Below are 72,089 nucleotides of genomic sequence, written 5' to 3'. Positions count from 1 at the left end.
CACCTCTTATGAGACCTGTGTTACCGGACCCTTGGATTCGTCCCTGGCCACAAGCTCCGAACCGCCTGCGTCCATGCCTATCGAATCTGACTGGGCATCGATCATGGAGTTTACCTCCGCGGATATCTTTCAGCACTCGCCCTTGGGCGACGTGCTAAATTCATTGAGGTCTCTCTCCTTGTCAGGAGACCCTTGGCCAAACTATGTTCGGCTTGAGTGGGAAGCGGACGACGAAGAAATTCATTCCCCACCCACCACCCACTTAATAGCCATGGTCTATGACTTAACCGACATGCTTGATTTCGACTCCGAAGACATCGACGGTATGGACGACAATGCAGGAGAAGAACAGGAACCACCGCCCACAGGGCACTGGACAGCCACCTCATCATATGATATATACATGGTGGACACCCCCAAAGAAAGCGATGGCAATAAGGCAACAGAGGATAATTCCCTCGAGAAGCAATCTAAGAACCGGCGTCATCAGCGCCGCTCTAAGCCTCGCCATAGCAAAAGCAGCGATACTGGCATGAGAGACAATAACATTGCGGACAATGCCGAAGACGAAGACAATCCCCTCCAGCCAGGCTTCGAGCGGGAGGATGGGCAAGCTATCCCTAAGGAACAGGCGGCAGACAGAGAATCAGAGGATGACAATTACATGCCCCTCTTCGATGACGAGGTGAGCCTCGGCGACGAAGAATTTATCGTGCCTGAGGATCCCGTCGAGCAGGAGCGCTTCAAGCGCCGGCTTATAGCCACAACAAAAAGCCTGAAGAAAAAGTAACAACAGCTTCAAGCTGATCAAGATCTGTTAGCAGATAGATGCACCGAGGTGCTGGCAGCCAAGGAATACGAACTTGAGCGCCCAATCAAAAGTTACCCAAAGCGCAGGTTGCTACCCCAACTCGAGGAGGAAGCATTAAAGCCTACACTACCAGGGTATGATGCGGCTGACCGGCCACAAGTGGCCGAGACAAAGCGGCATATCAGCCCAAAGTCCAGCCCGCACCCCGTCGCCAGTCAAACAAAAACACCAAGGCCCGGGGCAACACACAGGACCTGCGAGACGTATTGGAAAACAAAGTAGGACATACAAGATCGATCTACGAATCACGGGAGCGCGCCCCAACGCGTGACGACGACCGTCACGCCAGATATACTAAAAGCAAATCCGGTCGGGCCGAATATAGCAGACAAGACTCATATGAACTGCTCGTGGTATAGCCCGGCACAGAGGCGCCGCACACCCCCTATGCTTCACTGATGAAGTAATGGATCACGAATTCCCAGAAGGTTTTAAACCCGTGAATATTGAATCATATGATGGCACAACAGAACCCGCTGTATGGATCGAAGATTTCCTCCTCCACATCCACATGGCCTGCGGTGATGATCTACATGTCATCAAGTACCTCCCATTAAAACTCAAGGACATGCTCGGCATTGGCTCAATAGCCTGCCGGCAAACTCCATTGGCAGTTGGGAGAATTTGGAGGACGCATTCCTTGACAACTTCCAGGGCACTTATGTGCGACCATCGGATGCCGATGACTTGAGTCACATAACCCAACATCCAGGGGAATCAGCCAAGAAATTCTGGACTCAGTTCCTAACTAAAAAGAACCAAATCGTTGACTGTCTGGATGCCGAGGCCTTAGCGGCATTTAAGCATAACATCCGTGACGAGTGGCTCGCCTGACACCTCGGCCAAGAAAAGCCGAAGTCCATGGCAGCCCTCACGACACTCATGACCCGCTTTTGTGCGGGCGAGGATAGCTGGCTGGCTCGCAGCAACAACACATCAAGAAACCCTGGCAATTCGGATGCCAAAGATAGCAATGGCAGGCCACGTCGCAATAGACACAAACGCCGTAACAACGGCAACAACGCCAAAGACACGGTAGTTAATGCCGGATTCAGTGGCTCTAAATCCGGTCAGTGGAAAAAGTCGTTCAAAAGAAGCAATCCGGGCCCATCCAGCTTGGACCGCATACTCGATCGTTAGCGTCAAATTCACGGCGCCCCCGATAAACTATCCAACCACACCAATAGAGAATGCTGGGTGTTCAAACAGGCCGGCTAGTTGAATGCCAAAAATAAGGAAAAGGGGCTGCATAGCGACGACGAGGAGGAGCCCTGGCCGCCGAACACAGGAGGACAGAAGAAATTTCCTCCACAAGTGAAAACGGTAAACATGATATACGCAACCCATATTCTCTAGAGGGAACACAAGCATGCACTGAGGGACGTCTATGCGATGGAGCCAGTCGCCCCAAAGGTCAACCCATGGTCTTCTTGTCCGATCACCTTTGATCGCAGGGACCACCCCACCAGTATCCGTCATGGCGGTTTTGCCGCATTGGTCATTGACCCCATCATTGATGGATTTCACCTCACTCGAGTCCTTATGGATGGTGGAAGCAGCCTGAACTTGCTTTATCAGGATACATTGCGCAAAATAGGTATAGACCCCTCGAGGATCAAACCCACCAAAACCACCTTTAATGGTGTCATCCCAGGTGTAGAGGCCTGTTGCACGGGCTCAATCACACTGGAAGTGGTCTTCGGATCCCCGGACAACTTCTGAAGCGAGGAGTTAATCTTCAATATCGTCTCCTTCCGCAGTGGCTATCACGCACTGCTCGGACGAACCGCATTTGCCAGATTCAATGCGGTACCGCATTATGCATACCTCAAGCTCAAAATGCGATTAACTCGCAGGGTTATAACAGTTAATGGAAACACAGAACGCATGCTCCGCACGGAGGAACACACTGCAGCCCTCGCAGCAGAAGCGCAAAGCAGCCTTATGAGGCAAACTGCCAATTCAGCGAAAAAGACCCCGGACACCTTCAAGCGAGTCCGGAGTACCCTGCAAGAGGATTGCCAGGCACGCTAGAGCTCGCCTAGAAATTCGGCCTCCGTCCTAGTCCCAGTCAAGTGGCGAAATTTGCGTCGCGCGTACATAATTACGCACTCAAGATACCATGGGCATAGGCGAAGGCACGGCCATGGCACGGCCCACAATGCGGCTCAACCGCTTCAGGACCCGTATACCTTTAACATTTTCTTCCTTTCAGGCCCCTATTCTCTGAAAGCCCTCTCCGATCCTCTGATTATCAGACCAGTCACGGGAAGGAAACACCAAGGAAGCAAGAAGCTTTGACATACAAGGGAATTCTCAGGTGGTCTCTGATAACGATCGATATACCTTTTTTGCATACCCACACGCAGCTTGACCTTGGATAGGACATGTCAAATAGTCCTATTTTTTACTTATTGCACTACATGTACAACATCAGCTCATTATTGCATTCCTTTATCTTTTTTTCCCTATCTGCTTATTTACGACAAATCGCACCCGTACATTCTGATACGACCAGTGCGCCAGGGGCTTCAGTGTACCCCATAACACGGCATGAAAAGTCCGAACACTTTCGACAGTGCGGCGCCCCGAACTTATAGCATTATATTCATCAGCTCCAAATCATGTCTTGGGTCAATAGTTGGGTTTGCCCGGCTCCCATGTTTTGGTACCTTACGTTCCGCTATATCGGCTAAGGTAGCACTGGGAGAACTACTGCGATTGTGTCCCAGTTCTTCCGGACGAGCACCTCAGTAGAGAAAGCCGAAAACTGACTGTCATGATGTGGCGAGAGCTGGTCACTGTTCGAGAGGTCTCAAATCCTTAAAGATTTGTTCCACTTCAGGAGAGGAGTCGGCCTTGTCCGATTTAGGCGTACATAGCGCCCCAAGTTCGGCCTTCCGAATACTAGGGTGTCGGTGTCAAAACCGGCAGATCTCGGGTAGGGGGTCCCGAACTGTGCGTCTAAGATCGATGGTAACAGGGGGCGGGGGACACGATGTTTACCCAGGTTTGGGCCCTCTTGAAGGAGGTAATACCCTATGTCCTGCTTGATTGTTCTTGATGATATGAGTATTACAATAGTTGATCTACCACGATATCATAGAGGCTAAACCCTAGAAGCTAGCCTATGATTATGATTGTTGTCTATCCTCTATCGACTAGCTTGGTCTGGGTTTATATAATGCACCAGAGGCCTAGGATAACAAGAGTCCTAGCCGAATACACCGGTGGGGAGGAGTCCTTGTCTTGATCACCAAGTCTTGTGGAATCTTCCATGTATGCGGCAGCTGTCCGAACTGGCCCATGAGTATACGGCCATGGGGGTCCTCGGCTCAATCTAACAGATCGGGAGATGACGTGGTGAGTACCCCCTAGTCCAGGACACCGTCAGTAGCCCCCTGAACCGGTCTTCAAGTTAGGGACGCTCCTCGATTCTTCCGAACTGTTTTTCATCTTCGGTTGTCAGTCTTGAAAACAGGTTCAACAAATCTTCTCATCTTCGATCTTGAGGATCGCCGAAATGCATTCGACGAGTTTAAACGTCGGGTATCCGAGGAGCCCCTTTAAGTTTCCGGCCTTTATCAATGCCTTGTTATTTTTATGCGCCACCTCGGGTTTCAAGTTGTTTCAGGGAGGCAGTGTCCTCTTGCGTCCGAGCTCTAACGCCGGACTGCATTCGTGGTATCTTTTGCAGCCGAGCACCAATGATGGACTGCTTCCAAGCTCCAACACCGAAATGTATCCAAGCTCCAACGCCGGACTGTGTCCAAGCTCCAACGCCGGACTATATCCAAGATGTCATAGATCATCTTGGTCCAAAAAAGTTGAAGGAGTTTAGCCGAGCTGAATGCCGGAAATGCCCTCTATGGAGCTAGCCGCTAGCGCCCGAGCTTTATGCCAGACTACTTCCAAGGTGGTGCACCACCCCGACCGTGGGCTGATTTTTTGTGAATATTTTGAACTGGTGCAGTTTATTCTCTGCCGATGTATATCCAGTAGCCCTCAAGATGTGTATCAGTCTAAAAACCGAGATGCACCTGAAGGCAAGCATAAAACCGTTGTTCCCAGTAGCCCCTGAGACTCAGGTCGATGTGCGAAATCGGCCTAAGGATCAACTCCTAGCTCGGCAGCATACATAGGAATAAAATACGCAGTGTAATATATTAGAGATAATAGTGATCGACGAACGGGCCCCTGAGAGAGGGTCGTGAGAAGTCGCCATGATATATTAGCTTGATGCCAGATAGGTCTAGATGGTACTTATTTTTGTCCAAAGACGCGCTTTCCCATAGTTCGATCAAGCCGAACACTGAGCCCTTTGAATTTTCTACATTGAATAGGCAATGCAGTAGCCCCCGAGACACTGGTCGGGTGGCAACACCAGATCAGGGGATCGATGTGCCCCTTTAATATTTGTAAATAATGAGCGCAAAGCCCAATAGCCCCCGAGCCTTAATGTGGGCATGGGTGGTCGAATTAAGGATCGATATCCAGAGTAAAATCACAGATTATGTGTAATGATTCTATGTATCCAAGTACTTTACATCATTATTTTGACTCCATTGCGACCGTTTATCAGTTGAAACTGGCCCATCGTCGGTCTCTACCCCTTGGTAGATACTACGCAGGGTGTTTCCGCAATAACAAAACAACCCTTAGCCGACGTCTCGGTGCCCGAAGGCGGTTGTGTTAACGTAAACGAGGCAATCAGATATGCGGGGTTTATAACTTTCGCCTAGTCATAGGAGCTTTAAACTGGGGAAGCTAGCTATGAGCCCGCGGTTAGTGTTCGGCGACATCCGAGGTCATGCTGTAAACACTTCGGCCAATGTTATGAACGGCCCGTCATTTTAACATAGTCATCGGATCGCTAACCAGTTTACACCTATTGTGATAGTCAGTTTTCGGCTTTCTCCACTGAGGTGCTTAACCATGCAAGCTGGAAGCACAATCACAGTGGTTCTCCCTTTGCGCACCTAGCCGAACAAAGCGGAACGTAGGAGGCAAGCACAGGAGCCGGGCAACCCAACTATTGACCGAAGACACAATTCGAAATCGATGCATATAGTAGTGTCCGAGAATGTTTTTGCCGAATCTCTAAAGGTGTCCGGCGTTGCACTGCGAGACTTATGCTGGAAACACACAAATAGTTAAAAGTGCCATAGGCTTGGAAAATTGTGCAAACCGGAGATCATAGTAAAAAATCATTGCATAATAAATAATTTATGCAAAGTGAGCAATAAAAGAAATATGGCCTGGCGCCGAAATCAATGTCGATGCCGGGCGTCGGCGTGCTGCGGTAAAGGCATGGCCAAGTCTGAATTCACAGGTCGGTCCGACTTCCAGATGCGGCGTTCGCCGGACTATATACGGAAACTGACCGAACCACCATGCGACCTCGTTAATGCGGCCACCATTTGATAGACCTGTGTACATATGATGGACAAACCGGAGTAATAATTCCTTGGGAAAAATGAACCCGAACAAGCAAAAAAAATACTAGGATTAATAGCACCTTGTTTATTTGTTGTAGCAATCCGAAGAAAGGTGATTCCTAAAATTGGGACTCGATCCGCACACCCATTGCCTGATGGGCGATAAAGCGACGGCATGGTGATGCTGGCAAAGGTTGGCTTGCCACGGCAAAGCCCTCAGTCCAGCTAACGTGACGGAGCTAGTCGGCTAGTGACGCCGAAGTCTTCGGAGTAGGTTGATGAAGAGACGGCAAAGCGCCCGGTCCAGCCTCGATGTCGAAGCCTCGATGTCAGCCGATGAGTCGAAGTAGGTCGGCGTGATGGACACCGGCTTGAAGGAGCAGCAGTGTGGCCCTACCGACGCAGGTCCTGACGTGGTCAATACTGGCTTGATGAAGTGACCGTACGGCGATGCCGGTGTGCCCGCTCCGTGTAATCCATGGGGCGGTGATGTTGGTGATGATTTATCCTTCGCGATGTTGAACTCCTGTTCGGCTCGCCGAGATGATGATCCGAAGAAGTTGAGCTCGGCTCAACAAAGTGACGATGTGTCTAGCGCAGGTCGGCAGCCGTGGAGCAATATTGCCGGGCTGGTTTGACACCGGCATGATGGTGAAGATCATGTTCAAAAGATTTTAAAGTTAGTGGGATGTGTTCGGGAACAAAACACAATACCCCATACAAAACTTCCTTCAAAAAGGATGTCCGAAATCCCGTTCATAAAAAAGACGAACTCGGGTCAGATTCGTTTTCGCGCAGAAAACAGATCCGGAAAGTGATGCACTAATCGGAAGGTTCCCGAAGTTTGGAAGGTCGGATCGAGCTGAAATTTTGAGGGGTGGTAGATATAGGAATTGCGCAGCCGATCAACGGTTGGATCTTCCAAAGGACATCCGAGCTAGAAGCTGGACACCACGCCCTAAACTCGTCCAGATTCCGGTCTAGATTTGACAGGGCTCCTGTATATCATAAATTGCCAGAGATTCCTCCATTGGAACTCGACGAATTTTTCCAGAGTTGTTGTATACTCAATTCCGCACAATTCCACCGAAGCAATCGTTAAAATGAGACTTGAGGAGGCGGTGGCAGTGGATACGAGTTCGCTGTCCAGAAAAACAGCACGGTCGCCCGAGGGCAATGTTGACGTTGAGCCCCCAGGCTCCCTGGATGATTCCTCCATGATCTTGATAGAGATCGGAGTTGATGTTGATGAAGGCCCTCATCCGAACATGATGATCGGAGGTAGGGCACAGTCCTTGGTCCAGCCAAGGGGACTGGCCGAGCCGGTGACGAAGAAGCCGGCGTCGCAGTTGACCTGCGGACGAGCCATTGAACCTTTTGCCGATCACACGGCGGAACTCTCAATGAAAGCACCAATGTCGGTGTCAAAAAAGGCAGATCTCGGGTAAGGGGTCCCGAACTGTGCGTCTAAGATCGATGGTAACAGGGGGCGGGGGACACGATGTTTACCCAGGTTCGGGCCCTCTTGAAGAAGGTAATACCCTACGTCCTGCTTGATTGTTCTTGATGATATGAGTATTACAAGGGTTGATCTATCACGAGATCGTAGAGGCTAAACCCTAGAAGCTAGCCTATGATTATGATTGTTGTCTATCCTCTATCGACTAGCCTGGACTCAGTTTATATAATGCACCAGAAGCCTAGGATAACAGGAGTCCTAGCCGAATACGCCGGTGGGGAGGAGTCCTTGCCTTGATCACCAAGTCTTGTGGAATCTTCCATGTGTGCGGCAGCCGTCCGAACTGGCCCATGAGTATACGGCCATGGGGGTCCTCGGCCCAATCTAACAGATCGGGAGATGACGTGGTGAGTACCCCCTAGTCCAGGACGCCGTCATAGGGGCTTTGCCAAAATTTAAAATTGTAGACTTCTATGGCTAAGTGAGAGTGATAAAGCTTTATAGTCCGATTGCCAGGTTCGTTGTGCTAAACACCTCCTTCGAAGGACCCAAAACTGGGAGAAAGAGTGGTCAGGTTTATCCCGAACACCTCAGTACTAGTTACATGGGGGCAGAAGCCGACGACTAGCCAAACTCTCAAATTTTATAAACGGCTGCACAGAAGGTAATATTTTAAATTAGCAAGCGTTATATAGCGCACATGAACTCGTTTCACATTACAGGATCACATGAGTACATTCATTCAAATATTACATACTTAGCACATTCCTCTGCCACAAGGCGAGCACCCTTTAGGACACTGTCATAATACTTTTCGGGGTGGCGATGCTCCTTGCCCTCCGGCGGCCCCTCCTTCACCAGCTTCTCGGCGTCCATCTTCGCCCAGTGCACTTTCGTCCGGGCAAAAGCCCTGCGCGCACCCTCAATGCAGACAGACTGCTTTATGACTTCAAACCGGGGGCAGGCGTTCACAAGCCGCCTTACCAGGCCGAAATAGCTGCCAGGCAGGGGCTCGCCAGGCCACATCCGGACTATGAGGCCCTTCATGGCCAGTTCGGCCGCCTTGTGAAGCTCGACCAGTTGCTTCAACTGGTCGCTCAAGGGCATCGGATGTTCGGTCCCAGTATATTGAGACCAGAACAGCTTCTCCGTCGAGCTCCCTTCCTCGGCCCGGTAGAACTCCGCGGCATCCGACACACTACTGTGTAGATCTGTGAACGCTCCTAGATAGCTCCGAATTCACATAAGTAAAAGGAAAGTTTCCTTCACATGCTTGCTTTGCATAATGAATGCCTTACCCGCCGCTATCTTCTTGACCGCCTCAATTTCTTGGAGGGCCTTTTGGGCTTCAGCCTTGCCATTTCGTGCGTTCTCGACGGCCTTCGCAAGTTCGATCGGGCCCTTGCGTCCTAGAGTCACGCTCCAAGGAATCGTACTTCTTGACAAACTCCTGGAGCTCTTGCTGAACCTAGCCGACTCGGGCCTCTTGCTTCTCGCGCTCGGCGCGCTCCTTGGCCGCTTTGCCTTCGGCCTCGGACAGCGCCTTCTTCAGGGTCGCCACTTCGGTCGTGGCCCTAGAAAAATTCATGACGATCCTGTGATCTAACAACCAGTTTCCTTTTTTTATCAATAAACAGACGAGGTATCACTTACCTTTGTTCTCTTCGAGCTGCCTCTTGGTAAGGCCGAACTCTTCCTCGGACCGCTCAAGGTCCCGCTTCAGTGCGAAGACCTCCGCCGTGTGAGCGGCAACGGCCAGCAGTGAAGCCTGCTTATTCACATAGACATATTCTGATTAGACTCCTGTGATTATTATTTGATCCTCTGTTCGGCCTTTCTTCCGAACACCAAACAGAGCATCAGGGGCTACTGTCTATGCTGTAACATTTTCTCATAATTTGATTACTTACCTTGAAGCCTGTTAGGAGGCTGGCACAGGCTTCAGTCAATCCGCTTTTGGCGGACTGAACCTTCTTGACCACCGCACTCATGATAGTCCAGTGCTCTTCGTCAATGGAAGTGCCGTGAAGCGCTTCCAGCAAATTGTCCGATGCCCCTGAAGGAAATATGCCCTAGAGGCAATAATAAAGTTATTATTTATTTCCTTATATATCATGATAAAAGTTTATTATTCATGCTAGAATTGTATTAACCGGAAACATAATACATGTGTGAATACATAGACAAACAGAGTGTCACTAGTATGCCTCTACTAGACTAGCTTGTTGATGAAAGATGGTTATGTTTCCTAACCATGGACAAAGAGTTGTCATTTGATTAACAGGATCACATCATTAGATGAATGATCTGATTGACATGACCCATTCCATTAGCTTAGCACCCGATCGTTTAGTATGTTGCTATTGCTTTCTTCAATACTTATACATGTTCCTATGACTATGAGATTATGCAACTCCCGTTTGCCGGAGGGACACTTTGTGTGCTACCAAACGTCAGAACGTAACTGGGTGATTATAAAGGAGCTCTACAGGTGTCTCCAAAGGTACATGTTGGGTTGGCGTATTTTGAGATTAGGATTTGTCACTCCGATTGTCGGAGAGGTATCTCTGGGCCCTCTCGGTAATGCACATCACATAAGCCTTGCAAGCATTGCAACTAATGAGTTAGTTGTGAGATGATGTATTACGGAACGAGTAAAGAGACTTGCCGGTAACGAGATTGAACTAGGTATTGGATACCGACGATCGAATCTCGGGCTAGTAACATACCGATGACAAAGGGAACAACGTATGTTGTTATGCGGTCTGACCGATAAAAGATCTTCGTAGAATATGTAGGAGCCAATATGAGCATCCAGGTTCCGCTATTGGTTATTGACCGGAGACGTGTCTTGGTCATGTCTACATTGTTCTCGAACCCGTAGGGTCCGCACGCTTAAGGTTTCGATGACAATTATATTATGAGTTTATGAGTTTTGATGTACCGAAGTTAGTTCGGAGTCCTGGATGTGATCACGGACATGACGAGGAGCCTTGAAATGGTCGAGACATAAAGATTGATATATTGGACAACTATATTCGGACACCGGAAGTGTTCCGGGGAAGTTTCGGATAAAGCCGGAGCACCGGGGGGGTTACCGGAACCCCCCGGGGGGTTAATGGGCCTCATGGGCCTAAAGTGGAGAAGAGGAGGGGCTGCCAGGGCAGGCCGCGCCCCCCCTCTCCCCCTAGTCCGAATTGGACAAGGAGGGAGGGGCGGCGCCCCCCCTTTTTCCTTCTCTCCTTCCCCCTCTCCTACTTGGACAAGGAAAGGGAGGGGAGTCCTACTCCCGGTAGGAGTAGGACTCCTCCTGCACGCCTCCTACTAGGGCCGGCCGCACCCCCCCCCTTGGATCCTTTATATACGGAGGCAAGGGGCACCCCTAGACACACAAGTTGGTCCACGTGATCATATTCTTAGCCGTGTGCGGTGCCCCCTTCCACGATAGTCCTCGATAATATTGTAGCGGTGCTTAGGCGAAGCCCTGCGACGGTAGTACATCAAGATCGTCACCACGCCGTCGTGCTGACGGAACTCTTCCCCGACACTTTGCTGGATCGGAGTCCGGGGATCGTCATCGAGCTGAACGTGTGCTAGAACTCAGAGTTGCCGTAGTTTCGGTGCTTGATCCGTCGGGCCGTGAAGACGTACGACTACATCAACCAAGTTAACGCTTCCGTTGTCGATCTACAAGGGTACGTAGATCATACTCTCCCCTCTCATTGCTATGCATCACCATGATCTTGCGTGTGCGTAGGGAAATTTTTGAAATTACTACGTTCCCCAACAGCCCCTGGATGGACAGAGGCCAACGGCACAGACTTGCTGCCCCCAGCATTAGAGCCCATGGGAGTCTTGCCCCTCATGCGCCCAGCATCCGGAATGTCGCCTTGGGGCGCTTTCGGAACTGTCTTCCCTTGGTTTAGTACCCTTTGGGACAACACCTCGACGTCGTCCGTAGGGCAGGGGGAGGAGGCGGTCGGGAGTGAATCGTTGTTCATCTCTGACGGGCCCAAAGACTCATCCGATGAGGATACATCCATACGGGCTTTGGACGGGCTGCATGATCATGTTCGGCATGATAAGAAGTAATAAAATGAAACATACCAAGAACTATTATGGTATCCGGTTACTTACGACTTCGCCAGGGGCTTGTCCCTGGGTAACCACTCCTCATCGCTAAAAGCGGTCGCCGTGGAGCAGTCCGGAAGGAGAGTCCTTCCCTTCTTGGACCCTTCGGCTTCCCCTGACGGGGCGGCCTTCCTTTTCTTGTCTCCCCCGGCTGGGGGGGCAGAACTTTCCTCTTCCTCCTCCTTGTTTTTGTAGGAGGAGGGCGCCTCAGTGTTATTGGACGAGCAGTCTGATACGACCTTGCGCCGGAGACCTTTCCTGGTCCCCGTGGCCTTCTTCTCCGGTGCCTCATAGGGCGCCGGAACCAGCATCTCCGTTAAGAGAGCCCTTGCTGGATCCTCGGGCAGTGGGGCCGGACAATCGATCCGCTCCGCTGTCGCAACCCATTCCTGTTAAATGGCATGGAGGCTTAGATCCCCCCACATGATTATACTGGGGAAAGAAACATCTTATTAGATATAAGGAGCTTACCGGATTGGCAGGGCGCTTTGCGCTGATTCCACGATCCTCCGTAAGGGGAGGAGGTACCTCGACGGACTTGAACAGCACCCTCCAGATGTCCTGGTGTGTCGTTTCGAAGAGCTCTCGCAGCGTCTGGTGCTTAGCCGGGTCGAACTCCAACATACTGAATGCCCTTCTTTTACACGGGAGGATCCGGCGTAAGAGCATGACCTGGACCACGTTGACAAGCTTGATTTTCTTTCTTATCATGTTTTAACACAGTTCTGGAGTCCGGTCAGCGCCACCGATGAACCCCAGGATAGGCCCTTCTCTTTCTAGGAGGTGAACCGCGTGGGGATGCCGGATCGAAATTCGCGGGCCGCCACCCAGTTGGTGTCACGTGGCTCGGTGATGTAGAACCACCCCGATTGCCACCCCTTCACTGTCTCCACATAGGAGCCTTCGAGCCAGGTAACATTGGGCATTTTTTCCACCATGGCGCCTCCGCACTCCGCTTGCTGGCCGACCACCACCTTCGGTTTAACATTGAAGGTCTTCAGCCACAGACCGAAGTGGGGCTTGATGCGGAGGAAGACCTCGCACACGACGATAAACGCCGAGATGTTGAGGATGAAATTGGGGCCCAAATCGTGGAAGTCCAGCCCATAGTAGAACGTGAGCCCGCGAACAAATGGGTGGAGGGGAAATCCCAGCCCACAGACGAAATGGGTAAGGAATACAACCCTTTCGTGGGGTTCGGAGGTAGGGACGATCTGCCCCGCGTCTGGGAGCCGGTGCGCGATATTTGCGGCCAGGTATCCAGCTTCCCGGAGCTTCGTAATGTTCTCCTTTGTAACAGAGGAGACCATCCACTTGCCTCCCGCTCCGGACATGTTCGGGGTAATTTTGCAGAGAAAATGCGAACTTGGGCATTGGAGCTCGAGTATGCGAGAATGGATGGGCAGGGAAGAAGAGGGTGTGGGTGAAAAGGACGAGTCCTTGTCCCTTTATAAGGGCGGAAGAAACTATGCGCCTCCCCACCTGCCTGGTAAACTCGCTTATTCCCCAACCGTTGTGATTGATGGCGTCGTTGGGTTACCCACACCCGTATTCATGAGAATCCCGTGATAAGGGGACACGATCTCTGCTTCGACGAGACGTGCCAAGGAAACCACCTCGCAATATGTGCAGTAGCTGGTTGGGAAAAAGGGTTCGTAATGACCGGGCCACGGCAGGACGTCACGTTATGAAAAGTTGACAGCTGATTAGATTTGTGGAATAATATACTCTCTACGGTGGTATGTGGAATTTGTTTTGCAGAGCTGGACACAATCCTTGTGTTCAAAATCTTCTATGGAGTGTTCGGAGAAGGAACCCGCCTTGCAATGCCGAAGACAATCTACGCGCCGGACTCATCGTCATTGAAGCCTGGTTCAGGGGATGCTGAGGGATGCAGCAAAGTAGCGTAAGTATTTCCCTCAGTTTTTGAGAACCAAGGTGTTAATCCAGTAGGAGGCTACGCGCGAGTCCCTCGTACCTGCACAGAACAAATAACTCCTCGCAACCAACACGATAAGGGGTTGTCAATCATGGATTAGGGGGTCCTCGGACAGCCGGACTATATACTGGCCGGACTATTGGACTATGAAGATACAAGATTGAAGACTTCGTCCCATGTCCGGGTGGGACTCTCCTTTGCGTGGAAGGCAAGCTTGGTAATTCGGATATGTAGATCTCCTCCCTTGTAACCGACTCTATGTAACCCTAGCCCCCTCCGGTGTCTATATAAACCGGAGGGTTTAGTCCGTAGGACAACAACAATCATAATCAAAGGCTAGCTTCTAGGGTTTAGCCTCTACGGTCTCGTGGTAGATCAACTCTTGTAATACTCATATCATCAAGATCAATCAAGCAGGAAGTAGGGTATTACCTCCATCGAGAGGGCCCGAACCTGGGTAAACATTATGTCCCCCGCCTCCTGTTACCATCCGCCTTAGACGCACAGTTCGGGACCCCCTACCCGAGACCTGCCGGTTTTGACACCGACAGCGAGTAGTGAGTTTGTCTTCACATTACAAGTCGATATCAATCATCTAAAATACCATCACATAGAAGAGAGTTGCGGTCATCATGATGAGCATCATCGCGATGAAACTAGTCTTCATCTGGTTCCTCCTCCGCTCCCTCCTCTCGCCCGCTAGATAGCGTGCATATCTAGCTTACGCCTCCGCCCTTGTGGTGTACCCTTTGTAACTGTTACCGCTGAAATGGTGAACCTGTCTCCGACACTCCTCCCAGTTGTCGTAGACTCCGGGAACCTTACCCTTGTACACGACATACGACGGCATCTCTATGCACTAGACAAACAAAATGTTAGTAGCAATTCACACACAATATATAAGCAATATATAAGTATGCAACAAAAGGATCGGAAGAGAAAAGCAACACATTAATGGCACGATTCATGGTCCTGCTAATAAATAGCATCAATTACATATAAGTTGAACGATGTCCAAACCAAAGAGACATACAAGTTCATTAAAGTTTAATTACAACATGAGCTAATCGATATTTCAGAACTACCTAGCATCACTACTTTTGACTCGACTCAGGGACCGGAGCATGGATGAAGCCGTCGTCTTTTGTGATGGTCATGAAATCGCAATCGTGTGAGCCTGCATTTGTAGCGTTGTTTCTATTTCACTGTTGGATGGTTGATATCTGAGGTAGAACTGCCCCGAGGTATGAAGGACATCTTGATGGATGATTTCCGCAAACTCTGACTGGATGCGAAAGAATTCTTGTCTGAGGTCCGCGTCCTAGATTGCCGACAAGCGTGCGGCCCAATCTTTGAGACTATTTGGTAGCAGAAGTTGAATATGGTCCCGTACAATCGCCCGCATGTGATGGAGGGCGTAGTAGGCATCCTTCTGACCGCCAGGCGGCTGCTTCACACAGGGGAAAGCCGTTACGTGGGTGAACACGTTCTTGCCGTACCTACAAATTGGCCTCCTGAAGGTGCCTCCAGATATGGCGTAGCCGGGGAGAACATCATCAAGAACTTTCTTAATATTTGTGTAGTCTTTATTCGACTGACGGTCCGAGTCGAAATACGTGGCCATGAAATAGTTCGGGCTTAAGAGGATGAGTGTGCAACGTGTGTCACTGCACAAAACACGGAATGTTAGAAAAAAAAAAGAACGATCAAAATCTAAGAAATCATATGTTACGGGGCGGTGAGAGGATGACTTACTCGGGAAAGTAAGGCACGAGGAAGTTATCCTTATCTGGGTTTGCCAGAATGACGCCTTCAAGGTATGAACTCGCGACTTGCTGGTCCCCAGCACTGCCCAAGATCTTGGCACGCATGTAGAATGGTTCTACTATCACCATGTCCGGGGTCTTGTCTCTAAAGATCCACATCTCCATACTTAGCGAAAATAGCCGAACGAAGGTGTAGTGTAGAGGATGAAGGTTAAACATAGCGAAGATGTCATCAAACAGCAGGACGATCATACCCCTAATGGCGCTATTGACAAAGCCCTTGCCCTCTGGCAACTTGGCCATGAAAACCGGGTATGCCACATCATTCTCGGAGAGACGCCGCTTCTCCAAAGAAAGAACAATGTCATGCAGACTCTGCATAGCACCGGTTGCAGCATTGAGCAGATTAGTCGGTAGCATCGGCCTACCCGCCACATGCACCCTCCTCGAGATATCCTTAGATGTAGGTGGCCCGTCCTGAGCGCGGATCGTACTTGGTGCCGGCTGGCTTGCACCCTTGTTATTCTTTCTTTTCCGTCCCTTCTTCTTCTGTAATGGGATCGAGTTCTGCTCAGAGACAGCCTTCTTGAGTGTGTTGGGGCTGATAATATTTCGCACCTCGGCTATCTGAGGCTCTATGAAGGCGGCAGCTGGAGGCGTCTCCTGAGAACTGAACGCCAGACGACGCCTGTTGCAATTGGGTTTCTCCGTGGTACCAGCTAGATCGCGATCGTCTTTTGCAGGGTTGGGTTCTTGAGAAGGAGGCCCCAAGAATTCGTCACCGTACCCATGTTCATTGAAGTACTTATCGACCCTGGTAAATGAACCGTCGTTGTCATCTGGATCCTGTGCCATATGCATGTCCGGATCGGCCATATGTTTGTCGTCATCATCTGGTAGCGTTGCGGCGGTCTTGCCATGGCTTGGCACCGGCACGACTGGCGGTGTTGTCTGTCGGGTGGTGTCCCCCGCCCCCAAACGAATCTGGCTCTTCGGCCAAAGCATGGACCAGCCTATGGAGGCGCTGAGGGTCATCACATCATCTTCGTCGGCCCCAGGGGGTCAATACGGAGGTAACAAGTCGTCGCAGCCCCGCAGCACCCGAACCAGTTGAACCCTATACACGTTGGGTGGCATCGGATTACCGTGGAATAGGCAGTTGCCCGGTTGAACGATTCTGGCTTTGGCGACATCGATCAACTGGCCGTTCGCGAAGTGTAGGAGAGTGCATGGAACATCGGCGGCGCCCTGCGAAAACATGTAGGGCGTCAGGGATGCCCATTCAAAGGCAAGGAGATGAAGTCATCGGCCGAGAGGCTTAGTTACCGTGATGGCGTCGAGCTCGGCTAATGTCGAGGCACCGCCAATGGCGGGCGTGCAAGTGACGGAGGGGCCGCTTACTGCCGAGGTGCCGGCCGACGTATTCTTCCCACACCCGGGTGCATTAAGCTCCAATGCCGGCACCAACGCCGGAGACACCAATGCCGTCGGCACGTTGTGCGAGTTGCTGCCCGTGAAGCTGGGAATCGGGTGCGGCCCCTGTTGGCCGCCCGCAATCCACGCCTGCATCCCCTCAAGCAAGGTAGACATAATGGAGGTGATCATCGCTCCCAGTTGGTCTCGCACTTGCTCTTCGACTATCTCCGAAATCCGCGCCACTTTTGCCTTGAGTTCTTGAACCTCGCGCTCCTGGCTTTCCAAGCTGGTCTTTCTCTCCTTTCGCCCAGCAGTATAGTATTCTGACCATTTCGTGGACAAGCCTTTGCCTGCCACACGACCAGCTGATGGCGGCTTACTAAGCTTATCCTTGTTTTTCATTATGTTCAACACCCTATTTAAAGGGGTGTCGAAGGGGGAGCTCTGAGATGACCCCGCGCTACTGCTTTCTGTGTCCTGCGGAAGGAACGTGAACCATTTAGAAAATTGGCTTCATTAATTAGAATGCAACCATATGGAGCTAATTACGCGGGGGTGTATTCCTTACCAGAACAAGCTCAAGCGCCTTGGTCTTCGGATCCGTGGTAAGCTCCTTGGTTACGGGGTCAATCTTGTACCGGGCCCTGACATAGTTCCTGGTCTGCTTGTCATGGTATTTCTCGAAGAGGGGCGGTAGGCCTTGCTCGGCACACTCCGCGTCCTCCTTGTCCCATATAGGTTCCGCCACTCTGTAACCGTCGGGACCGAGTTTGTCGACCCCTAAGTTCATGTCCCGCATATCTTTCCCCCACTGACTTGATTCCATGGTTGTGTTGCTCTCGCACTTGATCTTGAACTCCAGGTAGTCATATTCGCTGATCGAAGGATTTTTCTCCTTGATCTTCTCATAACTATCACCTTTTTCAATCATTCTCTTCACCGCGGCTCTCCAAGTAGCCAGGGCCGTGCTCATCTTCGTGAGGGCGGAACTGTTTCACCTTATTCCCTGAGAGGCGTGTGTTTGCGAAGTCACTGGGGAACTTGTATCATTCGTGCATCTTCGTGAAGAGGAGGTTGCGCAAATTCCCTCGGTCACGATGCCTTAGGTTCTCGGTGTTGATCGAGACGGTGCTCCGGAGAATGCACCCGAGCTGTCCCGCGTACCCCTTGACTAATTCTTTAGGCATCGTTGGATGCCCCTCGGAGGACACTTTAGTAAATTCCTCCTTGACGGTGCCGAGCACGTTCGGGTGCCGGTCCTTCCATTGCCTCTTCGGTTGGCTGCCATCGGTGCGTGCGCTGCCATCATCAGTGGTGGCATCCTTGGCGGCACCATCAGTGGTGTCATCCCCGACGCCACTAGGGGTTGTGTAGTCGGGATCGGTGTCTTCCACGGCGTCCTCATAGCGGTGAGGTTCTTCCTCCATCTCCTGGGACAGCTCCCAGAATGCCTTGCCTGAACCGCCGGCCTCATCGTTGTGGGCCATGTTTCGCTCTAATAGGAAAAAGTTTGGTCAAATAGTTGGTTATTGTCAAGGAACAAGATCTCTAAGTTGACCAAATAACCTAATTCTCGAGAAATGTCGCCAAAATGTTGGCTTCGGTGTGCGGTACAAAACTGAATTTTGGAAATCTACAAAATGAACAAGCTAAGGGCTGCAAAGCCCGCAAGGCTTCAAGGGTGACGGCATAATGGCTCAATGTTATTTAAGGATTGGTTTGTGAGGAATTATCATGGTCTCATCATTTAGGGTTTGTCGACACCAAGGCATCCTAAAAGCTAAACTTTTATCATCTAGGGTTTGTCGACGCCGAGGCACCCTAAAAGCCTAAGATTTCATCATTTAGGTTTTTATCGACACCGAGGCACCCTAAAAGCCAAGGTTTTATCATTTAGGGTTTGTCGACGCTGAGGCACCCTAAATGCTAAGTTAATTTTTCATCATTTAGGGTTTATCGATGCCGAGGCACCCTAAAAGCTAAGGTTTTATCATTTAGGGTTTGTCGACGTCGAGGCACCCTAAAAGCCAAGGTTATATCATTTAGGGTTTATCGACGCTGAGGCACCCCAAAAGCCTATGTTTTAATCATTTAGGGTTTATCAATGCCGAGGCACCCTAAAAGCCAAGGTTATATCATTTAGGGTTTGTCGACGCCGAGGCACCCCAAAAGCCTAAGTTTTCATCATTTAGGGTTTATCAATTATGAGGCACCCTAAAAGCCATCATCATCATATCATCTTGAAAATATTATAACAAGTAAGTTCATCCTACTTAATTAAGTAATATTGACCTTTTGTTAAATCTTAGTGATATTGACATTTGTTAAATCTTAGCACAAAATATCAATAAGTTTACTCCATTCTTTATACTTGAGCCATGACTTGCATCTGGATATGACATAAGGCTTTAGGTTCCAATTCCCATAATCATGGTGGTTTCCTAGTCGATTCTGATGTACTTTTAGGTCACATTTTCTATAGAATTGACCATCTCTATTTATATTGAAGACCCATCTAGAACATGATAGAACTTTTTGAAGTATTAAATATGCTGGTGCTTGAAGTAATAGAGTTTCATTCACTTCTTGCACTAATAGATTGCATTTCCAAGTTCTTGTAAGTTATAACGGAGACCCTACAAGGACCTAGAAACTTCCATGCATTCTAGGGAAAATTCTGGTGGAGTTCTTCTAATAAGGAGTTGATTGGTTGATATAACAAGTTCTAGGGAAAATTCTAGTGGAGAAATGGAACTGGTTAAGAGTTGAAAGAAAGGTATCTAATTAGAAACATAGGTGGAGGGTCTTGTAGAGGATAGATAGGTAGCAGAATCCATTCAGATGGAAAGCTTTAATGAGGATAAATCAAGATTTGGATAATTCATGCCTTTAGGTGAATAGGAAGTTACTTCTGCAAATATATGTTGGGTCCAATAAGATAATCCACAGTGTGGTGAAAACACGCCCTTCGAACTGGTTTGAGCTATTGGTGAATGGAGATGGTCTAAGATTTTCAGTAGTAAGAAGTGAAGTGGTAATTTTGAGAGCAAATGGTTAGGATTAGTGGTTCCTCTTTCCTGTTTAGCTTTACAATAGAATATTGTTAGTCATGCACACTTGTGCATTTTCAGCCAGGCCGAGTGGAGTTGGCCTAAAAACATTTCTTTCTTTAAGCCTGCTACATCCATCTCAAGTATTTATGGTCAAGGGTTAGCAGGGCCATCCAAATAGAATATGTGGTATGGGATTTTTAGTAGGTCATCCTACCAGATTAGGGTTTATCGATGACGAGCAACTGACATTAGTAATAACTATGAGCTGATATCACACTTCTATATGTATAACACAAGAGGCAGATGATCCTACTTAATTAAGTAATAGGATACCCCGGCCCATCCATTAGTCGCAAGTACCCCATATGTCCTATTTTTAGCAAAGGCATGCTAAAATTCATGGAAAATTTCAGCATGACCTTTGCTGAAAATAGGACATATGGAGTACCTGAATTTGCTGGAACGGAAATTAATCAACATTCCACCAAACTCAAGGGCCTCTCGGGGTACTTGCAAAATCATTATCCCCGTGTAATGAAGTCGCCAATGGGTCATTTCAGAAGATCACAAGTAGCATCATCACAAGTACAACATCATCACAAGTATAGCAGCAGCAGCAGTGAATACAGTTAGTACAGCAGCATCATCATCATCTCAAGAAGGAACAAACAAGAGGTACTACAATATTATGGTGGGTCTGGATGGTGTAACTAAGGGAGGGGGAGGTGGCCTGGACATGGGACTATATCTTGTTCTAAGCACTGCTATTTAAGAAGGTTTTAAGCATAAAAACTTTAGCTTTTTGCGAAAAAAGAGGTTGTGTTCTACTGGTGGTGTGGGGGGTTCAGTTTTGCAAAGTGAGCAAGCTTCCCTCTTCTTGCAAAGTGACCAAGAATTGGGGAAACAAAGGTGAACCTCTCTCTTCTTGCACTCCTTATAGTTGTTGAACTGCTGCTGGCACTTGCTCTTGTCCTAGTTGGTCTCCAGACCTGGAGACACGGCACATCATCAGAGATTTCATCAAATACACACGAATCAATAGACAGCTCGTTCTCTGATCACTAACAAAGATAGCATACTTCCAATCCACATGAAAAGTGAAATACCACGATGATATAATTGGTGCCCACCGATTGAACTGAATTGAATAAAATACAAGCAAAAAGGTTGCATCATGCTGCATAGTATAGTATGCTACAGATGCCAAGCTAGCTAGCTAGTGTGGGTGTTTTATATAGGAGTAGTACATGTATCTATCTATCTAGGCTGCATGGTTGGTTGATGATGTGCTAGTGCTGCTCTATTACTAGGGTTTATAGAATGAATGAATATATGAATGAATGATTCTGCATCGCTCATGTCAAAGCCATGCCTTCTTCTTCTTCTTTAATCAAGTGCCTAGACTGGTTTGTAGTATATGTGCCGCCATGTTGACATCATACTGTCACAATGGGCTTATCAGATTCAGAGGTAAGTATTGTTTGGGACTAGCTTGGCCTTGGTTGCCACACTAGCTTGGCCTACTACTACTTACTATATGTGTGGATTGATTCCAGATGCATGAAACCAGAAGGCATGAACAACAAACCATGCTGCTGAATCGAAACAGAATGGAGGGAAAATATGTCCTACTACCCACATAGCACCAGGGCCTACTCCCGAATCGAAACAGAGCCACTCTGTCCAGCTCGAAAATCTGCACAAGAGACGAATCTACCCATACCACACAGAGATGCATACAGTTCAAGGGGACAGCATGGAGGATGGATCCTCTACGATATCCACGCGATGGTTCACCTACGAGGTCTATGCAGGGGAGGTGACCGTCTATGAGATCTACGCCATGGATCATCTACGAGGTCTAGGCAGGAGAGATGTTCGTCGACGAGATCTATGCCATGTATCATCTATGAGGTCTAGGCAGGGGATACGATCGTCGACGAGATCTACGCCATGGATCATCTACGAGGTCTAGGCAGGGGAGACGATTGTTCTACGAGATGTACGTGGCAGACGGATCGACTTACCTTGGTAGCTCACCGGGAAGCCGACGGAGGGGCAAAGGGGCTGCGGGCGGTGGAGCGGAGACCGGAGTTGAGGTGGTCAGAGTTGAGGTGGAGCTCAAACGGAGCACGGGGCGGTCGGTGGCCGTGGTGACGCGCGGCGGCCACGCTCGGGGAGGCGGGGGCCGCGAAGGGTTTGGCCGGCTGGGCATGCCGCGGTGAAGGGCCGGCAGCGGCGGCTTGAACCCTAGGTCTCGCGCTCGGGAAGGGCTCCGCTGGTGGGCTCAGGGAGGAGGCGGCGCTCGGGAGGGAGGAAGGGGTGGGTGGGTGCGGCGAAGGCGAGGGAGCGGGTGGGTGGGGGCGGCGGAGCCCGGGAGCGAGGTCGTCGGTGGGTGGGGGCAGCGGTGGTGGTGGAAGGGGATCGGCGGCGGTGGCGAGAGGGGAGAAGGACGAACGGGTAGGGGCGAGATGGGAGAGGGGACGAGGGGTGGATATTTTAGTGGGGGAGGTTAGGAATGGCGCACCTCCTAGGGGTGCACCATAGATACCGCGATAGCAATGACGCACCGATCAAATTTGAAAACATTTATGAATGTGAAAAAATATCATCAAATTTGAAAACATTTATGAAAAAATATGAATATGATAACATTTATGAATATGAAAAAATATCATCAAATTTGTTATTTGAAAATATATTTTTTGGATTTTTAGTTGCATCTAATAATTTTTTAGAAAACATTTATGAATATGAAAAAATATCATCAAATTTGAAAAAATATTCATAAATTCAAAAAGTGCCCATGAAATTTAAGCAGGAAAAGGAACACTGAAAAATAAAATACGAGAATAAACATAAATAAAAATTTGTATATCAATGTCGCACCACCTTCGGGTGCACCATAAATACCTTGATAGCAATGGCGCACCTTCCCCTGGTGCGCCATTACTAACTTTTTTGGATTTTTAGTTGCATCTAATAATTTTTTAGAAAATGACGATCAAATTTGAAAACATTTATAAATGTGGAAAAATATCATCAAATTTCAAAACATTTATAAAAAATATGAATATGAAAACATTTATGAATATGAAAAAATATCATCAAATTTGTTATTTCACTACTAGGGAAAAGCCTATACACAGAATCTTATCAGCAGCGCGCTTTAAAATAAGGCACTGCTGCTAATTAGCAGTAGCGAGCTCAAGAATAACTCGCTGCTAAAATTAATATAGCAGTAGCGCGCCAGCTCAAAGACGCGCTACTGCTATAATTCCCACGAGGCCGCCGCGAGGCTAGCTATAGCAGTAACACGTTATAACGACGGGCGCTACTACCACGTAGCATAGTAGCAGCGTATTTCACCAATAAGCGCTACTGCTAAGTTTACTACAAAAATTTAGTCCCACCTCGCTCCGTGAAAAGAGTTTCTACCACCTTAAATATGTTACTCCTCAAACTTTGACAAGCACTTGGTCTTCATTGAACTCTATGTGTAGAATTTGTGGCTGCAATATGAGTCTTCACTTGTTTCTAAACCGGTGAGGACTCATATTGACAAATCAGATTGTACACAAAAAGATCGTTGATGATCAACGTATTTTTGATACATTAAACTATAAGTCTATTTTTACATGCTGACACATAGCAGTAGCGCTTCTTTGTGAAAGGCGCTGCTGCTATGTAGTTTACCAGTAGCGTCTTTCTCTATAGCGCGCTACTGCTAAGCCATTCCATCTCCCACCCTATCTCCTCTATCCGATCCACTCACAGTCACACACTCACTGGATCCCTCTCAATCCCCCGCGCCGGTCCTCCCCCGTCGCCCCTCCTCCCTTTGCGTCGCCGTCACCTCCTCCTCCTTGCTGGACTCGGTACCGGCCTCCTCCTCTGTCCTCCCTCTCCACTCGCCGCTGGCCGGCCCCTCCTCGCTCCGCCTTCCTCCTCCGTCCTCCCTCCACTAGCCGTCGGCCGGCCCCTCCTCGCTCCGCCTTCCTCCTCCGTCCTCCCTCCACTGGCCGCCGGCCGGCCCCTCCTCCTCCTTGTTGGACTCGGTACCGGCCTCCTCCTCCATCCTCCCTACATTTTGATTTAGTTGATTTAGTAGGCTAGTTGATTTAGTTGATTTAGAGCATTTTGATTTAGTTGATTTAGTAGGCTAGTTGATTTAGTTGATTTAGTAGGCTAGTTGATTTAGTTGATTTAAAACATTTTGATTTAGTTGATTTAGTAGGCTAGTTGATTTAGTTGATTTAGAACATTTTGATTTAGTTGATTTAGTAGGCTAGTTGATTTAGTTGATTTAGAACATTTTGATTTAGTTGATTTAGTAGGCTAGTTGATTTAGTTGATTTAGAGCATTTTGATTTAGTTGATTTAGTAGGCTAGTTGATTTAGTTGATTTAGAACATTTTGATTTAGTTGATTTAGTAGGCTAGTTGATTTAGTTGGTTTAGAACATTTTGATTTAGTTGATTTAGTAGGCTAGTTCATTTACTTGATTTAGTATGCACCATTTTCATTTAGTTGATTTAGAACATTTTCATTTAGTTGATTTAGTTACTTTTTGGCAAAATGTAGGTGGTACCTTGTCATCTAATATGTTACTAGATCTTAGGATTATAATTGTCCATCAAATTGCTTCTCGCGGAAGAACCAAAAATATCTCATGCTACTGTTTTTCTTTCCTATGAAGTGGATCGTTAATCCTTTGCTCATATTTCTTTAGGAAAAATGGCGCCACCACCACCACCACTATGTCGACTGTGCAAGTCAAGGTGCGCCAGCAGCCTTGCAACTGGCAAGCTGTTCGGCATCTACTTCCAGCCGGGTTTTCGTCATGCAGTGGTAAGAAATTAGATGAAATGTAATAACTATTTTATTTTTAGTGTTGGCATTACTGCATTGTGTCATTTTGCTTATTTTACACAGATCGTCCCATGCAATGTGAGGTTGAAATTCAACAAGCTGACAGGAGACACTGTGACATTTGAGGCTCCTGGGGGGCCGTACACTATGGAGGTCGAGAAAGGACGCAATATGTCACGGATTGGAGGAGATGGATGGGCCCGTTTGGTCGCTCGCATGCGTCTTACTGGTGGTGAGTTGATCAGCTTCTCCTTCAGAGCAGAAAGACCCAAGTTGGCTGTCATTTATCTCAACCTGGTGGAAGATGATGAAGGTGATGAAGGTGATGAAGATGATGAAGATGATGAAGATAATGAGGACCCACTCGATGAAGATGATGAGGACCCACTTCATGAAGCCATCGTAGCTCAAAGAACAAGGCTGAGCGAGGAGGAGGTCTCCAACCTGTGGGACATAATTCCGCCACGTGCTGACTTTGTCGGCGTGCCATTCGTGACCCGCCTGAAAAATACCATGGTTGATCAACATGATATGGTATGTTATACTTACATACGCAAATTATCCGATGAAATACTTAGTGTACAGTCCAATGATATGGTATGTTGTGTGGAATCTAGTCGATGATATGTTTTAGTGTAGAGTTCGATCACATGCTAATTAGTGAAGAATCTAAGGAAACTATTAATAGTGTAGATAATCCATATGTACTTATTTGCGAGGCTATTTATTAATTGAAATCTTTTTCTTATTCAGAAATTGGCAAAGAGCATATCTGTGAGTTATGGTATCGAGCCTGATGAAGAAGGCTCAGCTGGACTACGCCTTACTGCAAGGGGCTCCGTCACAACCTGTACTTACCGCGTGGACACGGACGGTCGCACACACTTAAACTCAGTTGGTTGGACGAAATTCCTCGATGGCAAGAATCTTCGTGTTGTACAGGCCATCCTAATTACTATCAGGAACACCAACCGCCCAGGCTTGAGGATGATGGTTGTCTTCGATATCATCTAGAACTACATATGTGTGTGTGGCTATATCATCTAGAACTACATATGTGTGCGTGGCTATATCATCTAGAACTACATATGATGATCATCGTCGATATCATCTAGAACTACATATGATGATCGCCATTGATATGACCTTGTACTGCTTGAGGATGCATGTTGACTATGCATTAAATTGTTATCTAGTACTCCCTTCGTTCCAAATTACTCGTCGTGGTTTGAACTAAAACCATCATGAGTAATTTGGAACGAAGGGAGTACTACCCAGTAATGGTTTATGAATTTGATATCTAATAGCAGTACCTAGTATCTAGTATCTGAAAGGGAAACTGAAAGGTAAATGGGTACGGGGGGAAATGATGAAAGATATAGCAGTAGCGAGGGACTGCGAAATCGCTACAGCTAAGTAATAGTAGCGCGTTCATAAAAAGCGCTGCTGATATCGTCAACTATAGTAGCGCGGGTAAGGATCACGCTACTACTATAAGTTAGTTGTAGCGCCTTATTAGTAGCGCGGCCACCCGCGCTGCTGCTAACCTCAAAACCCATGCTACTACTAGGGTTTTCCCTAGTAGTGTTTGAACATATTTTTTTGGATTTTTAGTTGCATCTAATAATTTTTTAGAAAACATTTATGCATATGTCAAAATACAATCGAGAAATGAAGGCTACAATTTAAATACAATCGATCTTAGCTATCTTTTCACAATCTTCTTGCCCTTCTTTTTCGCAAATGGAGTTCTTCTGTTGAACGGACGACCTTTAGGTAGGGTGGTCCTACTTCTTCTTATGGTGTATGGCACTTCATCGTCGTCGTCATGTTCCATCTTCGGGTCGCCGTACTTGTCGAAGTCTTGCTCATTGGCGACTCCATCCATTCCGATGATCTTCCTTTTGCCTCTCCTCACGACAACACGACTGGGCTTTGACGGGTCGGTAATGAAGAAGCATTGGTCCACTTGGGAAGCCAGTACCCATGGCTCATTTTTCACGGTGACGTATGCGCCCGCGGTCTTGGGTTTGGCTTCGGGTATAACCATGATGGTGAAATACCAGTCTTCTTTTAGGACGCTCTTGGCCCATCTGACACGGAACATCAGGGCCTTCTCTCCAGTGTAGCTCAGCTCCCAAATCTCCTCGATCCTTCCGTAGTATCTGTCCTTGTCATTACCGGTGTAGGATTCCATCGTTACCTCGGAGTTCTGATAACCATCGCTCTTCATGTCCTTGTCCTCGGTGTAGAATGTGTAGCCGTTGATATCGTACGCCTCATAGGTCATCAGGTTGTGCTCGGCGCCCTGTGACAAGGCGAATATGAGTTTTTCTTCCGCGGAAGAATCCTCATGTAAAGGGTATGACAAAAGCTTCTCCTTGAACCAACGCGTGAAACATGAGTTGTGCTCTTTGATTATATCTCCGTCCGTCCTCTGTTGGCCTCGGTCATTGTATGTCTTCTCAATAAAGGTTTTGTGCTCTACCACCCAAGGATCGACCACGTCTATGTATTGTAGCACGACTAGGTTTGCTCTTTCAAAGTCAGCGAGTCAACCCTCGAAGTCGACATGCATTTCGCGGTGACCATCGCGGCGACCCCATCCAGCGAGCCTGCCGAGGTGCCTATTGACGCGCAGACCGACGGGGTTCTCGATGCCTAGATAATTCGTGTAGTAGGAGATGCACTCTTCGGTCAGAAAGCCCCTGGCTATGCTTCCCTCTGGACGTGACATGTTGCAAACGTATCCTTTGATGACACCATTCATCCTTTCGAACGGCATCATGCTGTGTACGAACGTCGGCCCGAGTTAGATGATATCCTTCATGATATGGACCAGCAGATGCACCATAACATCGAAGAATGTGGGCGGGAAGTACATCTCAAGCTCGCATAGTATCACCACGATCTCTTCCTGTAGCCTTCTGAGTTGCCTCACGCCAACCGACTTCCGAGAGATGGCGTCGAAAAAGTTGCATAGGCCAAATAGCGTTTCACGGACGTGCGCGTCCATGATCCCACAGATTGCAACTAGAAGTATCTGCGTCATCAGCACGTGACAGTCGTGAGACTTCATCCCGCTGAACTTCTGCTTTGCTGATTCTAGGTATCTGCTTATCTTCCCCGCGTAACCGTAAGGAAGTTTTACTCCTACGAGGCAGGTGAAAAACTGCTCGATCTCCTCCTGACTTAGAGTGAAGCACGCGGGAGGGTACTCATTTCTGGTCTTCTTGGACTTTTTGCCTTTGCGACGACTTTCCGTGTCCTGCTTCGCCTCATCATCATCATCATTAGCGTGAAGCTCCTCCCTGATGCCCATTGATTTCAAGTATGCCCTTGCTTTCAGCCCATATTTGGTCCTCTCTAGCATGTTGAGCAGGGTACCAAGCAGACTCTCGCACACGTTCTTCGTGATATGCATGACATCAAGGCTGTGAGGCACACGGAGGATCTTCCAGTATGGCAAGTCCCGGAAAACAGGCCTCGTTTTCCATACCTTCAGCAGCGGCTCTGGCGCCTTTCACTTCTTTCCCTGCTCTGGCGCATTTTGCTTCTTTCCCGGCAGTGGGCAATCTTTCTAATTTTTCAACAGCTCGTCTATTTCCTCGCCTCTCCTCGTACGCGGGCGTCTTCGGGGTTCGGTTTCACCATGGAACATATCCTTGCGTTTTCTCCATGAGTCATCATCGCGAAGCCATCTTCGATGTCCCATGAACACAGTTTTCGAAGACCCGGGATCTCTATCTAGCTGGCGATACGTTGTGTCATCCATGCACCTGACGCATCCAGAAAATCCGTGGACCACCTGCCCCGCGACATATCCGTAACCGAGATAGTCGTGCACCGTCGTGAGCAGTGCGGCTCTCATAGGGAAATATTCTTTCTCTGCGGCGTCCCACATATTGGCTGGCGTTTTCCACAGCGTGTCTAGCTCCTCTTTCAGCAGCCCCAGATACAGATTTATGTTGTTCCCTGGTTGTTTCGGCCCTTCAATTAGCATACTCATGTGAATGTACTTCCTCTTCATGCACAACCAGAGGGGAAGGTTGTACATCCACACAAACACAGGCCAGGTGCTATGTGTGCTTCTCTGGCTGCCAAATGGATTGACTCCATCGGTGCTCGCACCCAGCATGATATTCCTTCGATCGTCCCCAAATTCTGGGTGTTCGAAGTTCAACGCTTGCCACTGGCTCGCATCTTTAGGGTGACTCAGCATCTTGTCTTTTTATTTATCTCCGGATCATTTCCGTCATCTTCTCGCTTCTTCTCCTCTCTATACGCGTGCCAACGCAGGAGCTTTGCTAGCTTAGGGTCCGTGAAATATCGCTGCAGACGAGGAGTGATCATAAAGTAGCACACCACTTTTCGAGGAGCTTTCTTCCTCTTCTTGTATCGAGTGACGCCGCACACCGGACATATGGTAGACTCCGCGTGCTCGTCCCGATAAATGATGCAATTGTTCATGCACACATGGTATTTCACGTGCGGTAAATCCAGAGGACACACGATTTTCTTCGCCTCCTCGAAACTGGTCGGGCACTTGTTCCCCTTGGGAAGATGTTCATGCCAGAATGACATGTTCTCGTCGAAGCATGCGTCGGTCATTTTGTGTTTTACCTTCATCTCTAGAGCCATGAGCGTTACTTTCAGGCGGGTATCCTCGGGCCTACATCCTTCAAACAATGGAGTAACCGCGTCTATCTCCAGTTGATCCAGCTTGGCTTACTCTCGGGCGGCAGCTCTTGAATATGAGGGTCCTGCACCCAGCCCATCGATGGTCCATCGTCGTCTGCTCCGGCATCTTCATCTTCATGATCATGCCCTTCGTCTGCTCCGGCATCTTCCTCATCATCACGTCTGGCATCTTGTACATGATGACTGTGTACTGCATCTACTTCGTGATCATGTCCTGGAGATTCTTCGTCTTCTCGTCTGCCCTCGCCACGGTGTCTTGCTGCCCTTCCTCATTTCTTGCCCGGCCCCCATGGACGACTTCATAATCATCTTCATCACCTTGCCACCGATAGCCATCCATGAAACCACGCAAGAGCAGGTGGTCCCACACCTGTACAGAATCCTGGTCCATAAGGCTCCTCAGCTTGCATCTTCGACACGGACATCTTATCTTCGTCTCGTTCTTTTGAAGCATCTCGGCCTTCGTGGAGCTCAAAAACCTATTCACGATGCCTTCAGTCATCGTGCGGACCATGGTCGCCTACGAGGTAGAGCAAAACGATATTTTAGAACCAAAAAAAATTGGCATGAATTTGCCTTAAAATAGGACAAAAAAGAATGCATAGTGCCAAATTCTCGCCGAAACGGAAATGAATCAACATTCCGACAAAATATTGGCAACTATCGCATTTCAAATACCGGTACCTCCAAACACAAACATATGCAACACCACAAACATACGTAGATCTAGGCCATAAAAAGTGCATGTGCACATTGTTGGAGAGAGAAAAAAGTAGATCTACAACATAAATAAAGCTTTCCCCTTACTTACCTATCAAAAAAAGGTAATTTATCCACTTAATTTGGGTGAATCTATGGTGCAAATGAGGTGAGGAGGAGGCAGCCGATACAAGCTTGGAGGAGGAGGTGGAGAGAATGAAGTGGGAAAGTGAGTGTGGTAGGTGGTTGTCCAAAATATCTAGCTGCTCTCAGGTTACCAATGGCGCACCACCTAATAATGCGCCATTAGTAACCCTGGTTACTAATGGCGCACCTGTTACGTGGTGCGCCATTACAAGTTTTGCAAAAAAAAATTTGTTAGTAGTGGTGCACCTTGGTTGTGGTGCGCCATTACTAGTTTGAACTAGTAATGGCGCACTGTACCCTGGTGCGCCATTACTAGTTTTGAAAAAAATAAAAAAAATTGTTAGTAGTGGCGCATAGAGAGTGTGGTGCGCCATTACTAGTTGAAACTAGTAATGGCGCACTGTGCCTTGGTGCACCATTACTAGTTTTGAAGAAATAAAAAAAATTGTTAGTAATGGCGCACCGTGTGTCTGGTGCGCCATTAGTAATGAGGACACTAATGGCGCACCTATATAGCAGTGGCGCACCACATACATGGTGCGCCATTAATGTCCATATTAGCTATAGCCCTTTACCTAGTAGTGATTGGAGTATCTAGGTGACATTATGGTTTTGGTTGATTTGTGTCTTAAGATGTTATTCTAGTACGAGCTCTAGGATAGATTGAACGGAAAGAATAGCTTCATGTCATTTTACTATGGACTCTTGAATAGATCGATTAGAAAGAATAACTTTGAGGTGGTTTCATACCCTACAATAATCTCTTCATTTGTGCTCCGCTATTAGTGACTTTGGAGTGACTCTTTGTTGCATGTTGAGGGATAGTTATATGATCCAATTATGTTATTATTGTTGAGAGAACTTGCACTAGTGAAAGTATGAACCCTAGGCCTTGTTTCCTAGCATTGCAATACCGTTGTGCTCACTTTTACCACTTGCTACCTTGCTATTTTTATATTTTCAGATTACAAAAAGCATTATCTACTATCCATATTGCACTTGTATCACCATCTCTTCGCCGAACTAGTGCATCTATATAATTTATCATTGTATTGGGTGTGTTGGGGACACAAGAGACTCTTTACTATTTGGTTGCAGGGTTGCTTGAGAGAGACCATCTTCATCCTACGCCTCCCACGGATTGATAAATCTTAGGTCATCCACTTGAGGGAAATTTGCTACTGTCCTACAAACCTCTGCACTTGGAGGCCCAACAACGTCTACAAGAAGAAGGTTGTGTAGTAGACATCACATGTATAGTTATGGAGAAAGCAATAGCAACAAACTAAACGATCATCGTGCTAAGCTAACGGATGGGTCAAGTCAATCACATCATTCTCTAATGACGTGATCCCGTTAATCAAATGACAACTCATGTCTATGGTTAGGAAACATAACCATCATTGATTCAACGAGCTAGTCAAGTAGAGGCAAACTAGTGACACTCTGTTTGTCTATGTATTCACATATGTACTAAGTTTCCGGTTAATACAATTCTAGCATGAATAATAAACATTTATCATGATATAAGGAAATATAAACAATAACTTTATTATTGTCTCTAGGGCATATTTCCTTCAGAGTCCTCCTCCAATTCCGACCAAGCTAGGGGCACCCTTAATGGGCCTCTAGGCCCATGTGGCTGCCGCCCCTAATAGGCTTTAGGCTATTTGGCCATCCCATGGCACCTACAATAATCCGGAGGTGGGGGTCTCCCAATAAATACCGAAGCCCTCACGTATTATTATTAGGTCCTTCGGAACTTTTCCACCTTCCCTTTATAACTTGGTTTTCTCTAAAACGCTTCCGGTTTTCCTGAAACACTTCCGGTTTTCTCTCGAAACAATCTCTATTATCTCCAAAACTTTTCTGGCGATATAGTGTCAAACTCCTAACTCTAATAGAACTCAACATATCGTAAACCCTTAAGTGTGTGACCCTGCATGTTTGTTGACTATATACATGAACAAAAATACATTTCATTCAGTGATCAATAGCGCAACTGTGGACATCCATATTGATCCCTATACTCATTCGAATAATTACCGAGTGAACATCTGGTTACCATATATTGTTCCTTTTGCTTTGCAATATGTTACAAAACCTGATGTGTGGTATATCGGCTTCCCCATGACTCAAACACATTGTCACTATGCCAGTCCCCTAATTTATGGGTTTGTTCTATTTTCTCGTTCTCGTGTTCCGGCAACCTCGTGAGCAATTCATGTTGTGTCTGGCCAGACGATGATAGATGCAGTCATACCGAGAGGGCCGTAAGAATGTCTCTCCATCCTCGAGGAGCAAATCCCAGTCTCGAGCTCTCTAGTCCCTTGGCCTACATTTCCAATAAACTTGTAAGTCGCCGTTATGATCACCATAGTGTATCATCCAGTATTAAGTGACTCGATACTCTGATGATCTAAGGAATTGTGCATACGTTAACATCCTATGTTATGGAGTATAGACTTGAGGCAAAATCATCTCTAAGTATAACATTCAACATGGGTCAATTCAACACAAGTGTTCTTCTAACTTCGTGCCCGCAATGTTGCCAACAATATAATTACTCTTAACTCATGCCTATGACCAGGAAAACAGAACCATCATGCAACACTTGAGCTACTCCTAGAGGTAATACTAGGAATATATTTTACCATTATAACACGTGCATATGAGTTTCTTGAGCCTCTTGGTTATCACAGACTCAAGAGCCATAGCAGTTATAACATAAAACATAAACATTAATCATATATTTGGAAATAAATATTACAATTATTATTGCCTCTAGGGCATATTTCCAAACAATTCACATGTAGCATTGATAATAACATGATAGACTTTCTTTTCATCCAGATAAGTATATCTAACTGTTTTCGATGGAGGTGTTAAATCAGACATCAACTCTCCGTTTGGAGAAGGTGGTGGCTTCCCCAAAGTACCAGGTGGAATATTTCCAACAATTCACATGTAGCATTGATAATAATAGGATAGACTTTCTTTTCATCCAGATAAGTACATCTAAGTTTCCTTTGGGTAGAGGTGTTAAATCGAACACCATGTCTCCCTTTCGAGGAGGTGGCTTCCCCAAAGTATCGGGTGGAATATTAACTTTCAAGAGTGGTGATTGAAAGTGAAAAATTTCATCAATTTGTCTCCTACCTTTATCAGTAATAAGACTCTCATGATCTATCAAAAATTACTCCAGGTGGTCATCTACAAGAATTCCTATTGAAGCAATTTGCGCAAAATCATCTTTCATATTGGTATCAAGAGTATTTGGTTCCTTAGCAAACCTAGAAAAATTGAATTCAACTTGATCACCACATAATTTAGCATCAACCTTTTTCTTGAAACAATCAACTACAACACTAGCAGTACGTAAAAAAGTTTTACCGAATACAACAATACAAAAGTTCTCTTGGTTCAAACCAAGAACAAGGAAATCTTAGGGTACTTAGTTATACCACATAAGACTTCAACATCTTTCAGAATTCTAACAGGGTACACTTAGGATCTATCAGCAAGCTGTATAACAGTGTCAATTTTTCCTATGCTCAAGGGTGTTACGTCCTTAGAAATTAAGTTCTATAAAGAGAAGGGAAAAACATACTCGGCAGCAAATTCCACCTGTTTAACAATGCTCACACAGATTTCTTTCTCAATAAAACTATTACTCTGAGGAACATCTTTAGATTTGCAAACAAGATGCACCACCAGATGTGTTTCATGAGCTTGCCCACAGATCAATAGGAGATCCACCACAGACGCTATCCACTGCCTCCGGTAGCGATAGTAACCCAAATAACCATGTAACGAGATTTACTGGGCATCGGTGTGGATCCGGTCACTAGTATGGCACCACATGTCTACTGATAACCAAGATAAGACCCATACCTCTCACCCACCAAACTCAGCACCATTGTCGTCGCCACAACACCGGCGCAGCTGGCGATGGGAGGAAATGGGTTGGACGGAATGGGAGAAGGAGGCAGTGGATGGCCGTTCGCCCAAGTAGGCGATGAAACATAGAGGCTAAGTTCAGGAGAGACACTAAATATGCCTCTGGTTGATTATAGTTCCCTTTAGAGTGTTGTATAATCCTTTTGTGGAACAAGGCTCCCCCTCTTTTCATTACTTATCATACCGAAAATACAACAGTTTGGCAAAACGTTACATACATACAGGGTGCGGAAAAGGGAAAGAGAACCATCCAGATTACCAAAAAGCCCACTGCGCGCACCCGCAATCGGTATCGGCTCCTTGCACTACCTGGCGAAAACCTGGTAAAGTGTTTCGTATATGCATAAACTCGTGGATCATAGAAATAGAACAAGTTGCACATATTGATCTCAGGATTCACGGTCTTTGCTCGCTCCACATATAATGTCGATCGATCAATCGATGAATCCTCTAGTACGAACTGATGGCATATACAAGGCCTGATCATGGACTCATAGATGGATAGGTCGATCAGGAGGATGCCCTGCCGACGTACTCGACGTCGAAGAGGAGCGTGGAGTTGGGCGGGATGACGCACGAGGTGGGCTCCCACCCCCTGCACCCGGCCCCCTTCTCCCCGTAGGCCAGCTCCGGCGGCAGCCTCAGGCTCCGTTTCCCACCTGAAAAACCACACCAGAGCACCGACTCACACCGGGGAATTCAGTTCAGAGCAGAACGACGTGAGCTCGGCTGAGGCGTCGCGTACCGACTCTCATCGGCGGGATCCCTTCGCCGCCGGCGAGGCACAGGTCCCACCCCTTGATCACCTCCCCCACGCCCACCATGATGGTCAGCGGCCTCCCGCGGCCATAGCTACTGTCGAACACCGTGCCGTCCTCCAGCATCCCCCGGTAGTGCGCCTGCAGTGCGCGCGCCACGCCATGGCCAAACCACGACGAAACCGGTCAGCGTGCAGCCCGCGACTACTACCGGAACTACGCTAAGCCAGCGCGTGCATCAAGAACTTAATTAATCACTGTGGCGGAGGTTGGGCTCGAATTCGACTGACCTTGATGAGCTGGCCTTTGACGGCCTCGGCGCCGGTGCCGACGACGCGGTCGCAGAAGGCGAGGCCCGAGGGGGTCGCCTCGAGCGCGCACTCATCTGCCGCGGCCGCTGCGGGGAGGACGCGTGTGAGGAGAGCGGCGGATAGGACGGCTGCCGCGGCCTCGCGCCGGCGGAGGACGAGGTTCTTGCTGGTGGCGCCCGCGCCGGAGTCCGCGCTCGGCGGATTGGCGCAGAGGGGCGGCTGGGCGTTGGGCTTCGGGAGGCTGAGCAGGAGGCGGGATAGCGGCGAGGTGGAAGTGGCGGGAGCCATGGCTGCTGTGGCTCCTTCGCCTCCTTGCTTCCTCCCGGTCACGGCAGCTCACTCGAACGAGAAGGCGCCGCGTCACTAATGGATAAGGAGGGTCACGTGTTTGTCAACTGCGCTCTGCCGTGTGATTCTCAGACCATGCGCATCTGGGCCGTCAGTGCCAGATCCAATGGTCCTGAAGAGATACCAGTTGCAAGCGTCATTCGGTTGCTTGAAGACATCCTCAGAACCTAGCGGGCGAAATATACACCAGACTGTGTGTGTGTTGTGTAGCAAAAAGAAATATCAGCTTTTTTTTGTTGTGAAATTACAGAATTTTTTTAGCAGTAAACCACACTTTATTAGATTGCCTCAAGGTTTACAGGGATAATTAGGTGATCATGGGGAGCCCCTAGCCACACATGGCGACCAACATCTAAAGAATTAGAAATTTTTGCTAAATTATGAGTTCCCAATTAAGGGCTCGGCCTTCAAAAATGATATCACATGTGGAGAGCTCCCTTGCCCATAAACTTTGGTTGAGTCATAGTCTTCCAGAAAACCCAGCTTGGTTTATGTTTACCTTCCTTGCTTCCCCATCAGAATTGCCTGGTAAGCTTGTTCAAATATTCACATAACCCTCTTGGTAGCTTAAAACAAGACATTGAGAATACTGACACTACTTGAGTTACAAATTTAACCAAAACTTCCTTACCTTGATAGGAAATGTTTTTCTCAATCCAACATTTTACCTTGTTCCGTAATCTGTCCTTCAAATGTTTGAACGCTCCATATTTGGAAGTACCTATATCAAATGGCATACCTAGCTACTTGTCATTCAAAGACTCACTGGGGACATTCAAAACTCCTTTGATCTCCTCCTTAATATTTGTTGGGCACCCTTTGCTAAAAAACTGATTTGCTTGAGTTAATTCTCTGACCTGAAGCTTGACAGTACTTTTCTAACAGGTTTGATATCTCTCTTGCCCCATCACCACTAGCTTTGAAGAACATTAGGATATCATCCGCAAACAAAAGATGATTAATAGGCGGTGTCGACGGCGCCACTTGTATCCCATAAATTTGAGATGACTGGTCTAAAAATTTTAGGAGGCAGGAAAGGCCCTTCGCTGCCAACAAAAACAAGTAACGAGAAATCGGATCTTCCTGCCGAATGCCTCTGCTCGGCTTAAACTCCTCAAATTTCTACCCATTGAATAAAACATAATAGGAAACAAAAGTGACTAGGTTCATGACATTGTTTACCCACCTCTGAGAAAACCCCATCTTGGTCATAATTGCTATTAGATAGTCCCACTCGACCCTGTCATAGGCCTTCTGAAGGAAATATGCCCTAAAGGAAATAATAAAGTTGTTATTTATATTTCCTTATATCATGATAAATGTTTATTATTCATGCTAGAATTGCATTAATTGGTAACTTAGTACATGTGTGAATATATAGACAAACAGAGCGTCACTAGTATGTCTCTACTTGACTAGCTTGTTAATCAAAGATGGTTAAGTTTCCTAACCATGGACAAGAGTTGTCATTTGATGAACCGGATCACATCATTAGATAATGATGTGATTGACTTGACCCATCCATTAGCTTAGCACGACGATCGTTTAGTTTGTTGATATTACTTTCTTCATAACTTATACATGTTCCTATGACTATGGGATTATGCAACTTCCGAATACCGAAGGAACACTTAGTGTGCTATCAAACATCACAATGTACCTGGGTGACTATAAAGATGCTCTACAGGTGTCTCCGATAGTGTTTGTTGAGTTGGCATAGATCGAGATTAGGATTTGTCACTCCGTGTACCGAAGAGGTATCTCTGGGCCCTCTCGGTAATGCACATCACTTTAAGCCTTGCAAGCATTGTGACTAATGAGTTAGTTACGGGATGTTTCATTACGGAACGAGTAAAGATACTTGCCGGTAACAGGATTGAACTAGGTATTGAGATACCGATGATCGAATCTCGGGCAAGTAACATACCGATGACAAAGGGAACAATGTATGTTGTTATTCGGTTTGACCGATAAAGATCTTCGTAGAATATGTAGAAACCAATATGAGCATCCAGTTTCCGCTATTGGTTATTGACCGGAAGTGAGTCTCGGTCATGTCTACATAGTTCTCGAACCCGTAGGGTCCGCACGCTTAGCGTTCAGTGACGATCGGTATTATGAGTTTATGTGTTTTGATGTACCGAAGGTAGTTCGGAGTCCCAGTTATGATCACGGACATGAAGAGGAGTCTCGAAATGGTCGAGACATAAAAATCGATATATTGGAAGGCTATGTTTGGACATCGGAATGGTTTCGGGTGAGTTCGGGCATTTACTGGAGTACCAGGGAGTTACCGGAACCCCCCGGGGAGTCATTGGGCCTTAATGGGCCTTAGTGGGAGAGAGGAGAAGGCGGCCAAGGTGGGGGTGCCCCCCCCCAAGCCCAATCCGAATTGGGGTGGTGGGCCGACCCCCCTTTCCTCCTCCCTCTCCCCCCCTTCCTTCTTCTCCTACTCCTACTAGGAAAGGGGGAATCCTACTCCCACCAGGAGTAGGACTCCCCCCTTGGGCACGTCATGAGAGGGCCAGCCCTCCCCTCCTCCGCTCCTTTATATACGGGGGAGGGGGCACCCCATAGACACACAAGTTGATTGTTTAGCCATGTGCGGTGCCCCCACTCCACAGATTTCCACCTCGGTCATATCGTTGTAGAGCTTAGGCGAAGCCCTGTGCCGGTAACTTCATCATCACCGTCATCACGCTGTCATGGTAACGAAACTCTCCCTCGACCTTAGCTGGATCTAGAGTTCGTGGGACGTCATTGAGCTAAACGTGTGCAGACCGCGGAGGTGTCGTACCTTCGGTGCTAGGATCCGTCGGATCGTGAAGACATACGACTACATCAACCGTGTTGTCATAACGCTTCCGCTTATGGTCTACGAGGGTACGTGTACAACACTCTCCCCTCTCGTTGCTATGCATCACCTAGATGTATCTTGCGTGTGCGTAGGAATTTTTTTGAAATTACTGCGTTCCCCAACAGTGGCATCTGAACCAGGTCTATGCATAGATGTTATATGCACGAGTAGAACACAAAGGAGTTGTGGGCGTGGGTATATACATATTGCTTGCCGTCACTAGTTGATTTTTGATTCAGCGGTATTGCTGGATGAAGCGGCTCAGACCGACATTACGCGTACGCGTACGCGAGGTTGGTTCTACCGACGTGCTTCGCACACAGGTGGCTAGTGGGTGTCTGTTTCTCCAACTTTAGTTGAATCGGATTCAACGAACAGGGTTCTTTCTGAAGATCAAAAAGCAATCACTATACCGCGTTGTGGTTTTTGATGCGTAGGTAAGAACGGTTCTTGCTAAGCCCGTAGTAGCCACGTAAAACTTGCAACAACAAAGTAGAGGACGTCTAACTTGTTTTTGCAGGGCATATTGTGATGTGATATGGTCAAGTTGTGATTATGTAAATTGTTGTATGAGATGATCATGTTTTGTAACACAGTTATCGGCAACTGGCACGAGCCATATGGTTGTCGCTTTATTGTATGAAATGCGATCGCCATGTAATTGTTTTACTTTATCATTAAGAGGTAGTGATAGTCGTAGAAGCAATAGTTGGCGAGACGACAATGATGCTACGATGGAGATCAAGGTGTCAAGCCGGTGACGATGGTGATCATGACGGTGCTTTGGATATGGAGATCAAAGGCACAAGATGATGATGACCATATCATATCACTTATATTGATTGCATGTGATGTTTATCCTTTATGCATCTTGTTTTGCTGAGTTCGGTGGTAGCATTATAAGATGATCTCTCACTAAATTTGAAGGTACAAGTGTTCTCCTTGAGTATGCACCGTTGCTACAGTTCGTCGTTCCGAGACACCACGTGATGATCGGGTGTGATAAGGTCTACGTTCACATACAACGAGTGCAAGCCAGATTTGCACATGCAGAATACTCGGGTTAAACTTGATGAGCTTAGCATATGCAGATATGGCCTCGGAACACTGAGATCGAAAGGTCGAGCGTGAATCATATAGTAGATATGATCAACATAGTGATGTTCACCATTGAAAACTACTCCATCTCACATGATGATCGTGAAGGAAATATGCCCTAGAGGCAATAATAAAGTTGTTATTTATATTTCCTTATATCATGATGAATGTTTATTATTCATGCTAGAATTGTATTAACCGGAAACTTAGTACATGTGTGAATACATACACAAATAGTATGTCACTAGTATGCCTCTACTTGACTAGCTCGTTGAATCAATGATGGTTATGTTTCCTAACCATAGACATGAGTTGTCATTTGATTAACGATATCACATCATTAGAGAATGATGTGATTGACTTGACCCATATGTTAGCTTAGCACGATGATCGTTTAGTTTGTTGCTATTGCTTTCTCGATAACTTATACATGTTCCTATGACTATGAGATCATGCAACTCCCGAATACCGGAGGAACACTTAGTGTGCTATCAAACGTCACAACGTAACTGGGTGACTATAAAGATGCTCTACATGTGTCTCCAATGGTGTTTGTTGAGTTGGCATAGATCGAGATTAGGATTTGTCACTCCGAGTATCGGAGAGGTATCTCTGGGCCCTCTCGGTAATGCACATCACTATAAGCCTTGCAAGCAATGAGACTAATGAGTTAGTTACGAGATGATGCGTTACGGAACGAGTAAAGAGACTTGCCGGTAACGAGATTGAACTAGGTATTGAGATACCGACGATCGAATCTCGGGCAAGTAACATACCGATGACAAACGGAACAACTTATATCGTTATGTGGTCTGACCGATAAAGATCTTCATAGAATATGTGGGAGCCAATATGAACATCCAGGTTCCGCTATTTGTTATTGACCGGAAATGTGTCTCGGTCATGTCTACATAGTTCTCGAACCTGTAGGGTCCGCACGCTTAACGTTCAGTGACAATCGGTATTATGAGTTTATGTGTTTTGATGTACCAAAGGTAGTTCAGAATCCCGAATATGATCATGGACATGACGAGGAGTCTCGAAATGGTAGAGACATAAAGATTGATATATTGGACGGCTATATTCGAACACCGGAAGTGTTTCGGGTGATTTCGGAGAAAACCGGAGTGCCGGAGGGTTACCAGAACCCCCCACCCCCCACCCCCCGCCCAGGGAACTAATGGGCCACATGGGCCTTAGTGGAGAGAGAGAGAGGACCGGCCAGGGCTAGCCGCGCGCCCCTCCCCCTCTGGTCCGAATTGGACTAGGGAGGGGGGCGGCGCCCCCCTTTCCTTCTCCCTTCTCTTCCTTCCTTTCCCCCTCCTAGTAGGACTAGGAAAGGGGAGTCCTACTCCTACTAGGAGGAGGAATCCTCCTCTCGAGGCACGCCACAAGGGCTAGCCGGCCTCCCCCCTTGCTCCTTTATATACGGGGGCAAGGGGCACCCTAGGACACACAAGTTGATCATTGATCCCTTAGCCGTGTGCAGTGCCCCCCTCCACCATAATCCACCTCGGTCATATCATCATAGTGCTTAGGCGAAGCCCTGTGACGGTAGCTTCATCATCACTGTCATCACGCCGTCGTGCTGACGAAGCTCTCCCTCGACACTCACCTGGATCGAGAGTTTGTGGGACGTCACCGAACCGAACATGTGCAGATCATGGAGGTGCCGTACTTTCGGTACTAGCATTGTTCGGATCGTGAAGACGTACAACTACATCAACCGCGTTGACATAACGATTCCGCTTACAGTCTACGAGGGTACGTGGACAACACTCTTTCCCTCTCATTGCTATGCATCACCATGATAGATCTTGCGTGTGCATAGGAAGTTTTTTGAAATTACTGCGTTCCCCAACAGTGGAATCCGAGCTAGGTCTATGCGTAGATGTTATATGCATGAGTAGAACACAAAGGGCTTGTGGGCGTGGGTATATACATATTGCTTGCTGTCACTAGTTGATTCTTGATTCGGCGGTATTGTTGGATGAAGCGGCTCATACTAACATTACGCGTACGCTTACGCGAGACTGGTTCTACCGACGTGCTTCGCACACAGGTGTCTAGTGGGTGTCTATTTCTCCAACTTTAGTTGAATCGGTTTCAATGAACAGGGTTCTTTCTAAAGATCAAAAAGCAATCACTATGCCGCGTTGTGGTTTTTGATGCGTAGGTAAGAACGGTTCTTGCTAAGCCCATAGCAGCCACGTAAAACTTGCAACAACAAAGTAGAGGACGTCTAACTTGTTTTTGCGGGGCATGTTGTGATGTGATATGGTCAAGACATGATGAGATATAAATTGTTGTATGAGATGATCATGTTTTGTTGAAGTTATCGGCAACTGGCAGGAGCCTTATGGTTGTCTCTTTATTGCATAAGATGCAAGCGCCATATAATTGTTTTACTTTATCGCTATGCGATAGCAATAGTTGCAAAAGCAATAGTTGGAGAGACAACCATGTGACGACACATTGATAAAGATCAAGATGATGTAGATCATGGTGTCATGCCGGTGATGATGGAGATCATGACAGTAGTTTGGAGATGGAGATCAAAGGCACAAAATGATGATGGCCATATCATGTCACATATTTTGATTACATGTGATGTTTATCTTTTATGCTTCTTATTTTGCTTAGTATGGCGGTAGCATTATAAGATGATCTCTCACTAAATTTCGAGGTATAAGTGTTCTCCCTGAGTATGCACCGTTGCTACAGTTCGTCGTGCCAAGACACCACGTGATGATCGGGTGTGATAAGCTCTACGTTCACATACAACGGGTGCAAGCCAGTTTTGCACACGCCGAATACTTCGGTTAAACTTGAGGAGCCTAGCATATGCAGATATGACCTCGGAACACTGAGACCGAAAGGTCGAGCGTGAATCATATAGTAGATATGATCAACATAGTGATGTTCACCATTGAAAACTACTCCATCTCACGTGATGATCGGACATGGTTTAGTTGATATGGATCACGTGATCACTTAGATTATTAGAGGATGTCTATCTAAGTGGGTGTTCTTAAGTAATTTGATTAATTGAACTTTAATTTATCATGAACTTAGTACCCGATAGTATTTTGCATGTCTATGTTGTTGTAGATAGATGGCCCGTGTTGTTGTTCTGTTGAATTTTAATGCGTTCCTAGAGAAAGCTAAGTTGAAAGATGATGGTAGCAACACATGGACTGGGTCTGTAACTTGAGGATTATCCTCATTGATGCACAGAAGAATTATGTCCTAAAAGCACCGCTAGGTGACAAACCCGCTGCGGGAGCAACGCCAGATGTTGTGAACACCTGGCAGAGCAAAGTTGATGACTACTCGATAGTTCAATGTGCCATGCTTTACAGCTTAGAACCGGGACTTCAACGATGCATTGAACGTCATGGAGCATATGAGATGTTTCAGGAGTTGAAGTTAATATTTCAAGAAAATGCCCGGATTGAGAGATATGAAGTCTCCAATAAGTTCTACAGCTGCAAAATGCAGGAGAATAGTTTTGTCAGTGAACATATACTCAGGATGTTTGGGTACCACAACCACTTGACTCAGCTGGGAGTTAATCTTTCTGATGATAGTGTCATTGACCGAGTTCTTCAATCACTGCCACCAAGCTACAAGAGCTTCGTGATGAACTATAATATGCAAGGGATGGATAAGACAATTCATGAGCTCTTCGCAATGCTAAAAGTTGCGGAGGTAGAAATCAAGAAGGAGCATCAAGTGTTGATGGTCAACAAGACCACCAGTTTCAAGAAAAAGGGTATAGGGAAGAAGGGGGACTTCAAGAAGAAAAACAAGCCAGTTGCTGCTCAAGTGAAGAAACCCAAGTCTGGACCTAAGCCTGAGACTGAGTGCTTCTACTACAAAGGGACTGGTCACTGGAAGTGGAACTATCCCAAGTATTTGGCGGAGAAGAAGGATGGCAAAGTGAAAGGTATATTTGATATACATGTTATTAATGTGTACCTTACTAATGCTTGCAATAGTGCCTGGGTATTTGATACTGGTTCTGTTGTTAATATTTGCAACTCGAAATAGGGGCTACGGATTAAGAGAATATTGGCTAAGGACGAGGTCATGATGCGCATGGGAAATGGTTCCAAAGTCGATGTGATCGCCGTCGGCACGCTACCTCTACATCTACCTTCGGGGTTAGGTTTAGACCTAAATAATTGTTATTTGGTGCCAGCGTTGAGAATGAACATTATATCTGGATCCTGTTTGATGCGAGACGGTTATTCATTTAAATCAGAGAATAATGGTTGTTCTATTTATATGAGTAATATCATTTATGGTCATGCACCCTTGATGAGTGGTCTGTTTTTACTAAATCTTGATAGTAGTGATACACATGTTCATAGTATTGAAGCCAAAAGATGCAGAGTTGATAATGATAGTGCAACTTATTTGTGGCACTACTGTTTGGGTCATATTGGTGTAAAGCGCATGAAGAAACTCCATTCTGATGGACTTCTGAAATCACTTGATTATGAATCACTTGGTACTTGCAAACTATGCCTCATGGGCAAGATGACTAAAACTTTGTTCTCCGAAACAGTGGAGCGAGCAATGGAGTTATTGGAAATCATACATACTGATGTATGTGGTCCAATGAACATTGAGGCTCGTGGCGGATATCGTTATTTTCTCACCTTCATAGATAATTTGAGCAGATATGGGTATATCTACTTAATGAAACATAAGTCTGAAACATTTGAGAAGTTCAAAGAATTTCAGAGTGAAGTGGAAAATCATCGTAACAAGTAAATAAAGTTTCTACGATCTGGTCGTGGAGGAGAATATTTGAGTTACGAGTTTGGTGTTCATTTGAAACAATGCGGAATAGTTTCGCAACTCACGCCTGATACGTCCATTTTGCATCATGCTTTTATATCGATATTTATTGCATTATGGGTTGTTATTACACATTATGTCACAATACTTATGAATATTCTCTCTTATTTTACATGGTTTACATAAAGAGGTAGAATGCCGGCAGCTGGGATTCTAGGCTGGAAAAGGAGCAAATATTAGAGACCTATCCTGCACAGCTCCAAAAGTCCAAAAACTTCACGGAAGTCATTTTCAGAATATATAAAAAATACTGAGCGCAAGAAGTTCACCAGGGGGGCCACACCCTGCCCACGGGGGTGGGGGCGCACCCTACCCCCCTGGGCGCGCCCCCTACCTCGTGGGCCCCCTGGTGGCCCTCCGATGTCCATCTTCTGTTATATGGAGTCTTTCAATGAGGAAAAATCATAAGCCATCTTTCCAGATGAGACTCCGCCACCACGAGGCGGAACCTTGGCGGAACCAATCCAGGGCTCTAGCGGAGCTATTCTGCCAGGGAAACTTCTCTCCGGGAGGGGGAAATCATCGCCATCGTCATCACCAACGCTCCTCTCATCGGGAGAGGGGAATCTCCATCGACATGTTCATCAGCACCATCTCCTCTCAAAACCCTAGTTCATCTCTTGTATCCAATTCTTGTCTCCAAGTCTGGGATTGGTACCTGTGTGTTGCTAGTAGTGTTAATTACTCCTTGTAGTTGATACTAGTTGGTTTATTTGGTGGAAGATCATATGTTCAGATCCTTTATGCATATTAATACCCCTCTGATTATGAACATTAATATGCTTTGTGAGTAGTTACGTTTGTTCCTGAGGACATGGGAGAAGTCTTGCTATTAGTAGTCATGTGAATTTGGTATTCGTTCGATATTTTGATGAGATGTATGTTGTCTCTCCACTAGTGGTGTTATGTGAACGTTGACTACATGACACTTCACCATTCCTTGGGCCTAGAGGAAGGCATTGGGAAGTAATAAGTAGATGATGGGTTGCTAGAGTGACAAAAGCTTAAACCCTAGTTTATGTGTTGCTTTGTAAGGGGCTGATTTGGATCCATATGTTTCATGCTATGGTTAGGTTTACCTTAATACTTTTGTTGTAGTTGCGGATACTTGCAATAGAGGTTAATCATAAGTGGGATGCTTGTCCAAGTAAGGACAGTACCCAAGCACCGGTCCACCCACATACCAAATTATCAAAGTACTGAACGTGAATCATATGAACGTGATGAAAACTAGCTTGACGATATTCCCATATGTCCTCGGGGGCACTTTACATCATATAAGAGTTTGTCCAGGCTTGTCCTTTGCTACAAAAAGGATTGGTCCACCTTGCTGCACTTTATTTACTTTTGTTACTTGTTACTCATTACAAATTATCCTATTACAAAACTATATGTTACCTATTATTTCAGTGCTTGCAGAGAATACCTTGCTGAAAACCACTTATCATTTCCTTCTGCTCCTCGTTGGGTTCGACACTCTTACTTATCGAAAGGACTACGATAGATCCCCTATATTTGTGGGTCATCAACACCACCCGGAACACCACAGCGTAATGGTGTGTCCGAACGCCGTAATCGTACTTTACTAGATATGGTGCGATCTATGATGTCTCTTACTGATTTACCGTTATCGTTTTGGGTTTATGCTTTAGAGACGGCTGCATTCACATTCAATAGGGTACCATCTAAATCCGTTGAGACGACACCTTATGAACTATGGTTTGGCAAGAAACCCAAGTTGTCGTTTCTTAAAGTTTGGGGTTGTGATGCTTATGTGAAAAAGCTTCAACCTGATAAGCTCGAACCCAAATCGGAGAAATGTGTCTTCATAGGATACCCAAAGGAGACTGTTGGGTACACCTTATATCACAGATCCGAAGGCAAGATATTCGTTGCTAACAATGGATCCTATCTAGAGAAGGAGTTTCTCTCGAAAGAAGTGAGTGGGAGGAAAGTATAACTTGATGAGGTAATTGTACCAGCTCCCTTATTGGAAAGTAGTTCGTCACTGATATCAGTTCCAGTGATTCCTACGCCAGTAAGTGAGGAAGCTAATGATGATGATCATGAAACTTCTGATCAAGTTACTACCGAACCTCGTAGGTCAACCAGAGTAAGATCCGCACGAGAGTGGTACGGTAATCCTGTTCTGGAGGTCATGTTACTTGACCATGACGAACCTACGAACTACGAGGAAGCGATGATGAGCCCAGATTCCGCAAAATGGCTTGAGGCCATGAAATCTAAGATGGGATCCATGTATGAGAACAAAGTGTGGACTTTGGTTGACTTGCCCGATGATCGGCAGGCCATAGAGAATAAATGGATCTTCAAGAAGAAGACTGACGCTGACGGTAATGTTATTGTCTACAAAGCTTGACTTGTTGCAAAAGGTTTTCGACAAGTTCAAGGAGTTGACTATGATGAGACCTTCTCACCCATAGCGATGCTTAAGTCCGTCCGAATCATGTTAGCAATTGCTGCATTTTATGATTATAAAATCTGGCAAATGGATGTCAAAACTGCATTCCTTAATGGATATCTTAAAGAAGAGTTGTATATGATGCAACCAGAAGGTTTTGTCGATCCAAAAGGTGCTAACAAAGTGTGCAAGCTCCAGCGATCGATTTATGGACTGGTGCAAGCCTCTCGGAGTTGGAATATACACTTTGATAGTGTGATCAAAGCTTATGGTTTTATAAAGACTTTTGGAGAAGCCTGTATTTACAAGAAAGTGAGTGGGAGCTCTGTAGCATTTCTGATATTATATGTAGATGACATATTGTTGATCGGAAATGATACTGAATTTCTAAATAGCATAAAAGTATACTTGAATAAGAATTTTTCAGTGAAAGACCTCGGTGAAGCTGCTTATATATTGGGCATCAAGATCTATAGAGATAGATCAAGACGCTTAATTGGACTTTCACAAAGCACATACCTTGATAAAGTTTTGAAGAAGTTCAAAATGGATCAGGCAAAGAAAGGGTTCTTACCTATGTTACAAGGTGTGAAGTTGAGTCAGACTCAATGCCCAACCACTACAGAAGATAGAGAGAAAGTGAAAGTTATTCCCTATGCTTCAGCCATAGGTTCTATCATGTATGCAATGTTGTGTACCAGACCTGATGTGTGCCTTGCTATTAGTTTAGCAGGGAGGTACCAAAGTAATCCAGGAGTGGATCACTGGACAATGGTCAAGAACATCCTGAAATACCTGAAAAGTACTAAGGATATGTTTCTCGTATATGGAGGTGACAAAGAGCTCGTCGTAAATGGCTACGTTCATGCATGCTTTGACACTGATCCGGATGACTCTAAGTCACAAACCGGATATGTGTTTTTATTAAATGGTGGAGCTGTCAGTTGGTACAGTTCCAAGGAGAGTGTCGTGGTGGGATCTTCGTGTGAAGCGGAGTACATAGCTGCTTCGGAAGCAGCAAATGAAGGAGTCTGGATGAAGGAATTCATATCCGATCTAGGTGTCATACCTAGAGCATCGGGTCCAATGAAAATCTTTTGTGACAACACTGGTGCAATTGCCTTGGCAAAGGAATCCAGATTTCACAAAAGAACCAAGCACATCAAGAGACGCTTCAATTCCATTCACGATCAAGTCAAGGAGGGAGACATAGAGATTTGCAAGATACATACGGATCTGAATGTCGCAGATCCGTTGACTAAGCCTCTCTCACGAGCAAAACATGATCAACACGAAGACTCCATGGGTGTTAGAATCATTACAATGTAATCTAGATTATAGACTCTAGTGCAAGTGGGAGCCTGAAGTAAATATGCCCTAGAGGCAATAATAAAGTTGTTATTTATATTTCCTCATATCATGATGAATTTTTATTATTCATGCTAGAATTGTATTAATCGGAAACTTAGTACATGTGTGAATACATAGACAAACAGTATGTCACTAGTATGCATCTACTTGACTAGCTCGTTGAATAAATGATGGTTATGTTTCCAAACCATAGACATGAGTTGTCATTTGATTAACGAGATCACAACATTAGAGAATGATGTGATTGACTTGACCCATCCGTTAGCTTAGCACGATGATCGTTTAGTTTGTTGATATTGCTTTCTCCATAACTTATACATGTTCCTATGACTATGAGATCATGCAACTCCCGAATACCGGAGGAACACTTAGTGTGCTATCAGACGTCACAACGTAACTGGGTGACTATAAAGATGCTCTACAGGTGTCTCCAATGGTGTTTGTTGAGTTGGCATAGATCAAGATTAGGATTTGTCACTCCGAGTATCGGAGAGGTATCTCCGGGCCCTCTCGGTAATGCACATCACCATAAGCCTTGCAAGCAATGTGACTAATGAGTTAGTTAGGGGATGATGCATTATGGAACGAGTAAAGAGAATTGCCAGTAACGAGATTGAACTAGGTATTGAGATACCGACGATCGAATCTCGGGCAAATAACATACCGATGACAAAGGGAACAACGTATATCATTATGCGGTTTGACCGATAAAGATCTTCGTAGAATATGTGGGAGCCAATATGAACATCCAGGTTCCGCTATTGGTTATTGACCGGAGACGTGTCTCGGTCATGTCTAGATAGTTCTCGAACCCGTAGGGTCCGCATGGTAAACGTTCGGTGATGATCGGTATTATGAGTTTATGTGTTTTGATGTACCGAAGGTAGTACGGAGACCCGGATATGATCCCGGACATGAAGAGGAGTCTCAAAATGGTCGAGACATAAAGATTCATATATTGGACGGCTATATTCGGACATCGGAAGTGTTCCGGGTGATTTCGGAGAAAACCGGAGTGCCGGAGGGTTACCGGAACCCCCCGGGGAACTAATGGTCCACATGGGCCTTAGTGGAAAGAGAGAGGGTCGGCTAGGGCAGGCCGCGCGCCCCCTCCCCCTCTGGTCCGAATTGGACTAGGGAAGGGGGGGCGCCCCCCTTCCCTTCTCCCTTCTCCCTTCTCCTCCTTCCTTTCCCGCTCCTAGTAGGACTAGGAAAGGGGAGTCCTACTCCTACTAGGAGGAGGACTCCTCCTCTCCACACGCGCCACAAGGGCCGGCCGGCCTCCCCCCTTGCTCCTTTACATACGGGGGCAAGGGGTCACCCTAGGACACACAAGTTGATCACTGATCCCTTAGCCGTGTGCGGTGCCCCCACCATAATCCACCTCGGTCATATCATCGTAGTGCTTAGGCGAAGCCCTGCGACGGTAGCTTCATCATCACCGTCATCACGCCATCGTGCTGACGAAGCTCTCCCTCAACACTCAGCTGGATCGAGAGTTCGTGGGACGTCACCGAGCCGAACGTGTGCAGATCGCGGAGGTGCCGTACTTTCGGTACTAGGATCGGTCGGATCGTGAAGACATACGACTACATCAACCGCGTTGTCATGTCTATGTTGTTGTAGATAGATGGCCCATGCTGTTGTTCCGTTGAATTTTAACGCGTTCCTAGAGAAAGCTAAGTTGAAAGATTATGGTAGCAACTACACGGACTGGGTCCGTAACTTGAGGATTATCCTCATTGCTGCACAGAAGAATTACGTCCTGGAAGCACCGCTGGGTGACAAACCTGTTGCAGATGATGCTGACGACGTTAAGAACGTCTAGCAAAGCAAAGCTGATGAATACTCGATAGTTTAGTGTGCCATGCTTTACGGCTTAGAACCAGGACTTTAAGGACGTTTTGAACGTCATGGAGCATATGAGATGTGCCATGCTTTACTGCTTCATTTTCTTCAACTTATAATTTAAATTTTTTACTATTGTACTAGCGTGTCCCCTACCATGCAAGAGTTTTTGTCTTGGATAAGATAGGTTTCAGTCCTATGAAAACTACTATGGAGGTAAAGAGAGTTTACTTGAAGACCGAGCATGGTTATACTTTCCATGCAAAATTATACAACACAGACACGTACACCTATTTTGAATGCAAAACTTGGCAAGCACTATGTAACACCCTCGATGCGACTATAGCTCCCACGTGTCGAGGCACGACTTAGAGACATAATCGCATTGAAGGCATATGTCACAAGTTAGGCAATCTTCACAACATCCCATGTAATATGATAATAAAAGGGGAGATAACATAGTTGGCTTACACTCGCCACGTCAATCAAGTACATAAATAACATTGCATCATTCAAACACTCATGGCCCGGCTACGGCGCCAAAATAAAAGAGAACCCAACATGCGACAACGGTCCCGTTCACCCCCAACTGGGCACCACTACTGATCGTCGGGAAAGGAAACATAGTATCGCTGAGAATCTTCGTCGAACTCCCACTTGAGCTCACACGCGTCTCCCGGAGCGGAATCATCAGGCCCTGCATCTGGTGTAATAGTAATCTGTGAGCCACAGGGACTCAGCAATCTCGCACCCTCGCGATCAAGACTATTTAAGCTTATAGGTTTGGCAAGGTAAACATGTAAGTGGAGCTGCAGCAAGCGACTAGCAAGTATGGTGGCTACCTTATTCGCAAAGGAGAGCGAGAAGAGGAGGCAAAGCACGAGCGAGAAACTAGAGTACAACCTGCGCAAACATTACTCCAACACCGTGTCCACTTCCCGGACTCCGCTGAGAAGAGGCCATCACGGTAACACACTCAGTTGATTCATTTTAATTAATTAAGATTCAAGTTATCTACAACCGGACATTAACAAATTCCCATCTGCCCATAACCGCGGGCACGGCTTTCGAAAGTTCAATCCCTGCAGGGGAGTCCCAACTTAGCCCATGACAAGCTCTCACGGTCAACGAAGGAATAGACCTCCTCCCAAGACGTTCCGATCAGACTCGGTATCTCGGTAATTCAAGACACTTCGACAGGTTAAAACAAGACCAGCAACACCGCCCGAATGTGCCGACAAATCCCGATAGGAGCTGCACATATCTCTTTCTCAGGGCACACTCAGATTGTCCTAGGTACGGGTAGGCCAGCCCAGAGTTGCCCCTGGTGGCCACCGGTAGCTGACAGGTGGACCAACACTTAGAGGAGCACTGGCCCGGGGGGGTTAAAATAAGATGACCCTTGAGTCTGCAGAACCCAAGGGAAAGAAAAAAAGGCTAGGTGGCAAATGGTAAAACCAAGGTTGGGCATTGCTGGAAAAGCTTTAATCAAGGCGAACTATCAAGGGGTTCCCATTATAACCCAACCGCGTAAGGAACGCAAATATCCGGGAACATAACACCGATATGACGGAAACTAGGGCGGCAAGAGTGGAACAAAACACTAGGCGAGAGGCCGAGCCTTCCACCCTTTACCAAGTATATAGATGCATTAAGATAACATGGCAATATAATGATAGCCCAACAAGTAAATAAATGATGTTCCAACAAGGAACGGCCTCCAATCTTCACCTGCAACTAGCAACGCTATAAGAGGGGCTGAGCAAAGCGGTAACATAGCCAATCAACGGTTTGCTAGGACAATGGTGGGTTAGAGGTTTGACATGGAAATTTGGGAGGCTTGCAAGCAAGTGGTAGGCATCGTAGCAATGGCATAGCAAAAGAGCGAGCAGACTAGCATAGCAAAGATAGTAGTGATTTCGAGGGTATGATCATCTTGCCTGCACAGTTGTCAGAGTTGACTGGATCCTCGAAAGCAAACTCAACGGGCTCCTCATTAGCGAACTCGTCTCCCGGCTCTACCCAAACAAGACAAACAAGCAACAAGGATACAATCAACCACGTGCAAACTCAAACAACACAATGCAAGGACGATATGCTATGCGAGATGCGATGCGGGATGCAAAATGCAAGATATGATAGGAAATGCATGAACCTGGCCTCAACTTGGAATTCCAAGGGTGCCACTGGAAGGATGGGATGAAATCTCTTGAAAACGATATAAAGAACGCCGGAATCGAAGTTACGGTTTGGGAATGGCAAGCGATTCAAAAATGACACCGGTCTGCGGTTTACAGCAAGTAGGTGTCTAAATGCAAAGAGATGAACATGCTACAGCACCCAAACAAGACAACAAAATACATGGCAGGGATGCACACAAGATGCTTAACAAAAGTCTAGCACTGAGCTACGGCCAATTCATCCATTAGGAGGTTCAAACAAGCATGGCAAAAACGCAAATGGTAAAACAGATCTCAGACTTTGTGAAATTAACACTTGTCTGGAATTTCAGATCATATAGCCCTCTTCGGAGCAACAAAACAACATGCCACAGGACCTGAACATGGTAAAGAAAGAGATGGCATGGAGCTACTCAACAAGCTTAACAAAAGTCCCTTAGTGACCTTGAGCCAAAAGGGATCACAAAATATACTAACAAGCACACGAACATAGCAAAAACATAATCAGTGTTCAGACAGTGAAAACTGGGACATGCTGAAATATAACTCATGAAGGCATGTTTACGAGCTCGATGCACTCACCACGGTGCAAGTCATGGCAATACAAGCATACATCCCTTAAGAAGGCACAAAATGCAAGCTATACATGGCAAGAACAAAGGCATAGCATGCACGGATCAACTACAATAACATCGGCAAAATCGCAAACAAGTTGACGATCTGCCCAGATTCACAACGAAGCAAAAGTAGAGCTCGATTGACTCAAGCTAGGGTGCTCCATAATTGCAAAAAAAGACATGGATGGATAGATCACTACAAGATTAACAAAACTCCCTTATTGATCATCCTCAAAAGAGGCACGGATCACTAGGAAACAACACAAACATATGGCATCGTGAACTAAACAATCCCAGGACTTAGTGAAATTACTAAGTCCCTGAAAACAGAATTACCGGGTGCCTCACTTTGCAAGCTTGCACAAGTCACCACACACCCTAAAAATGCATGGGTTGTACCTCTGGATAGATGGCAAAACCCTTAACAAAACATATGAAGAACTCACGGGCATAGCATGCACACAATAATCATGGCAAAAAAGACAAAAGTGCTAAATGAAGTAACAGATCTGACAATTAACTCAAGTAGCCCTCTTCTGACAGCATTTCGGGCATCAAGATGAGCTCAAATGAAAATGATGCAATGGAATGAAATGATGTACTCTCTAAGATGAACATTCTGATATGCTATATGCATGAATCGGAGCTATGGATGCAAAGTTATGGAGCCGCGAACATGAGCATATGGATCAAGAATTCTAGGACTTGGTGAAAAAAACGACCTAGGGTTAGGATTTCAGATCTGAGATCCGGGCACGGATCCCGAGGCGGCGCTGCACTGTAGCTGTTCATCGGGGAAGAAGAAGAACAGCGGCCGGCGGGAGGAGGCGGTGGCCGGCGGCCGGGTCCGGTGGCCGGCGGCCGGGTCCGGTGGCCGGCGGCCGGATCTGGCCGGGCTGGAGTCGCCGGGCGGCAAGGTGGCTGCGGGCGGCCGGTGGCTCCCCGGGGCGGCGAGGGCGGCGCCAAGGCGTGCGGCGGCGGGGGCGCGCGGTGGCGTGTGGCGGCGGCGGGGGCCCGCAGTGGCGCGCGGCGGCCGGCACGGTGGCGGCGGGCGGCGGGGCGCGGGGTTTAGCAGGCGGCGGCGCGGGGCGGAGCAGGCGGCGAGGCGGCTTCGGGCCGGGGAGGGCCCGCGGCGGGCTTGCGGGCCGACGGCGGGGAGATGTGGCCGGACCAGTGGGAGGCGGACACATGGCGGCGGCGGGGCGTCCGGACAATGTCCGTCGGTGCAAAATTTGTCCGGCGGGTGCGGTGAGAGTGGATCTAGGGTTTCGGGGAGGGGGATCCGGAATTTGGAATGGGGGTGTATATATAGGCATAGAGGGAGCTAGGAGAGTCCAAATGAGGTGCGGTTTTCGGCCATGCGATCGTGATCGAACGCTCTAGGACATGGAGCAGAGTTTGGTGGGTTTTGGGCCAAATTGGAGGGGTGTTGGGCTGCAACACACACGAGGCCTTTTCGGTCCCTCGGTTAACCGTTGGAGTATCAAACGAAGTCCAAATGATACGAAACTTGACAGGTGGTCTACCGGTAGTAAACCAAGGCCGCTTGACAAGTCTCGGTCCAATCCGGAAATTTTTAATCCCCACACATGAAAGAAAGCTAGAAATGACCACCGGAGGAGAACGAAGCGCCGGAATGCAAAACGGACAACGGGAAAAATGCTCGAATGCACGAGACGAACACGTATGCAAATGCAATGCACATGATGATATGATATGAGATGCATGACAAAGACAACAACACACGGAGACAAAGACCCGAACCCGAGGAAATAAAATAACTTAACACCGGAAACGGCAAGAGTTGGAGTACAAATAGGGAAAGTTACATCCGGGGTGTTACACACTATGCAAGACTTATGCATTTGAGCCTGATATGGTTATCACCTTTGATATTCGTCCGGAAGATGATATTGAAGGTAATATCGACATCTAGGTCGATGTGCAGACGCCTCCAGTTATACCATTATGTGAGTTTCTCAACCATATTTATGTCTTCGATATTGTTTATTCAAAAATAGTTGACAACTAATTTTCTATTAACAGCTTATTTCCGTTCAAGCAAACATGTCCAGCGCTTGCTAGACAGGACCTACTATTGTCCCAGGGCTGAACTAAACTGCGAGGAGATAAGTCATTATGTTTCATGGCTTGAGGATCTTCATACTGTCAAGACAAATTGTTTTTCTGGACTTAAAAATCTTAGTACTCAAAACGTGCGACCAATAGTGTTCCTACTGAACTACGGTCACATCTATTTAGGAAAGATTCTAAGATTTTTACTATTTGACATCAGTGCATCTTTTGCATACACTATTTTGAAGCTAAACTTCATTGCCAAGTATGTTACTATACGATGTTCTTCAATATGGACTCCCGATGAATGTTGTGCCTCATTGGATCGAGACTAAAGGCCGCATGAGAATTGTTAGCTTAAGGCCAAGACATCCTACAATGCACTTTAGTGCATTCCAGATTTCTAATAGCAAGGAATGCTTAATAGTGAAAGACTGGAGCAAAATTGTGAACGATCGCAGAGAAGTACTAGGGGGAAGCAATCAGAAGCGAAGCCCACGATTAGGAGACAGGTTCATCTTCATGCTCCAACTTGATGAAGCGGGAGTGCTACACATGTTTTATGCTATTTTACCTGAGAGAGAGCAGCAGGAGTGATTAGCTAGCTAGAAATGAGTTATGATGATCAAATAGCTAGTGTTGGTGGTAATGACTATGATTATTATTATTACCTAGTGTTGGTGGAGATTAGATATAGCTACCGCAGCTAGTGTTGGTGGTGATTAGCTAGCTAGAATAAGTTTGAAGATGATGATGTGTTCTACACTATGACTATGATGATTAAATAGCTACTGTTGGTGGTAATGACTATGATGATGATTAAATAGCTTGTGTTGGCGGATTAGATTCATGTGGAGGCAACATGTGGTGCACATCGAAAGTACTACTAGTCCAAACTAGATCAAGTTTGGATTAGTAGTATACTTTTGACATGCACCACATGTTGCCTCCACTTAAACCTAATCCACCTTTATTTGACACACTGTTATGGACATACTGATATAACAACCTCATAATTGGTATTATACCAAAATTTATATAACGGCGTATAAATACACTAAAAATAAAAAAATACTAGTAGCGATGAACAGGAAACACGCTACTACTAGTTAGATTAGCAATAGCGCCAGGATAACACGCGATGCGGCTATATGTCTTAGCAGTAGCGTGTGCCGCACGCGCTACTACTAAGTAATAGTTGTAGCGCCTTACTAGTAGTGCGGTTCCACGCGCTACTAATAGGCATGAAACTCACGCTACTACTAGGTTTTTCCCTAATAGTGTATGATTGAAATAACAAAACTCAAAGCTGACAAAATATATTCAATATTGACCTTGTTTTAAAGATCTCCGCGCCAGGAGTTCAAATATATAAGAAGTTTCAAAATTGAATTTTTATTTAAAAGATATAAATAAATGATTCAAAATAACAAAGATAAATAAAAAGGTGAATTTTTTGTGTAAGAGAGGAGAGAGACTGCACCAGTACTTTTGCTGTCATGCATGTGTACTGTTGTACGTGAGAGAGGGAAGAGCATGCATGCATCTGATTAAACAATAGTTTCAGTGGGGTCCATTCACTGTATTTGGCCAGGTATAGATGTTGTATAGCAGAAACTGAAAATTAATGTGTGGCGCTACCATCCCCATCTCCCTCCCGGGTCGCCCCCGCTCGGGCGGCTCCGAAGGCTCCCCAAACCCCAGCCAAAAAGCACCCCAGTGCTAGAGATCTCCGGCCGCTGCCGCCGCCGACCTCGGCGGCGGTGGCGGCACCCTGCCTGTCAAAGACGGAGGGCTGAGGGCGGGCCGGCGGGGCAGGGACGCTCGTCTCAGTCGCCGGTCGCGCGGAGCGGAGCTGCGCCTAGCGGCGGGATCCTAGGAGCGGTGGGGCGCCGTCGGCATGGAAGAGCAGGGCTAGGCGGAGGGGCTGCGGCACCAAGAACACCGGCGGCGGCGCCCTGGATCTGGGCATGAGGCGGCGCATCTGGGCCTGATCTGGGCTCAGCGGGCCTGCTCGTCCAAGATGCCGACCGAGCTTTGCCGCTGCTCGGCAGGGCACGCTCGGCGCAGGTGGTTGTGCTGCTGCTTCAAGGGAGCAGAGGGTTCGAGGTGGTGGTGGTCGGTGGGGTGAGGATTGGTGCCACCGTCTGGTGGTCATTGCATCCTCCGGTTGTTAGGCCGGCACGACGTGCTGTGGTAGGTGATGACGCGAGGGAATGGTGGTCGGCGGGTGACGAATGGCGCCGTCGATGGGCGCTGCATCTTCCCGTCCGATGTGGGGAAGCGGAAGTAGGATTGGCAGCATGTCAGTCTGTCCTGGGTGTTGCTTGAGGTGGCCAACGTCCCCCTGCCGGCGGCATGGAATGGCCTCTCGTCGGTGGTGTGCTCTCGCTACTGGCTCTCAATGGCCTGTGTGTGGATGTGGGAATGGTGTTGGGCTGGGAGAAATCCCGTGTTGTTGCGGACGACGGCGACGCTTACGGGCGCCGTCACCTTCTTGAAGGCGTCGTTTAGGCCCTTATCACATCCCCTCCCGTGCAACGGGGGAAACCTCAGATCCAGCTTACTGGTTCAGGCAGTGACGGCGCTATGGCGTCGTTACCTCCTTGGAGGCGCTGTTCAGGTTGCTCGAGTCCTACAACAGTGCTTGGTGCTAGGATTGGCCTCCATTTGGAGCGTGGGCCCTTAGGGCGCAATGTACACTGATGCGGCATCTCTTTGACGACGCTCTCCTCAGGTCCAGTCGGGTCCTGTTGTCCACTCGCAACTTTCCTTTTGGCGTAAGGGTGGGCCGTACGTTGACACGTGCTTACCTTGAGTTTGGGTTGTGCTTCGAGTTGTTTGCTTCGGTTGTGAAGCGGTCTTGAGGCTCTGTGTCCTGACCTCTCGCCATCTTGGCATGTGTTAGGCAAGGCGTGCCATTGTTGTTGTGCGTGTGGTTGTGCGTTGTAAGCCGATTAGCATCACTTGTATGGTTTTCGGATTCGGTTTTCCTCATAAACTGGACCAACCTTCTATCTATTCAATGAATTTAGCACTGATCCTGCTAACATTCAAAAAAAATGCGTGACAGTCACATGGATCTTGGCATAGTCAATGGACGATGGATTCCTGACCGGTAGGTACCGGCTCCGGTAAAAAAGCTTTGCGAGTGGGGGTGGGCCTTTTCTCATGCATATTATGCGATGTGGCATGCATGTTGTGTGAAGATTTCTTCCAATCTGAATCCCACCTCCAGCTCCATCCGCATCGAGGACCAGGCGGCCCAGATTCATATAGAGGAAAGCACACCAAGCATGAGAAGGAGGTGGCTAGATCCACCACAACCCGCATCACCTGCCACCGCCAGGATCCAGATCCAGCCACCACCTGATCTGAAGCCGTCCCACCACCTTACCCGGCGCCCCTGCTGGCTAGCAGCAACCCGCGCCACCGCCACCTGGCGAGGAGGGCAAAAGAGCCCGCCGACGCCCACACCAGTCGGGCTCTGCCCGGCGACGCGCCCAGGCGACAACGGGGGAGGGGGAGGGGATCGAGGGGAGGAGTGGAAGGAGGCCGGGGGAGAGAGGCCCGTCCAGCCACCGCGCGGGGGCGGCGCGGACGAGCAGGAGGAGAGCGGTCGTTGGTCGTAAGTTCATATAGCAGCACCGATGCATTGATGGCCTAACTTGCCAGGAGGGCCTGGCTTTGGACGAAGACCTACATCTTAGGGCATCTCCAGGCAGCCCCCCAAGACGCCCTCCCAGGCCACTTTTTTTGCGTCGGTGGTAAAAAATCGCCCCAGCCATGCACCCCAAGACCACTTTTTCGCCGGATTTGAGGAAAGTTACGGCCAGCGCTGGCATGAGAAACCCAACGCGCTGGGGGCGAGCTGGGGGCGCCGGCACTACTTTTTGGCATGCATCTGGCCCACAGTCAGCCACCTTTTCCCTCTCTCTCCTCTCTTTCCACCTACCCCACGCCTCCCTGCTCCCCTCTCGATCCTCGCAGCGCCCCACCTTCTCCTCGCAACGCCCCACCTTCTCGTTTCTCCTCACCGAGCTCTCCCGCGCCGCCGCCCGAGCTCTCTCCTTTGCCTGCTCCGGGTGGCCGGCCGGCCATCCCGCCTCCGCACGCCAGTCCGCGCCACTGCGACTGCTGGAGGGCGCGCGCGCGCGCCTACACCATGGAGACGGCGGGCCGAGGACCAGGAGGGCGGCAGTCGACGGGGGCGGAGGTCGGATGGGCCTGGTCGTGGGCGTGCTGCGCCGTGGCGGCGTGCGTGGCGGCGGTGGGGCTGGCGGGCGCCGGCGTGCTGGTGTGGTGGGCGGTGGCGTTCCACCCGGCGCGGGAGCAGCTCTGGATGGTGCCCGTCGGGCTCGTCCTCCTCGGCACGCCGCTCGTCGCCTGGCTCTCCCTCTTCGCCTCCGGCGCATGCCGCCGCCTCGGAACCAGCCTCCTCTGCACGCCGAGCTGCACGGGGAGGAGCCATGGCCGGAGCTCGCAGTCGCCGCGCGTGGCCGGGGCGGAGCTCGCCTGCGCCCGCCTGTGCGTGGCCAGGGCGGCCCGCACCCGCGCCCGCCTGTGCTTGGCCAGGGCGGCCCGCACCCGCGCCCTCCTGTGCGTGGCGGAGCTCGGCCGCGCCTGTCCGCCTGGGAGCCGCCCTACTCCGGGTTGCGGACGACGTCTCCGTTAAGGCCGAAGCTGAACGCAACAAGGCCCGGCGCGGAGCTCGCGCTTGCGCGGCCTGAGCGAGCACGCATGGCTCGGTGCGGAGAGTGCGCGTGCCCGGCGCGGAGCTCGAGCTCGCGCGGCCATGGCGGAGCTCGCGCTCGCGCGAAGTTGGAGCGGAGCTCGCGCTTGCGCGAAGTTGGAGCGGAGCACGCATGGCTGGCGCGGAGCGGAGAGCGTGCACGGCCGTGGCGGAGCTGGCTCGCGTGGAGGAGGGAGGTGGACGGAGGACACGAGGACGGAGGGCTGGTGGTGCGTGGCGGACGGTGGCGGGCGTTCTCGATGGTGCTAGAGACGGTGTGGGGGGGCCGGAACGAGTGGATATTTTCTCGATCGCAGGCAAAAAAATTCGCCGGCAGCCCCCTAAGGGGCGATAAAAATGCCTCCTGGAGGGCTCTATGGTTGGAGATGCCCTTAGTAGCGTGGATATTGCATTCAACATCTCAGTTGTTGTGAAAGATATCAACCAACGATCCCAAGGAGACTATGGTGCAATTATCAAGCATATCGTCAAACATAAATCGTTGTTACATAGTTGCTTTTTCATTCATGAACTTAGGAACTTTAATTTTAAGGCTCATAGCTTTGCGAAGCACGCGACAACTCTAGGTATAGGACGCAAAATCTGGCTTGGTCATCCTTATGGCCATATATATGTATCTGTAAATATTCCTTTTTGAACATTAGTACAGACACAAGCGTTCATATACATGTACATATACTCATCTTTATGAACGCACACATGCACACCCTACCCTTATGAGCACCTCCGAAAGATTGAGCCTGGATATCATCTTGAGATTTACGAAGTCACCGTAGGCGTCTCGTCGTCAACGAGAACATCTCCTCCCACTAAATAGGCATCGTTGGAAATTCTGAAATAAATCCAAAAATAAATATGAGCACCAGGATTTGAACCCTGATGGGCTGAGATACCAAATATTCTTGAGCAATAAAGTTTCGTGTGATTGCCTCAAAAAAAAAGCACCCACGGTGGTACATCATGTGCTATTTGAGGTGTGGTCCGTTGCCTATATGTGTTTGGTTTACGTGTAAATCTTTATCTTTTCTTTACCTAATAATAAAAGGACTATTGCTTCTTACCATCGTAATTTTGTCTGTTTTTGATCTGTCCGGCGTTCGTCCACCTATTATTTTCTATATTCGAGATGGTACTAATATATAAACAAAAGTTTCGTCTCTTTGTTCCATGTTTGTTCCGCTGCCTGCATGCATGCCTGGCTCGTGTGTGTGCGGTGCGCGTGCATGCTGTTGACGCTGATTGCTACTCCTCCGGCTGGCTGCTGCTTAGTACTTCCCAATACAATAGCTTGATAGAATATGATCCGTATTTTAAAGTTCTTACAAATTGAACTGGCTATTTGTTATTTCTTCTGTACAATAGAAGAGATATCGATATGTTTTTCTAGAAAAAGGAGAGTATGAATTCAAGGACTGTGCTTCATCTATTCTGTGATACGCCGTCGTACAACACGAGTACTTTTTTTTTAAAATGGTGGAAAATGATTTACCTCATCGATTAATTACAACATGAGTACTATATTCTATGCGATCATATTATAAATAACTTTGAAGTAGCATGCTCTGTTGTAACTCTCAACATGGACTTTTACCATTGTACTTTCTGTTCAACTGTAGTGTGCTAGCAGCCTCACTGTTATGATTTTTATGTGACTTGTGCATCCATGGCCACTTCTTTCAATGTTCTTTAGTTCTTTCATGGTTTTCTTTTGGAAGTCTGGGATTTAGGACAACTTATTTCAGGAGCACTAAACCGTTGTTTGGACATCATTCATGGCCCTTGATACTTTTGAGTGCTTTTAATATTCTTTTGCTTCTTGCGAAATTGTTTGAATGATAAATTATTTTTCAGGTTACTCGGCATATATTTATTTATTTTCTTTCGTTGTAATGCACAGATATGTTTGCTTTGTTTTAATAATAAATGGAGCCGAGTTTCTCTTTTTTTTTCATCTGTCATGGTATTTACCCAACACAAATGAATTAATGTCCAGTGAAGTGAGAGAGGGGCTAAAACACATTATTTAGCCCAACCCTTTTAGCTAGATTTTTTCAGACTCGGTGCAACATCTGGAGAAAAAATTGCTGCTCGGTGCGAACCTTGAAATTTTTTTCACGCCGTAGTGCAAACACCAAAGAGTACCCCAACTTTCCAAAATAGTACCTTATATGGAAGATTTGAATCCTTTAATATCAGAACCGTCATGCAAAATTCATAACAAAAGTATTGTATGTGTAGCATGGTTTTTTATGTATGACTTATATGCATTTTTGCTAGCTTTCGGCATGCGCCTCCCTGCAGCCACCAGCCACCAGATGACACTGTTTAGTTATTGTTGCGTTGTGCTTATTCTATGGACACGTCAAGTATCTCTCCTGTTTCAACGCACGGACATTTGTGCTAGTTTCCCCTAAAGCACATGCCGTATATAACTAACACTCCATTTCCCTTGCGCATATATCCCTTCTCAAATACCAAGTCTCCCCCCTTGTTACACGGGCTTATACATAGCCAGCGCGCGCACGGCGCACACGTTTTGGATACTAACGAACTAACTACACTCACGCACTAACTAAACTGACTATCAGGCATGCATTGCAACCCACATGCATCGCCTAACAAATTGTCAGATGTTTCGTGAGGAGAGAACACAAGATATGGATCGACCCCAACAGAAAACATCTCTATCTCCTTATCCCAACGCATCATACTTCACCTGCATCCTCCTGTATATAAGTTGATCAAAAACCACAAGTTCGTAGTACCACAATTCACACCTTGCAAGAGCCCAAACTAGTTCCATTCCATGGGGCCATCCGAGTCCCAGCATCTCGCCTTGTTCCTCGCCATCGTCATCACCGCCGCCACGCCGTTCCCCTCGGCGGCCGCCGTCCCTGCCAAGGCCCCTGCTCCCTCCGCTAGCAACGATGCAGTAGCAAAACCATTGGCATGGTGTATGATTCCTTGCCTTCCGATCCTGCCACCCATATTATGTGTACCACCGATATTCTGTCCCCCAACGCCAAGTGCGCCGCCGCCGCCATCCCCTTTCAAGCCGCACCCCAAGGAGTGCCTACCGTCGCTGATGGGGCTGATGCCATGTAAGGATTTCCTCACCAACAGCACCGCGCCCAAGCCTCCACGCCAAGGCAAGTGTTGTGACGGCGTCCGGTCACTCTTCCAAAATTTTCCCATCTGCCTTTGCCACGTGTTCAACGGCGGCGACCTAGACAAACTCATGTCGGCACCCATGGATGGAGGCCAACTCTTTGGCCTCTCGTCTGCTTGTAACACCAGTCCGAGTGACTTTGTACCCTGCTACGGTAAGTCGTTATTGCTCTTGTTGTGTACAAATTGTTCAGTGTATTACCGTGCTCGGTTTTTAAGACATATATTGTGCCCATCTCCAATTATGAACCATGTGAATCTTTTTTCATGGATCGGAGAGCAGGTGTGCCACCGATGAGGGCCGCACCTACCCCTAAAGCTGCTCCATAATCGGCTCAATATCAGGTAACTGGTTTGTTTCCGGTTAAATTGAATCATATTTTTCGTGGGTGATAGTTCATTCATGGCTGCATCCATGAACTAGTATGCCTATTTCTGTATTGTAATTTAACTTGTGTTTATCCGCGTTTTGCAGAACCATTGCCGTAGTAGCATTACAGATGGAAGCTAAAGATGTCGTATGCCTAGATTTGTTAGTATCATTCTTAGAAGATATATAGTGCGAGTTTTTAGTTCGATTAGGGATGATATGTAGCTTCATTTGTGTCAATCTCCGAGTCGTCTTTAGAAAATTTGTTCGTTGCGATTGTGAACTATATATGTGTCTGTTCTTTATGAATGTCCGTGGTATGCAATCATCAAACGTGCACCCAGTTATCGAATTATTTAATTACTTGTACTACTCTGCATGCTCTCCTGACTATCCAACGCTCCTAATTAATCTATCTAGCACTGATAGACTGTGAAAAGAAATATGATTTCTCGCAAAAAAGAAAAAAGATCATCGCCGCAAGTTGTACTCTACGATCGTTCCTTAATGCCGCAAAGTAAGCACACATCGTGTGCATCTTCAACTCATTTGCTATTTCTCTTAAGGAATCTCCAACTTGAAATGTTTTACTTTTTGAGAGAGAGGACCAAAAATGTGGTCAAGTCCTGCTATCTTGTGTGTCGCGCTGGCGCGTTCCTCCAAGGCCAACAGGTACGAGCATGTGCTTTCGAGTGCTCCCGAAAACATGGGGCGAGGGCGAGGCCAATGGCGCGAGCCTCGCATGATCGCGCTCACCATGTCGCGGCCCAGCAACGGTTCCCTTGCATGAAGTTTAGTGCAAAGAACTGACTAAACAGGAGTAGATTACAACTTTGGTCGTATAGTAGCCAGTTGGCACGTAACACAATTATTCTCGTACTCAAGAAATGTTCCAATATGATCGGTGCACATGAAAGGTGGGTTGTAGACAAAACCTGTGAATAGTTTGTAATCTAAACCAAACCTAGATCAGTCCATACATGTACAAGTCTATCAATCAAACCAAACTAATCCAAACTATCTATCTATCTATCTATCTATCTATCTTCTATACCTATACCTACCTATACTAATTACAGACTCCCAAGTAATTACCACGTTAATTAGAAATTAGGAGCCATTCATCTGGTGGGACCGAGTTATTACGGTGTAGATCTTCTGAAAAACCTAGGTTAGTTAGAATCGAAAAAAAAACTATATTAAGCATCTGATTTTCCTAGGAAACATCTCTGGCTATTAGACATGCCCACGCATAACCTAGGTTAGTTAGAATCGAATAAAAAAACTATATTAAGCATCTGATTTTCCTAGGAAACATCTCTGGCTATTAGACATGCCCACGCATCCTCTCCACCTCTCACACGATCTCTCACGTGTGGGTCATCTTAGTCAGGACCTCATAAAACTATTAACCATCAGATCTTCCTAGGAATCATCTCAAGCCATTAGAATACATAGTCCCACGTGCATACCTCCTCTTCACCTCTCCTAAAATATTTCACGTGCAGGCCATCTCTCCGTCTGAGCGATCTCTATTGGCCGCCTCTTCGACTTGCTGCCGTCGTCCACCCATCTCCGTCACCCTGATCGTGCCTCCTACCGGCGTCAACGATGCCGCAGGTCAGCACGTCCTCTTCTGCCTTCTTTATCCATTATCTCCATCCCCAGGCCAGTTATAGGGGTAGTCTCCTCTTTCTGTGATTGCTATTGGCCTGTTACAATCATTACTCTCCTCATCTCCTCCACACCGCCTTATGTTTCTTCTTCGATTATCAATTTCCCTTCAATTGTAGAAGAGACAACCACCTTTCTCCATGCTCTCTGTATTGGCTTCAGTCCTCTCTGTATTGGCTTCAGTCCTTTGCCGCAAAACTTTCTAGAACATGTAAACGTCACAGTTATGATATATGTGCTTCGATGATCTTGAAGCTATGTATGCTTATACCTGCGTTAAAAACTTCTTCCATGATCTCCTTGATGTGTAAGCTTAGTTTTTAATGTTCCAATAGCTGGCAAAATATTCTATGAAATTTGCAGCCTACTCAAGAATGACGACTTCACCATTGTGCTCAACTTCTTGGTCGGCTTTCTCATCATCTTAACCTCCCCTCATCGACTCCTTCCGTCCAGGAGCTACACACACTACAGTTTTCTCTCCCTCCTATCTGATTCACCCTCGCTGAAGACCTCAATCTTTCTTCCATGTGCACTTATGTATTAGCCATGGTTTACCCATCACTTGAACCAATCAATGGTTGCATAGGAAATTAGCACGGCACCATTGCCATTGCTAGACATCGCTTGCATCTGTCAATCCTATAAGGTCTGCAAGGAGCAATGATTGAGTAGGTTTTTCATTTTAAGGGATTTTTTTGTTGTGCATCCTGCAGTATGAGACTTGGTCTCTAATGAGCGTGCACATTCTAGGTTTTCACTTTGGGGAGATTTTGATGACATGAGTCCAGTAGTTCCAGGCATATCTTAGATACGTATTACTGCGATGGGTAAGATTAGGTGATATACAATTCAATTATGGCATTCAGTTCACCAAAGTGGATGTTCCGCACAGTGAACTCAAACATCTGTTCTAATTTTGTAGGAAAGCCGCTAAGTTGTTTTGGAGCATTATTTGGTTTGTAAAATCTACTTCTCTAAATTACAAGCGAAATACTACAGTTTTGTTAACTTGGATATGATCTTTCAATTTTATGCTCACAGCTCACGCCATGATCCAACAAGATACGTGCATCTTAGAAGCATAAAATAGGCTCTGTTCTGCTGGAGTTCTTTTTTGTAGTGCTATGGAATTCTTTTTTGTAGTGCTATGTACATTTATACATGGAGTAGATATGCATTCAGGAGGTCAAGGGCCGACACCTCAGCAGTATTTATTCCAAGCAGCAAGGGAGATCAGAAAAAGACGCTCAAGTTAACCTCTAGGTAGTTCTTCCTCATAGTTATTACTACTTTGTTAATCTAATGATGTTCCTTTGCTAAATTAAGAACATCCATGTGTCAGTTTACTTTCGTACAGTACGTATTCTACTTTGTATGGTGCTCGATCGCACTAGCTGCTATGTAATAAAGATCTGATTAGTAACACAAAGAAACTTCCAGTAAGTTTGTATGTATAGACATATTCAATGATACTAAACTATATGTTGTTGTAGTTGACTATGTTATACGTAAATGTGCAGACTTTATCGTGCTGACAAAGTTCAGTCTCTATTTCTTTCTTTACACAGAAAATATGCCTTTGCACTCATGTATTTCCATTCACATATAATCGATAGAATCATTGTATGATCAAATATTATATATAAATAGAAGGGAAGATGGTATGCCCTGATTAATTCTGACATCATATTCGTTAACATATGTCCTCTTTTACAGAGACAGGATGATAATGAATACATCCTTGGTACGTACACTTTGGACGCTCTTAAGTTCATGTATGGCAGATTTATCTCAATTGTTTCTTTTGCATGACACATTTAATGCAAATTCAGTTTGATCAAATCATCGAAAGCACAGCAGGAAAGTCAATTTTAATTCCGGTGATATTTTTAGTAAAGCCATACTAGGCAGAATTCGGTGCAGCGGTTCATTATTCATGGCCGCTCTTATTTATTTTCTATTTTCAGGTGAGGTAAATTAATTAATTGATGGACAAATATGATGTTTGTCTACACAGATGGTTCCACTTGAAATTATTATATGTTAGTATGAAATGATATTCTTTCGATGTAAAATTACATGCTAGATTATGCATCAATTCAAGAATAACTGAAATTCTTTGTTAGTACACAAAATTATTTTGGTTCAAACCACCACCGGAGCCTCTTTGTTTTTACAAGCTTTTTTGTTCTGTTTTTACAAGCTTGGCATAATGTTCTCCTTCTACACTTCCGTAAGAATGCTAAGATAATGTATTGTACTTCGGAAATATTCATTTATGCAAAAGATAGTTTTGTTCTACTTATATACGAGATCATGGATCATATATTTCAAAACCGTACTGTCTTTGCTAATTGGTTGGTATAGAATTTTTGGTCTTCCAAATAAATATTTGCTTTCGCGCATTACTTGGGCTGAATAAACTAATGGGCTTTTTCGCAAAAAAATAATAAACTAATGGGTTCCACCATATGTGCTAGATTTTCTAAATGGAAAACGAAGTATCAACATATTAGGTGAATGTGTGAATGTTGTTTCAAAAACTGATCAATACCAAAATTTTCATGCCGAACGATTGCTTCTCATTATATTAGAACTACATTTTATATTGTTGTCCTTTTATGCATATATATATATATATATATATATATATATATATATATCGTAAATGATGTAATATTTTTGTTTCTTCTTTCTAACATTGAATGAGTGTATTAGCAAAAAAACAAAAACATTGAATGAGTGTATTTGGCTGTTTCATGTTTGCACCCTTTTTTGCCTGCTATTTGGATCTCTAACTATTTTCTGCAGAGCTTTGTATTGTATTTCACTGGTGTCTTGGGTTGTTTTGCATGCTATTAAGTATTTTTTTTAGTCATGCAATATTATCATGATCGTGCAAGGATCAAAATCATAGTTTGTCCCCTATTCATTGCAACTATCCCTTTTTCATGATATTAGCTATAACATGGTCCAAGACTAGACAACTATAACGTGGATTGATTAGACGTAGATAGTGATTTGATAAATTGGTGTGCCGTGTGCAGGGGTGTTTGTGTTGACAGGATCAAGGTGAAAGATACATGGGCAGCGTAATCATGTCGCATGGTCTTCCTCCAGATAATTAAATTGTTCTGGTTTCTCTAAAAAAATTGAATTGTCTTGGTTTAGCTTTACTATTTGCTTATACCGAGTTCCTTATTAATCTGTTCTTTAATTTTATTGCAAGTGCATGTGCGAGTCCAATGTTCAAATTTTCCATCCCGTTCAATGCAAAATGTGCAAAGTTACATGATAATTCTTGAAGTACCAAATAAGTTAAATGATTTGATTGATTAATTAATCTATTGTCTAGGTAATACATATAGTTGGTAACAGATAGTGGAATACTTGACAGAGCAACATTTTTCATACATTCTCACTTAACCAATACTATAATTTACATCATTAATGGAGGCTTACATATAGCACCGAAATTATAAAAAACTAGCCCTGCGAATGCACGGGTTGGCGACTAGTTAGTGCTAATTACCAAACTGAACTGCTTGTGTTTTCAAACCAAACCAATCCAGCCCATTTCCTAAAATCGGTTTGTGCCCAAAATTTGAAACTATGGACTGCACATGCGCACGTGGATAGCTACTGAGTCTATCATACTCATTTCCATAATTGAACACCCAGTCTATTGATGCACCTTGTTGCAGCCAGCGAAGTAGTGGCCGGACATGCCGGCTAGCCTCGGGTGCACAGCTGCGTAACACCAATGCGTATGTACGCGACTTGGTCGCCGGCAGCAGCGTCTTCGTTCGTAGCAACATCGCACCTGTAGAGAGAGAGAGGGAGAGAGAGAGATTGGCCGGAGCTCCAGCCAACGGTAGCCTAGCAGCCCTTAGCCTAGCGGCGGCTGCCCGTCGAGGCTGCATGGACGATTTGGTCGCTCGATTTAGTTTCAGACCGTGAGTTGAAACTGTTTGAGACCAAGCAGCCTATGTCCAGACCAAACCAATCCAGCCCAAAAAAAAGTATAGCCCAGACCAAACTAAATTAACGTAGTGTCCAATCCAATGACAGCCCAATAGGAAACCAAACTGAGACTGTAGTTTGAATCCAAATTATTCCCAGGTTCTTGTAGTCTCAGACACAGTTAACCAGCGAAGCAAAACCGTTATAATCGAACCAACAACCGACTTCTAACCATGACATATCAGGAGCCTCGATTTAAAAGAAGCTTAATAACTTAACAGATTAGCCCAACCTGGCACCAAATCTTAAATCCACCCCTGACAATAGATCATGCATGTAACACTATGTAGCGGTCAGAGCCGGCCCTAAGCCATGGCGAGGAGTGCAGCCTCCTAGGGCCCAGCATGTCCAAGGGCCCACCATACACTCTCTGTGCACATGTATTGACACATTTGAAGGAAAAAAATAAACTGAGGAAGGTAGCACTCGCAGCCCATTGACGGTGGAGCCAGCCAATATATCCTAATTGCTTCGTTTTGTGTGAGACAGCGCCGCCGGTTCGTTCTTCTTCCCGTCCAATCTTCTTCCTCTCCCAATTAATTGCACCAAGTGCCCAGTGGGCCGGCACCCAAGCGACGCTCATGAATGGATTGTCAGCTGTATCATCTCCTTAATTTCTTTGCCAGTGAGTTCTGTACTAGTAGTAGATAGGTTCTTCTGAAAGTACCCAAGGCGACAAGGCCCTGGTGGTGACCTCCTTGGCACCGGCGACGAACTGAAGATGCACCACATTGGGCTTGCCGCTAAGGCATTGACACTAGCACCGGTCCACAAGTAAATTGTTCATCCTATGGATTGTCCGTCTTTTCTTGTTTATTGCGAATTATGTGACGATTCTCTTGCATGGAACTCTCACACAAGTAATTGTTTCATGTTAAAGATGATCGACCATCACCACATTACCACATGACGATTATATGTTGCTGGGGGTTTATCTTGTGACATTTCTCTACTGTTCTTGTATGGAAGGTGTTTCTGTTTTTGTTCAAATTTCAAATTGCTACTTCTAGATATATCATAAAATATTTGTTTAAAATTACTGTTGTGTCATATGGATAGTTTGAACGGACTTGCGGCTGCGACGTGCAGCAGCGAACATGGAGATGTAAGGTGCGATGTAGGGCCCATTGTACCATGTTCGCACTAGGGCCTCCGAGATGCTAGGGCCGGCCCTGGTAGCGGTGTACTCAATGCCTGGTATTTATTATTTGCTCTCTGGTGTCCGGACTGCCTCTTGATCCATCACACACTCATATGCCTAACAGTTTACCAAGCATGTTCGCTAGCACTGCTTTGTTCCGGTCGGCCACCACCATGGGATACAGCGGCGTTTTCACCAGAGTCGGCGTCAACAGCCGGTCCCTACACTTCTCCACACTATTTATCACACGCGTGTACTCGTCGGCGAGGCCCGTGAAGCGGCAGCTAGGGAGCGTCTCGTCGGCGATGCGGTCGATGGAGCTGTCGGCCGGTGCGTAGTCGTTCATGCACCCCTCATAGGCGTCTCTCTGCTTGCCGGAGAGCGAGGAGTTGTGGCTGAGCTGGTTGCTCGCGGCGAGCTTTGTGTCGTCGAAGGAATTCGCAGCGGAGTGCGCCGCAAGGATCGCGTATGCGGTGGCCCTCTCCTTGTGCGACGGGGACATGTCGGCACCGCCTTGGCGCATCATGCGGATGCAGAGGTCGTACATGAGCTTCGTGCCGCAAGCCTTCTGGCAGGCGGCCACTGCGCCCAGTAACGGGACGTTGGGGCAATCCGTCCGAGCGGCTGCCATGCGAATGGGTACTAGAACGAGGAGCAAGGGAATGATCTTGGCCATAGCCATAGAGCACCCCGCGTCTCTTTGTGGGGTGATATGCTTGTTGTCCGAGCTAGCAAGCACAACATTGCACTATATGTAGTATATATGTGCATTTAAAATCTTTCAAAAAAGATTTTGTACATTTAATTAACTGATTTGATTTTATAATAAATGATATGGAGTAACGATGAAGATGTGATGCACCGCATGGTCAACACATGTACATGATGACAAGTGAGAAAAAGAAACGAGTAAGATTTATTTATTTGACATTAATACCCAATATACTCTACATCAATGATAAAATCTTTACTATTAAAGGGAAATTGACACGTTGTTGTTTGGCACACATATATTAGTGCAAAAAATAATCAAATCAATCTAAAAATCAAGTCATTAATGCAATTAGTTAGTCAGACAATTAATTATGTGCGGAATTAGTTAGGTCCATATAAATAGGCAATATTTTCAAGCCTAATCAATTTAAAACCAAATCATTAATGCAATTAATTAATTAGGCGGGTAGTTAATTAAGCCCTCGTACAATTAGAAAGAGAGGTTTTTTCCAATTAGGCAGGCAATTAATTAATTGGGCCAACAGATAATTAGTCCATAGACAGCTAACTACACTCCCATATAATTAGACAGACAATTAATTAGGCATGCAATTAATTAATAAGGCACATAGTTAATCATGCCAAAACAATTTTTAATTAGGCATGTGATTAATTAATTAGGCACACGGTTAATCACGCCGAATCAATTTGAAAGCGCTTACGAGTGAGGACAGCCAGCAGACTCTCGCCGAGGTTGGCGACTGCCAGCAGGCTCTCAGCAACATGGACGACCAACACTTGCCAACATGGACAACAACCACTATGCACTCGCGACAAGGGTAACCAAGCGCCCGCCAATATGTATGATGACTGTGCTCTATAGGACGTCCACATGCTGACGGTTTTTGAAACGATCGCAGGTGAGGGCAACAGGGGCTTGAGGATGATAATAGTCGAGGGCTCCGACCGCGCCTTTGAGGATGAGAGGTGATGACTAAGGACAAACGGTCACAGGCCACCACTCTTCAAATATTGT

General features: G+C 46.7%; 3 protein-coding genes across 3 annotated transcripts; 1 reads left to right on the top strand and 2 right to left on the bottom strand.

The window, feature by feature from the left end:
- Window positions 1–34,776: 34,776 nt before the first annotated feature.
- LOC125521341 (peptidyl-prolyl cis-trans isomerase FKBP13, chloroplastic-like) lies at window positions 34,777–35,896 on the bottom strand. The gene is made up of 3 exons (XM_048686398.1): window positions 35,501–35,896; window positions 35,198–35,351; window positions 34,777–35,111 (listed from the first exon to the last, which is right to left on the bottom strand). The coding sequence occupies exons 1-3, from the start codon at window positions 35,807–35,809 to the stop codon at window positions 34,963–34,965; spliced, it is 612 nt and encodes a 203-aa protein (XP_048542355.1). The 5' UTR covers window positions 35,810–35,896; the 3' UTR covers window positions 34,777–34,962.
- A 23,476-nt stretch (window positions 35,897–59,372) lies between these two features.
- LOC125519322 lies at window positions 59,373–59,882 on the top strand. The gene has a single exon (XM_048684167.1). The coding sequence runs from the start codon at window positions 59,373–59,375 to the stop codon at window positions 59,880–59,882; it is 510 nt and encodes a 169-aa protein (XP_048540124.1).
- Window positions 59,883–70,395: 10,513 nt separating this feature from the next.
- Window positions 70,396–71,046, bottom strand: LOC125525936. Its single transcript, XM_048690939.1, has one exon. The coding sequence runs from the start codon at window positions 71,019–71,021 to the stop codon at window positions 70,449–70,451; it is 573 nt and encodes a 190-aa protein (XP_048546896.1). The 5' UTR covers window positions 71,022–71,046; the 3' UTR covers window positions 70,396–70,448.
- Between the last annotated feature and the right edge of the window lie 1,043 nt (window positions 71,047–72,089).

This window comes from Triticum urartu, chromosome 7 (genome assembly GCF_003073215.2).
Source record: "Triticum urartu cultivar G1812 chromosome 7, Tu2.1, whole genome shotgun sequence".
Lineage (NCBI taxonomy): Eukaryota > Viridiplantae > Streptophyta > Magnoliopsida > Poales > Poaceae > Triticum > Triticum urartu.
This window is presented reverse-complemented; position numbering and strand designations above follow the sequence as displayed.

Bases quoted from the DNA above. Each gene is read 5' to 3' on its own strand.
- LOC125521341 (XM_048686398.1), bottom strand. From the start codon at position 35,809: ATGGCTCCCGCCACTTCCACCTCGCCGCTATCCCGCCTCCTGCTCAGC. The intron at 35,352-35,500 runs GTCAGTCGAATT...CGCGCACTGCAG, and splicing joins TCAAAGGCCAGCTCATCAAG to GCGCACTACCGGGGGATGCT. The intron at 35,112-35,197 runs GTACGCGACGCC...GTGGTTTTTCAG, and splicing joins GATCCCGCCGATGAGAGTCG to GTGGGAAACGGAGCCTGAGG.
- LOC125519322 (XM_048684167.1), top strand. From the start codon at position 59,373: ATGGAGACGGCGGGCCGAGGACCAGGAGGGCGGCAGTCGACGGGGGCG.
- LOC125525936 (XM_048690939.1), bottom strand. From the start codon at position 71,021: ATGGCTATGGCCAAGATCATTCCCTTGCTCCTCGTTCTAGTACCCATT.